The sequence below is a fragment of the Parasteatoda tepidariorum genome, chromosome 9 (genome assembly GCF_043381705.1).
Source record: "Parasteatoda tepidariorum isolate YZ-2023 chromosome 9, CAS_Ptep_4.0, whole genome shotgun sequence".
NCBI classification, from domain to species: domain Eukaryota; kingdom Metazoa; phylum Arthropoda; class Arachnida; order Araneae; family Theridiidae; genus Parasteatoda; species Parasteatoda tepidariorum.
The window spans coordinates 40,782,907-40,847,920 of NC_092212.1; the positions used below are offsets into that span (position 1 = coordinate 40,782,907).

Genomic DNA, 65,014 nt, shown 5'->3' on the forward strand with positions numbered 1-65,014 from the left:
GATTTATCGTTTGTTACCTTCCGTCTCTCGTACTCTTCAATTCCTATATGATGCGTGCCATTATGAGACAGATCTAAAATAGTATGTTTTAAAATTAAAAGTGAAACATCTTAAAAAGAATAAAGTAAACTAATTTAATGGACACTTGAAAAATTTTTAACAATGACTTTGTAAAATACAAATGATCATCATAGTCACGATGATCATTTCAATGATCATCAATATTTTACTCACTGTTTCAAATGCTCTACCGACATTAATGCTAATAAATCAATAAAACAAAATGAAATTGAAAATAATTCTAATTGAGGTTATATCATCAGCCTTTTGTGTTGCGAAAATAAAAAAAAAACCCATTCAATAAGTGATTTGAACTAAAAATTTTAAAATTCATATTTTTTATACTTCTAATCAAATTTGTAACGTTCTAAAAATTTAAAATATTTTTCAACGTTTTTGGAGATTTTATTTTATGACATTCGACACAATTTTGAAAATTGTCTGGGAAGTAATTAAAAAGAAAAAAATTAATGTGAAATTAGGACACATATTTATATTCATTATTGAAAAGCTGAGTCAAAGAAAGTGTATACTGATATTTTGATTTTAAAATATGTTTTGGACAGTGGTTTATTCAGAAATCGCGTTCTAAGAATTTAAAATATTTTTTAACGTTCTTGATGATTTTATTTTATGACATTCAATCGACACAGTTTTGAACATTTTTCTGGTAAGTAATTAAAATTATAATTTAGTGAATAATTAGGCCACATATTTTTTTTCATTATTGAAAAGCAGATTATATATATATAATACCACTTGATTACACATTACTATGTTTAAATTTGAGCTTAAAAATTGTTCAACTAATACATTATAAAATTTGTAGAATGCACAATTCAATTATTCCATTTTGGACAAATTTTTATGAAGCATGCACAATTTCTGATACCCAAAGATTTACAAATACAGAGCTCTATTTAGAATTGTCAGTACAAATTACTTGTTCTCTCAGCTTTCTGTTTTTAAAAAGCTGAGTAACATGTTGTGAGTCAGAAATTGTAGTAAAATATGCATTACATGATTTCTAACACCTACAAAGAATGATTTCAAATGATACAACAATTAGGAAAGTGAACTTAAACTTTCTTAGAAGGAAAGAAAAATAAATAGTACTAATTTGTAACGCTTACGTTACAATTGTGACACGTGACACACCAATTTTTCCCACGCACAGGCGTCACTGTCATAGCATACGGGTGTTTTCAGGGTTGACTTTATGGTTCCAGGAAAAAATTTTATTCAAAAATAACGCCAAGTAAAATAAACAGATGATTGAATGCTGTCAAATAAAATAAATATTTAATGCAGCCATGAGGCTGATGTTCCCTAATGTGCGAATTGCAACAAATCTCTGCAGCTGCTATTATTTTATTATTAAATGAGGCTTCAAAATTTTAGAAAAATAAAGTAATAGCTGAATAGAAGTTTATAATTCAAAATGCTTTTCAGTTTATTATAGTATATTAAAAGAGCAAATAGTTTTTTTTTGTTGTTTTTTCTTATAAGTTGAATTTGAAAGCGATTTCGCTTTATACCTATGGGCCCGTTATACTTGCAGAATCATTTGCTTAAGTTTTTTGCTAAAACATATTTTATTTTATTTTATAATCGTCGTTGAACAGCCGACCCAATTTTTTTGGATTTACGACTACTAATGTTCAACTCCGTAGCCTTGTAATTTTGAACCCAATCTAGAAGACAAGGGTACTGCATTGGGTAAAATTTTGGAGGACTTTTTGAAGAAACTTACCCGCATTTGCGTTACATAGAGAGGAAGACCACGAGAACCTCCCATGGTTTGCCTGACGGCAAAGGGACTCTAACCCATGATCCGTCTACCACTGAGGATATTTCAAGTCAGCACTGTGGTTGGTGCAAGCCGGATGCGGAATTCGTATCGACCAGCCATCATTGAATTCGAACCCGGTTCATCTCATTGGAAGGCGAACGCTCTATCCCCTGAGCCATCGCGGCTCGCTAAAGCATATTGTTCCATTCGGTTGATTTAAGTCTTTTGTTTAATAATGACAAATCAAGATATTTATGAAAAACGAATTCTTTCGTAACATTATAAGCTGAATAAAATTTAAAAACGAATTTTCAAATTTATAAAATATTTTCTCCAGAACACTTTTCCAGAAAAAGTGACGAAGTGTCTTAACATAAGCATGAAGTTTGGAAAACAGCTGAGTATTGTACAAGTCAAAATTTATGCTCTCAACTAGATTGCATCTATGAAAATAAAAGAAAATATTTTATAGTTATTTTTTTAGTTAATTATTTATTAATTCAAATTAACAATTCTTTTTTCTTGCAATTGTTTACAGTATTTATGCAAATTATATTTTTAGAGGAAGGATTGGAGGGTTGTTCTGAAGTAAATTAAAAAAAAAACAAGACACTTTATTTTACGAAATCGATATAAAAATGACCTTTATCTAAATAAACATATGTTTCCCGATAAATTTGGATCTCCAAATTGATCATGAAAATTGACATAGCCTTAAATTTGGATCCCTATAATTGGGACCTGTGAGCAATATGTAAAATATATTCTTAATAGTCAGGAAAAAGTCAAAAATTTAAATCCCTTTATCTAATTATTTTACTTTTTGCATATTTCATTATATTAGTATAAAACTAAAGCGAATCAAACAAAAAAAGAAAACATATATAAATTTCGTATATCTAAAGATAATTCTATGCAAAAAAAGAAAAAAAAACTTTTTGAAATTATCTTTATACAGTTTAACAATTTGTAGATTTGCAAAAATTTTTATCATTTAAACCAATATAATTTTTAATGATAATGACATATTCAAAAATGCAATGGAATCGGTTGTATAATCTTTAGAAATAAAAATATGAACACACAAAATTTTTTTAATATTTTATTCGTTTGAAACTTTACGTCTTATTTCGTAAATACAGATTGAGAAGACTCCGTGTTTTTGGGTAGAAAATTCTAATCAATGGAGAAAATGCGTGTTAATTTAGTAAAAGTGTGTTTTGATTTTTGATTCTGTAGTTTAAAACATCATCTGACACCTGTTTAAATTAATTTAATGAGCATAAACATGATCTACTTCTTGAACCATGACGTTAAATGTTTCTATGTGAAAATACAATTATCTTGCTCAAGGTATTCAAGCGTTGCATTTTTTTTCAGCCCACAACATAGGTTGTACAGAAATATAATTTTTATCTTTGAGTAGGAGAAAGAAATTTTATCACATTTTTAAACAATAGATAGAATAGTGTTTTAAGTTCATATAAATTCAATGACATAAAAATTTAAATTTAATAATTGTCCTGATAATATTCTATTAGGCTAATGGTTTCTACTACATTCATTTCTAGATTTCTCTTATTTCTCAAACAATTGAGTTTCGTTTGTATTATTAAAATTTTTATTGTTTTCTTGTGATTACTAATGAAAAAAATTGCTTATAAATGATAACAGCTTTATTTACTCTTTTATAAATTAATACAAAACTTGGAAATTCCCCATTTTCTCCATATGAACTTTCATGTGCTTTTTTTGAAGGGTATAAATAAAATTATTAAATCATAACTAGTAGAAACTTCATACTTTATCGTGTTTTCTTTATCAAAAAAATTTAAATGTCTATAATAATATTGATATTTTATTATTTATTTAAAATAATCAATATTTTAATTATCTTAACACATTAGTGTGCCCGACCTGGCACTGGGCCCATATTCAAGAGGTTGTGGGTTCGATCCCCGCTGGCCGAAAACTCCCCGTGTAGTAAATGGTGACTGATGCACGTTAAATCTGTCGACTCACCAAGTCCTGCATGTTCCCATAACACTCTCGTGGTGGTGATCCAGGAGTTTCCCTGTCCCCTAGATTGGTTCAAAATTACAAGGCTATGGAGTTGAACATTAGTGTCACAAATCCAAGATTGGGCTGGCTGTTTAACGATGGTTATGTAATTATAATTCTGCCATTATATAAGTATAAGAAAATGAATAAACATCAATATTTTAAAAATTATAAAAAGTGTTTTAAGTATGCAATATTATTTTAAATGTCTTAACTAATTTGTGTGTATGATCTGTGCGATTGTAACAATATCATTACTTTAGTTCAGACATTTTCTAGTAATAAGCACTTTGAGAACAAAAAGCATGATCAAAATTGCAAGAATATTGTAAAATTTACCATGTTCCTGGCTCTATAAAAACACTAATGAGCCCAGTAATTCTTTCCGAAGTCCTTCGGTAATGATTTTAGTAAAATTAACAATAAAATATGATTTTATAATATGTGATAAAATTTGGTGTATGTGGAAAAATTTGTAATTTTATCTAATTTTAAGTAATGAATTTTTGTGGCAAAATTTGGTAATCGTAGAGTAATGCACCTATTTCATTTAAATGCGTGTTAATAAGAACAATAATTTTGAAAACTAGAATTTTCGGTAAACCTTTACCCTATGAACGATAAAATTACTAAATATTTCAAATACAGTATAATTTAATCTTTATATACTAGATTTATGTTTTTTTTCTTTTTGAAGAAATGTCATTACTATACAATGCCATAATTTCAGTATATTTTTTTCTCCGGCATAAAATTAATTCAAGATTTTTTTTAAAAAGAAATAAGTCATCAATATTATTTAAATACTTAAACTACTTGTAATTTGTGCATGTGATCTGAACCACTATAACATGAAATCAGAACTCTCTTAGAAATAAGTATAATCTTAATTTAGGAATTTTTCACAATTCAGCAGCGAAATTCCTACTTTTTCTGAGAATGACCCATAGGTTCATATAAAAGGCATAAATTCATTTTAACAACTATCCAAACAATATTATATTAGGATAATTATTAAATTCGTTTCTACATCGCTTCCATATCTCAAACCAGTGAATATTGTTAGCAATTTTCGATTGTTTTTTAATATTAATAAAAAAAAGGGTCGAACACATAAATCTTTATAATAACAGATATGCTTATGCTTTTAAATTCTAACAAATCTAAGGAAATTCCGCTTTTATTTTTTTTTCCTACAATTTTTACGTGTTTTTACTGAAGCATTCAAATGAAGTTATGAAAGCACACCGTTCGGAAATCTCTTGAATTGTCATCAGTAATAAAAATTGCTTAAAATGCTTTTGTTCTAATTCAGGTCGTGAAGCCATCACCCTGTAGTTCACCTACTTTTTTTCTGAAAATCGTTCTTCACAAACACAGGAAGGAAAGATGCCCCTCCCAACCTTTTTAAATAGCAGTTGCAAATATGACAATTGCTGTTTCTGAATTCACTTATGCGATTTGCGGCTTTTCACAAAAATATTATATAAAGAATGAAATTACAATAAATTATAAGTTTGATTACATTCCGATTTCCTGAATATCCTGCTTCCAAAATACACGTTTCTTTTTAGAAGTGTGAACGACATGATGTCATAAATTGATATGGGGTTTTCAAAGCGTTTTTTCTCCTATACAAGACTTCTTTTAATTTAAAAAAAAGTATTGAAAGCATTTATATTCAATTCTAATATAATTTACACTCCTGAGGGTTTCAGATGTTAATTTCTGCATTCCTATTTTCTAAATAAATTATGTAAAGTATTGTTTATCCACTCTCTTCAGACAATCATGTACTGGATTCAATCTGCATTTTTTTTTATAAATTATAATAATGAAGTTATTTTTTTTTGATTTTTATTATTATCAATAATTTTTTTTCCTTTGTTATTGTTTATTTGATAAAATGATTGGATAAAGTTTCTATTACGTTAACAAGTCTCTTATATATACTTGCATTTCTTATATATACGGAAAACTGAATCTTAACTCGCATGGAATTACGGAATAATAAGATTTGCTTTGTATAGTTTGTATAGAGCAGGGATGGGCAAACCTTTTCGGAAGAGGGCAAAAAAATGAGGAAAAAAAAAGTTTGGTGGACTTGGTAAGAACTTCTAAAACAAACAAACAAACAAACAAAAAAAAACGATATTCAAGTTTTAATTTAAATGTTTAATGAAATGAATGAAATTGCGATTTATTCCTTATATTGAGGTTCCAAGTAAGACGTACTTATTTTAGAGAACGAGGCTAAATGTTTGTTTGTTAGTCTACTTACGATTTTTTAGTTGAAAATTTTTTAGTTTTTTAGTGAAAGATTCATAGTTGAAAACACTTGTTCACATATATAGGATGAAGCAAACATAGTACTGATTTTTTAGGCATGAAATATTAAAGTTGGGAAAACTAGTTTTTGGTAATGATTTGTAAAACTCAAACTTTGGCATATTTAGAAACAACTGCTTCAGACGGCGCCAATTAACAGCTATTCTATAAAGAACTTCTGCTTTCAACATTTTACCAATTGAAACTGTCGGTGCTAGCTATTTCCATCAACTTATGTTCTGTAGAACAAAAATAGAGAAAGTAAAAAAATCATCAGTACTTTGCTAAAAAAGAAGGAACAAAAAAACAAAGTAGACAAGAAAATGGATGTTCATATTCGCCACGGATCGGCAAATTAAAATTCTATCGGCGGGCCGGATAAAACCTTCCGGTGGGCCACAGTTGTCCCGCGGTCCGTAGTTTGCCCATCCCTGGTAAAGAGGTTGATGAAAATTTTATAAACAAAACTTTTAATTGTTGGTATTTAATTAGCTTTGGTGCTTTTAAAGGTAATCACGATTTCAACCACTATTTCACAACTTTTTCTTGCTAGAGCACTCAAATTTCTTTTGGAGATCAGTGCCAGATCGTTTCCTGACAGACCGCTACAAGCAGAATTTATCGCTTTCTTATCACCACACATAGCTTAGAGTCAATGAAAATGTTGACCTCTAATCAAGCAAATCATCTAGAGAGATTAAATCTCACATTGATATCCATAATTGAGGACAATAAAAATTTAAAGCGTTTTCTAATCACAAGTATCAAAATTTATCGCCACAAAGAATTTACCAACTATCAAAATTACAATCATTTTTTGTGACTGCATTTAAAAAAAATTCCAGATCAAATTACGATATAAACTACCGGCACTTTGGGTGCATCATTTGCGAAATCCATTTTCACCGTATTATACAGTAACTTTTACAATAATATCTACTAGGGGGCGCCGCCCCCTGCTCGCTACGCTCGCCAACCCCCAGAACTGCTACGCAGTTCCATTGCATATTGCTTCGCAATCTTATAAAAACATTTCAGCAAATTTAAATTTCAAAATAAAAATGCCAGATATTGAAATCAATTACTTTATGAAATTTATTCACTTCTCTGCCCCCTTCACAATTTGATTATCTTTTCTTCATGTAGCTGAGAAATTTGGAGCTNTTTAAATAGAGTGATTCAGTGATTTTGCGGTTATTATTACTGTAGTAATTACGGTACATCAGATTGTTTTGTTCCATAGCATGTTCTGGTAAAAATCTTTCTATCTTAATTTGATCCGGAATTTTTCACAGTGTGATTAGAGCTCTGTGTCTAGTAACAACACACGTTTTAACCGTTCCCTGACCATTGCAAACAGAATTCATCACTGTATTATAACGAAAGAAGTTTATCGGACCACTTTCAGACTGGAATGTAGTACTTTCGAGGCTGCTCTGCCAATGCACGCAATAGCTGTTACAAATAGTTCGAACGAACTTTATCGCGTAACGACATTTCAACCACTTTCTGGAACAAACAAATTAATACAGACACAAAACATGAATAAAAAGAAGTAATAAAAAGAAAAGAAAAAAAAAACTTTTTCGAGTACCCAATTCTAAAACGAAAAACGCAAAACACATCACTTGAAAAACGTCTATCACAAGGAAAAAGCTGCCCGGCTTGTGTGGTTGTCAGGGTCCTGACCTCAAGTCAGATATGTCCCGGGTTCTAATCCCGGATAAGGCATGCATGTTCCTTCCTTCTCTTCTCAGTTCTATCTGTCCTTTTTATGGGAGCAACGTTGACCCACTTCATATGGTACCCATGAGAGAGTGGTCAACAAATCTGCCTTTCTGATACCCGAGCGCGAAAGTCAGTACCCGGTTGGGCACAAGGGAAAAATCACAAACGAAAATTTCCTTCCACGTGTTTCGAATTGATGAAGTTGACGTTTTGCGTTTTAGGACTCGTATAAAACTTCAGTATTAAAAATTTTTACTTTTTATAAAACTCGCACTTTTTTTTGCTTCCTTGTAAAAAGTAGTTTTTAAATCTTTAAACATAAATAAACAAACACAATATACAATACTATTGATCTTCTGGCCTTTGTCGAATTATCTCTTCCGGAAATGGTTTTTTTTTCTATGCTAATGCACTTTCCTTTGTCAAGTATAATACGGGTTTTGACAAAATCACTCACAAGGAGAGAATAAAAAGGAACAATGATTTTTATTTATTTTATTTTATGATCTCATGAGACGCTTTCGGAAGCAATAATAATTTTATTTATTTATTTATATTTTATGACCTCAAGAAACAGTTTAGGAAGTCAGCTTAAAAGCGTTAAGTGTTGAACAATGCTAGCGAGTTTAAAATATGGGAAATTGTGCATGGTTTCAGTTTTTGCTTAATGACATATAAATATTCTCACGTCTGTATCTATAAGTCACTTTAAACAAGAGTAGAAAATGTTTATTCTTTTTTTATTTAAGAATGTTAACATGTGTCATGATCATATTTTTATTTTTGACCAAACAAGTTCTAAACTTATGGCTTACATTCAGTGTTCCTTAAATTGATTTAGTGTCGTTATAGGTTAAACCTAGGCTACTTAAATTTCAGGTCTCGCCAAATAGAAGAATGCTGTTGAATTTTGAGAACGGGTGTAATCTGAGTTTTGCAGTGCAGAAATAAATCTATATGGAATTTTCAAAATGAAAAGTTTTGTACCCAAATTTTTCCTTTTCTTCGAAAAATGTTCGTTTTTTCTTCTACGAATTACAGATCCGTGAATTTCGTAAAGAAACGGAGATTTTTTTATTTCCTTGCATAATGTGAAATTTGTATTGCGTTCCTTGTAATGAGCGAAAAACATTTTCTTAGTAAAATATAACTTTAAAATTTCCTTTCCCACAAAGAAAATTTTCATTTCTACGCAATTTTAATTTTTGACAAACAGTTTTCTAGAAATCTTAGTATTTTCTAAAAGCTTCTTTCTAGAATTTAGTCTCTATGAAGCTAATAATTTGAAAAATGTTCAAAAAAGCTAAAGCAACTGTTATAATTCTATTGAAAAATCCTCAGAAATTTAAGTTAATTAATGCATTTTTTCTTTATAAACGCAAATTAACCTTATTATCTATAATTCTTTTAACATTTGACACCGTGGAAGACTCACAAGAATACGAAGTGATTAAACAGATTTTTCGAAGAGCGGTAAAATACCATCCTTTGAAAGAGTAGACCCTCTTCGCACACACTTCCAAAATCCGAAAAAAAATTTGGAAAATCCTTAATGCAATCAGTTGCAAAATGCAAGAAAAAATAATAAAATTCCGTCGAATGTCAGTTTGGAATAATCATAATTCCAGGCAAAAACACAATAGAAAAACATATTAGTACAAACGAAGAATTATGAAATTATTAGAATTATGAAAAAATTATGAAATTATTAGAATTATGAAAAAAGTATGAAATTAATAGAATTATGAAAAAATTATGAAATTCAAATGACATCTAAAAGGAGATGAATGGAAAAGTAGGTTAATAAGTTAACTGAGCCAGAAGCTAGTTAAAGAGTTATCTATAAAAACAAATTATATAACAATAATTTGTTTTTATAGATAACTTGTTTTCATAGATAAAATAATTCAATAATTAAGTACCAAGCAAAACTTTCAAATATTTATTTAGATAATATTAATTGTAATTATACTATAAGCTGCGATAATTTTTATTAGGCGCAATATGGTTTAAAAATAAAATATCAAAATTTTAAAATAAATAATGTTGAAAAACCACACATATAACATGAGAGCTACAGAATCCAGTATCTTTTGTAATTTACATTTTTATTTTATTTTCAATTTTTATTTTAAAGATAAAACACACTATACAGATAGAATCTAATGACAGTGGTGTATACAATGAGAAAAAAAAACGTTAATTCACCTGCCAAACATTTGAACATAATTTTTTAAAAACAGTTAAGGAAATATTAAAAATATCAAGGTCTTTAGCATGTTTGTTAAAACCATTGTAAAATCTGTGTAAAGAAACAATTGATAAGGATGCTGTTTTATTTTATGTTTAACAAAAAAGCATATTTCTTCAGACATGAGCACGATTAGGAGTTAATGATGAATGACGTCATTCTAGTTTAATAATGACCTATTTTCAAAACCAGAAAAGAACTTCACCTAATTTCTTATAGGACTGAAATCTGCAAAGAATTTCTTACTCCAAAGAAAACCATTACTGTGCAATCGATTAAAGAAATTATGTAAATGATATGAAAGTGACATTTATTTACAATTTCTACGTCAAATCAAACAGGGAAGAGTTTTTATTAACTAAATTTAATATAAATTGTGCTTGTAATAACTTTATATTACTGTACTTTTATTACTGTGTACTTGTGCTTCTTTTCATTCAATTTATTTCAATATTAATAAATTAATAATAGCTCTTAAGAACAATCACGCGGAAGGAAAATATTGTTATATTTACCGTACAAATAGTAATGACATATATATATATATATATATATATATGACATATATATGACATATATATGTANTATATATATATATATATATATATAACCCTAAGGTTCCGTAGGAGAATTAAAGGCATACGACCATTATAATTCAAATGACTGATGTTGACAAGAGTATTGGATTAAATTGTTCCTCATCTCGAAAGGTTAAAGGCAGATGTAGTTATGCTGTTACAACTAAAAATTTAAAAAATGACACTATGTATTTCGATGACAAAATCAATCAGGGAAACAACTATGCATGACTTAAATAAAATGAAGATAAAATGAAGAACTATGATGCGTACTAATGAAAGAAAGAGGCATTAAGAAACATCGGGGATCGTGGATCCGGTATATGAGGGATAAATTCCCAAAAGAAAGACTCTAATATGTAGAGTCTTCAAATTTTTCTTTCTCACATTTATACTATTGTGAGATCAGGAAATAGAAAGATTTTCTCTAACCTAATATTTCAAAATGATATTGCTTTAAAACAGGTATATGATCCGTTAGAACTCCGGATAGTTTTTTAAACCCCCAATTTATAAACATTTTTTTCACTACAGACAAGACAATTTTTTTGACAAAGACTTTTATTAAATGAATAAAATAACGAAATTTATCTTTGGGTAACAAGTAGATGCAATAAAAGTAATTTGAGGTCACACGTGTAATAAAATAGAGAATTCAGATGACATTTGTAGGCTGCATAGTTCATTGTCTGAGTCGTGATGCACAAATCAAGTGCAACCTCACAAATAAATTTGTTTACCTTGTCACATTAAGTCGCCAATTTTATGCATTTGTGAGGGAATAACCTTTTGAATATTTTTGATTAGTGTTACATATTGATAAGATATGTATACATGAAATATTGCGGATATTTCCATGTATCTATGGAAAAAGTTCCTGGTTCCTGTTTTTTTAAACATTTGTTTGTAAATACTTTTGTTTTATTCCATTAGAATAGTTAAATAAAAAAAAATGCAAAGACAATGTAAATGTAGGCTAAAGGCTCTGTGAAATGATTTGGTTTTACGTAAATAACTTTTTTTATGAAGCATAAATATTTAAATCTGTAAAATATTTTTCGTTAAGGATCACTAATAATCCCGATGTTCAAGTGCAAAGATATCGTACATTTTGGTTTAAAATCACAAAAAATAAGTTGTATTTGCTGCAATGTTTTTTTATAAATCTACTATAATTTTGAAAACTAGAATTTCTAAACCGGTATATCATATGAACGGAAAAATTATCAAATGAATGTTTTGAATACTTCTACATCTTCTATTAGCGTGACAGCCTTTTGTGGGCTAGAGCCTTCCCTGGAACCTTCCCCATTTTGTTGTTTTCTTTGTGAAAGTTCTCCCTCTGGTAATTCTTAGGATTTTTAACTTTTCTTCCACACAGTCAAGCCATCTGAATACTATTTTGGTTTTAACACCAGAATTACGTTTTATTTTATTTATTTATTTGGTAAAAATTTTATTACTTTGCAGTACGATAATTTTACGAGAAATTTTTTCTCCAAGCAATTATTAATTATCCATCAATTAATTAATGTGGGTTGTGAATTTGTTGTGTTTTTTTTTTTTTAACCAAGACTGATTGACAAGACTTTTACCAAGACTAAAAAATATAGGGACTAGTTTTTGAAGATGCTAAAAGGAATAGATGTGCTTATGAGTAAAATTTGAATTTTATGTACGCATACGAAAACATTTCTTCTAAATTATATACTAATCCATACTTATAAAGGAATATCTGATTCTCAAATCATGTAAATTTTAAAAATTGCTTGAGGACACAATTTTCAGAAATTCAATATAACTTGAATAGTTAAGTTTCTATGTATTTTACGAAATTAGGCTTATCATATTTTACATTCTTATGCAAATCTTTGCATGCCGAACCAAACTGTTGCATGAGTGATACAGATTGGCCATCAGTGATTTAAACAATTCAATTTTATAAAATGTACGTCTAATTTTTATCAAATTTGAATTCACGATAAAAAAACAAATTACATGTATACAGTCACTGCAGAAATATACAGTCGAAAGCAGTTGAAGTATTATGAAATACATGTTCTCCAAAAAGAAAAGAAAGGAGGAAAAATCAAATAAATAAGTAAAACGAATAGCTAAACTCAAATATTATCAGCATTCGGGATCATATCATGATACAATATTGTAAATAATGTTTAATCATCTCCGCATACATGGTTTGCTGTGCCTCTTAAATTTCTACCCTAATCATCAATAATATTATGGTGCATTATAATTATGTTCTACGCTCATAGCAAGAATAATATCTCAAGGAAATCTTGACTTTAATTGGTGGAGTAAAAGTAAAGCTTGCGTGGTTGGTTATTGATGAAGGTTTCATCCCTGCTCTATAAATTTATATTTCGTACTAGATTCCTTCTAATTCAAAATGTGGTAGACGTAGTCTGAATACTAAATTTTGCCGCAAAGATTTTTTTTAAACAATTGTTAACTAGGACGGTGAACGCGTTTTTTATGCATATTATTGATTTTTGGGAAATTTTATAGTCGTTGTTTCCCGTATGTATGTTAAGACATATTTCATATTCTGAATTTGTTCAAAAATATTTGTTAAATTAAGTTTAAAATTCTATATAACTCACAAAATATTTATATTGCATAATGTTGATGCGCATAACAATTAGTTTATTTGAAATTAACAGATTTCGAAAATTAATCGTTTGCATAAAAAATGTGTTTATTTTTTCAATTTGAATATCACTATTTTGAAAAATAAAATATAATGAATGAAGGCATTTTTGGTTTAAGCCAATTTATTCCAGTAATTAAACAGGGTGTTTATAAAGTCCCGGATCCATTTTGATGTTTGATAACTCACAAAATAATAAAGATAGATTAAAATTAATAACATAAATGGTTAGATAGACTCAAAAAGTTTCATGACCCTTGTCAATGAACTTATACGTGCTCGCACGGAGAATATCAAGTCGTTCACGCCAGGTAGCGGCAAGCATATCGGCATCCACAGAGGCTATTGCGGTTGTAATTCTGGCTTTTAGGTCATCAATGTTCGACACGACCCTCCTGTAAACATTGTCCTTTATAAATCCCCAAAGAAAAAAGTCCAGCGGCGTTATATCAGGTGATCTGGGTGGCCAAGGAATTGGACCTCCTCGCCCAATCCATCTTCCTGTAAAATGGTCATTCAAAGAACTACGAACGATGATACCCCAATGAGGTGGTGCACCATCTTGTTGCAAAAAGACATGTGGCTGAAGCTCTTCTAGTTGTGGAAATACGAAGTTTTCCAACATGTCTAAGTATACGACTGATGAGACCGTCTTTTTGGTAAAAAAGAAAGACCCAATGACTCGGTCGTGCATTTGTCCACACCACACATTAATCTTTGGGGAATCCCTTTGTGTCTCACGGTATTCATGGGGCTTTTCAGATCCCCATACTCCGCTGGACTTTTTTCTTTGGGGATTTATAAAGGACAATGTTTACTGGGGGATCGTGTCGAACATTGATGTCCTAAAAGCCAGAATTACAACCGCAATAGCCTCTGGATGCCGACATGCTTGCCGCTACCTGGCATGAAATTGACTATCGACTTGATATTCAATTTCGACTTGATATTCAATTCCTTGATATCAAGTCGAAATTCCTTGATATTCGACTTGATATTCAATTCCTTGTCAATGAACTTATACGTGCGAGCACGTATAAGTTCATTGACAAGCGTCATGAAACTTTTTGAGTCTATCTAACCATTTATTTTATTAATTTTAATCTATCTTCATTATTTTATGAGTCATTAAACATCAAAATGGGTCCGGGAATTTGTAAACACCCTGTATATAAAAAAAGAGTTTATTCGAAAATATTAATCATCGAGATTTTTTTCACAGAAAGCTTTGTCTGCTGGATTCTCCCCTTCTCTTCCCTGTACGCTTCACCCTTTTTAGAGGAAAAATTGGGGTGATTTTGGGGGAGAACTGTGTATCGTTAATAAAGTTAAGTGAAGCATTATATCTTTTGTATTCTTTTACGCTGAATTGACGTAGGATACACGAGTCAATAAAATGACTAATTAAGATTTAGCCAGAGTTTTTATTTATAAAACGAACTTTTTTTGACATTTGCTCATGTGCGCACTTTACATTACTATCTAGGGACTATCTAAGCATATAAGATGTCTTTTCTGGTGTAATATTTTACACTAAATTGAATGAGACTAATTTCGAGACAATAAGACTAATAGTTTAGTAGTTATAAGGGTCTATACAGTTATCTTGTCTTTATAGCACATCTTTCATTGCTATACAGACACGTGAGGTTTTGCTTCCTATATATTTTTTCTCGTTAGACTCAACTCGAATCAAAAGATCAAAAGTTGAAATTATTTTTTTTAATAAATGAAGAGCTTAGTTGAAGAACCGGTTAAGTGACATTTTTAAAAAAAAATTTCTCGGGGAAAATTCTTAGTTCAGTCTCATTTAAATGTACAACATTCATTTATATTGCGAAATCTATTATGTCGGAAAATACTCAATGGAAGAACCAGCTAAATGACATTATTTGAGTTTTCTTTGGATGGAAGAGCCGGATAAGTGACCTGGCGACAAATAGTCTATAAACAATCCTCGAATATCACTTACTTGGCATTGAGCGCTATGGCGCGGAGAGAAAAAAATTGGTAAAAATGAAAAACTTGAAACAGCAGCTTCAAAGCAGTAAGAGGAATTTATATATTTTTTTTGTGAATCAATAATAAAAAAGACAAGTAAAATTAACCCTTAAATAGCCTCAACACATAATTTGTTTGCTTCTGGTTCGCATTAGTTTGTGTTTCAGGCACACTGCCTTAGTAATAAATTTAATAATTTCTCTTGAGCAAATGTAGTGTAGAAAATATCTATTACTTTGTGTTTATGCAACTTTTTAGTTTATTATTATTGTTACTAGGCCGGGATAGCCTGGTCGGTAGGGCGCTGGACCCATGTCCGAGAGCTCGTGGGTTTGAACCCCGCCGGCCGAAGATTCCCCGTGTAGTAAATGGTGACTGATGCATGCTAAATCTGTCGAGTCGCAAAGTCCTCCATGTTCATAAAACAGATCAATACCTCTGGGGATACTGGATTGGAGATGGATCGTTCTCTGATTCAGGTCAAAATTACGATCTGCGGATGAATGAATGAATGTATGAATGGATCCGCCCTATAAACGGGTGCGACGAATGTGTGTGGCAGAAGTCGAATTCTTGGCCATAGATGGCGCCACTGGAAAAACAAGAACAATCGCACCCCTCTGCCGAAACAGACATACGTCAACAACAACTAGCTGAAGTTCATCTTGCGGATTGAAACAAAACTAAATAATCAACAATGATCGACAAGCTGGCCGAACTCTGTAGGGGAACTCTATAGGATTTGTAGGACCGGACTCTGTAGGCCGAAATGTTGATACCGGTGGGCTTTAAAAATAAAATAAAAAAAATAAATAATGATCAACAGTACGAAATCAAACACAAAATTGAAAGGGATATGCGAACACTTAAAAAATTAAGTGTTTAATTTAAAATGAAAAGCGTACTAATATATTTATCAAAACTAATGGCGATTTTTTCATAAAAATCGGTATGGCTCAATCAATGGATTACATCTACATATGTACGAATAACAAAAATAGATTGTTAAACTTCGTTTTGCTCCCTGATAGCAGAGATTGCCATGCTGATGCAAATTATGTATTTTGGTGGAAACATATTAGAACTCTATTGGCATCGGGCAAGCCAGGAGAGTTTTTCGTGGCTTTTACCTCCATTTAACGCAAATGCTGATTAATTTCGCTGAAAAAAATTCTTTTTGAAGGTGTATGTGACCTTGTTCTTTAAGCAGGTGTTCTTTTGTTTTCTATATTCAAGGCTAAGAAGTTGAAAATAAAAAAAACTGCATATTCGCTCAGTGGATTAGGGTTCGAAGGTGAGAATTCGTGAAGTGGTAACATAAATTATGAAGAAAAATGAGAGTCGCGTAATTAATCATGATCACGTAGTTTACCAGCGTAGTCACGTATTGACGTAGATCACGTAGTCACTAGATCTAAGTAGTCACGTAAATTACCCCCAAAAAATTTTAAAACATTTTAATTAATAAAAAGGTTTCATTTTTGCTAGAAACTACAAATTTTTAATGAAAAGTTGAAAATAATTTATGTGTTTCAACAACTATACCTAGATATTTTTTGTATTAAAAATAATAAAAAAACTTTTTTCTTTCAGAAATACCTTGAGATGTAACAAAATGACATAACATTTTTGACTAAGAATTTTTTTAAAGAATGCTTCTTTAAAATCGAAAATAACCGAATTTCAACCAATTAAAGCAATACATACTGGTAAAACACCTACTCCGCGAAAGTTATTGAAAATACTTTATGAGTCTCAATAACTATACCTAGATATTTTTTGGATTGAAAATAATGAAAATAATTTTTTCTCTCTCCAGAAATACCTTTAGATGTAACGAAATGCCATAACATTTTGACTAAGAATGCTTCTTTGAAATCAAAAGTAACCAAATTCTTGCAAATTAAAGCGATACATACTGGTAAAACATCTACTCCACAAAAATTGAGTTCTTCTGAATCGTTTTTGATCGGTTTTTGGATTAACAAGGCTAGATGAAATTTGATGCTAGTTTGCTCCAAATTAAGATTGTTAAAATTTTATATCCTGTACATAAGCCTAAATATGTTCATATTAATTTTATTTTCTCAACCAAAATTATATTCGATGAAAAACATTAAAAATCATCGTGAAAAGCAAGCAAATACTACTCACAAAAATCATTAAAATCTTCTTTTATAAAAGAGTTGGAATCAAATAAATAATCCAAAAATTTTGTGAGTTATGTCTTCCCAAACTTACTTAAGACATAAAGATTGAGTCAAAAAAGAAAAATGAGAAACGTATAAACCTTAACGCTCATTTACTTAAATTCACTGAAATATCACTTAGCCGAATCTTCTACTAAACTCTTCGAATGTAAATACTGTGAGTGTATAATATGTTTAAAATGTAATTTTGCTTGTTTCTGACCATATTTTCAAGATTACGGCTATCCCTAATATTTTGACGGTCAAGAATCATAATATTCATAATCCGGATAGGTATGTTTATTCAGCGAAATTACATTTTTCTTCCCGATTTCGTAACTTAACCCTTTAGTGGGCTATTTATTTCTAGAAAAGGTAAATTAAGGAATTTTTGGAATTGAAATTGATAAAAAAATAGTAATTGATGTAAGAAAAAAAAAACTCATTTAGCTTATAAAAAATTTATTTAAATTTTTATTGACTTTCATTTTTCTTTATTTATAAAATAAATTTTCTGAATGTTACCAACTTCAGAAAGAATTATGCATTTTATAACTTTTATACGTTTTTTTATTATTAAAAAATGGTTGCCAATTTCATTCAGACGCACTTCAAGAAAGCTGAAGTTATAAACAAATGGAAATCTAAATTAAAAGTGGTAGAAAAGTTAACACAACTTTGAAACTTGGTGGTAAGTATACTTATTACTGCATTAGAAAGATTAAAATTTCGTCAGTACTGACCAATTGGCTCATTTGAAGTCCTTCTCTAGAACCATTAAGATTGTGTGTTAGTACGTTAAAATCCGATCATTAAATCGCAAGTTATTCAGAGAATCTATTATTTTTTGCGCACTGCACATTCAGCAATAAATAGTTGTCAGTCGATTGATGAGTTAAGGAAACTTCTCAATTGTCAGCAGTTTTGATTAACAGTTTTGATTTAAGTATTGATAAACTTAGAAGTTTATCAATACTATAATCAAAATTGTTTTGATGAATGTAAGTTATTTATATATTTCACCATTTGGTAGTTTGCGGGCAGGAAATAAAGGCAAAGATCTTTATTTCCTAATGTCGTCACCGTGTGAATATAAAAGTTAATTAACTCAAATTCCTAATACTCTAAAATGTTATTAAGAATTTTTATCCTCTCAGTCTTCCATTGATTTATTTTTTCCCAAATAAAACTTTGTTATAGTAATATTAACAATAAAAAAATTGTTACGTAATTATGAAAAAAATAGAGTACTTGTGATAAATTTCAAGATCAAATAAAATACAATTAACTTCCTTGAATTTATTCTAAAGGCGTTAAACTTTCCTGTCTAACATGTTCTCTATATTTCATTTTTGTATAAATGGAATGTTTTGAGCTGGTTTTTGTAGCGACTTAGGAAAGAGATAGACTTTCCCTGCTTGCTGTCTGGGGCCAGAATTGATTACTTCTAGAAATAAAACTATTACAGTGACATTTTGAGGAAGTGAAATATTGCCTGTTTTAGTGATTAACGTTTCCTTTCTTTAATTAAAACTTCATCTTATTTTTTTTAAAAAACAATATTACTTAAAAAGAGTTAACGACGCTTCTACAAATATTTTTGAGTATTATTTTTTCAAAGACTAAAGTTTGGAAGTCGAAGCGTTATTTGAAAAATCAAACTTTTTTATAAGTTCAACTTCGATAAATTTCTTCCAAGAACATAAATTGCAAATAAGGATCATTAAAAGAAGAGTATTTTTAAGAGCTTAAAAAATCTATTAATTTTTTAAAATAAATCTTAGCAAGAAATTAAAAAAAAATTTAAAAATCCCTTTCCTCTTAAAAGTAATATATAAAGAAATAAGTTATATAAACGAAATAAATAAATAAAATAGGTGAACAAATAATGAAATAAATATGGATAATAATAAAACGAAAGAAAAGTTAAGGATGTCCTGTTTTTACAGTTTTGAAAAAAAGGCCCAAAATTCATATTTTTTCCCCTAATTAAAATGTATTTTTTGCATGGACAACTGGTTGACATTTTAAAAATGAGTGTCACTTAAAAAGCATGTTCACTAACTTTCAGTCTAAAAAACAAGGTGTCTTAAAACTAATAATCACAACTATAAGCAGAGATATAGCCTTAAAAAAACGTTTAACAACTAAGTAAGGTCTCAAAACTAAATGCTAGCCGCTGGAGGTCGAAATGCTGCTTCTGACAGATCTCGTCCTTCAGCTGTCCAGATATTTGAAGCAATATTTCAGATGCAGATGTTATAGGATTCATGCGACCTCAACAAAGCAACTTCAAAAAAGACTCGTTTTACAAGGATTACAAAATGCAGAATTGGTAAATGATTTATCATTTAGTATCAATTTACACCTGCGATCTCAGGATATTTGTACGAAATCTTTGNTATATATTAGCGTTTATTGATTTTATTATTAGTTTTTGCAATTATTAATTTAGCTGCTTGTGTTGTAAAGTGACACTATTTCAATTTATGTTAAAAGAAAAAAAAGAAACTAATCGCTGTTTGAGCAGAGTTAAGGTTTCAACGGAACATATTTTTCCACTCTGAAAATTATCACACCTCATTTTCTAATCTATTCTGTGAGAGCAACTGACCGGTTGACCTTATTTGCCTTCAGATAGTTATTTTGTGAATCAGAAAAAACTTTCCTCTGACCTTGAGACACCTGAGCGAGAAAGAAGAAATGATTTTTCCACACAAAACCACATCCGGCAACCTCTTGGCTCGCTCAAATTGAGAACTTTTAAAGAAATGATGCCACCTCCGAATTAATAAAAACGCCTTCTCTTTTTCCTCTGAAAACTAGTTGCAATCCAGGCAACCCCCTTGCTGAGAGCCGTTTTCTCTCATGAATTTGAACTATATTAGTTAGACGTGATTCTGATTGTAAAATACTCTATAGATTCGTTAATAGTTAATAGTAGAGACGTTAACTCAAACCCTTTAATTGTTTTAATGTCTAACGTTGAAGCATTAAGATCCCCAGCCTTTAAATTTTCTTTTATAAAAGTATGTTAACATCCGTTCCTTTTAAAACGTTTTATTATTTAAAAATGGTTTAAAATTTTAATTTTTTTAAAAATTTTTGTAGTCTACTCTACAATATATAATACCAAATGTGTCCTGCTATTGTATCGTCTTTTATTTAAAAAACGATTAAGATTAGAAAATTACGAAAGTTTGAAAATAATGCATATTTTAACTTTTTATCAGTACTAACTTATACTCATTTTAACGATTTACTTTAAAAAAAAAATTTAAAACACATAAATAATTTTTCTCTTCATTCTCATTCTAAAAATACGAATAACACAGCATTATAACTTGTCAAGTAAAATAAAAAGAATTGTAATAAGTTGTAATTGTTACAAAATACAATTATTTAATGATTAACATATTTATGAATTACAGTTTGGTCTTATATAGCGCATTGAAGGGAAGAAAGTCTATAATTTCGCTTTTGGCGTCTTCGAAATGTGTACTAGGTCTGCCGGTGAAATCGACAAAGTAATACTTAGATAAATGTTACTAACCCAAAATAATTTAAGTAAAAATGAAACTAAATAAGAAGCTCTTATTTATTAGCATTATCTTTCATAAAGTCTAGTAATATTTCATTGTAAAGAACGTTTTAAAGGAATAATAGTAAATTTTACATAACTCTTTAGCTTTTAACTTTTAACTTACTGTTTAAGTATAAACTTACAAGCCTCTTCAATGATGTGAAGATTTAGATGAATTTTTGTAAAATTGATATAAAAAAGGCTAAGAATTTTGGTAATTTTGGTTATTACTTCAGAAACAGTTAAAAAATTATTTTTTTGATTTATAAGAAGCAGAAATAGATTTTTTATTATCCATCAGAGTAACGCATGGGAAAATAACACTATGTGAAAAGGATTTCTTTTCTTCTACTTTAAACAGTGCCTTAATAATGTTTTGAGTTACATAAAGGTAAATGTGTTAAACAGTAAGATAGTAAGATTTAAATTGATTTTAAGTAAGCAAAACACCAACAGAATTCAGAATAAAGCTTCTTTTAATGGGTCATTTTCTAAACAGTAAGTCTGAAATAGTTCCATGAGGGAAATAAAAAAGAAAAGTTTGATTTGCATACATTGCAACTTAAAAGAGTTTTAAATGTTTTGATTTTATAAATAAGATTTAGATTGACAAGTTAAAATGGCATCCAACAAAAAAGTTGACGTTAAAGTATTTATTTTTATGGGTACTATTTCAGAAGGATCTGCAAGTATTCATTTAAATACTTTTGAATAATGCATACTTTTGAATAATGAATAAATTTTGAATCATTAAAATACCTTTTCCATTAAAATACTTTTTAATAACGCTTTCGAAAACATCAATTTAAATAAACTTTAATTACTAAAATAACTACATAGACATGACACCAAAGAAACCTTATGTTAGAGCAGGGGTTTCCAACTTACATGAGGCCGGGGGCCACAATTAAAAACACAAATCAAATGGTGGGCCGCAACTTCATCAAAATTTTATGTAGGACTATTTTATGTTTGAAGGAACATTAGATATTACTGTCAGATTTTTACAAAGCTGTACAAAACAGAAGTATTGGATTACAAATTAAAATAAGAAGTAGATTTTTAAAAATATTTAATTGTTATTAATAATATTTAAAAAAATATTAAATAAATAATAAAAATTCGGACTACAATAACTTTAATGTGCACCCATGTATTAAACAATTAATGCGCCACAGATATCTATTTGTTAAGATATAAAACTTTAAAAAGATTGGTATTAAAACATTGCATTGTAGCATACAAAATATTCAATGGGAAAATTGAGGTTTGTCTGCTGCAACCACCAGAGAATAGATATTTATATTTTAAATTTAAAATTTGCAAATGTGTGCGTAAATAATTTCGTCCAAAATGAGTCGTTTCAAAGAGTTAAATCGGAGAATTTCTTCGAGAAAAATTCTGATACGCACATGCTGAATTATCTTCACAAAATACAAAAAAATGAAATAAAAAAGAGCAACATACACGATTATTTTTGTATTTGAATAAATATTTTCTTGGATACAAAACCTGAGAATTTTTTTTTGTACCGTTGGTATGTTAAATTTCACAGAAACGAAGAAATTATGCTTTTATTAACGAGAAAAGTATTTTAAACCCATATAGATTTTTTACGAATATTGTCCGCAAAAAAATGACAACTAATATTTTTTAGTTCATGGGCCACAAAAAAAAAGGCTTCGCGGGCCGCCAGTTGGGTGGTGTTAAGTGTTAGAGTGTTAAATCTTAATGTTAGGCAATGTTTTCTTCGTTAAGTAAGTGTGTAAAAAACTTATAATTCATGATCAAATTCAAGGAGTTTTAAGTCACATCGAATTAAAAGAGTTTTAAGTTGTCAATTAAAATGACATAAGTAAAAATGGCTCCTAAGGAACCCAGAATCAAGCTTCTTTTTATAGGTCCTATTTTCCAAACAGTCAGATTTATTTCTCTTTTGGTGCATTTCTGAAATCTTCTCAAAGACAAATACGAGTTTTCATCTCCTTTCAACAACCGGGTATTTCGAGTGATCTCTGCTGCAGCTTCTGAAACCAATGATGCAGATATGGTGAGAATCCAGAACAGGCATCCCGAATTCACAGTTACGAGTATGCGAAAAATCAACGAAATCGAATCTGTTGCACTATGGTGCAACCACATTGATACCACGAAATAGATTCCAGATGATTGGTACACAAAGAAAATAAATACCAAAAAAGATAGATGATTGTCAATTGTTTCCGCCAAAATATATATTTCATCGTACTTCTTCACCATTTTCTCGTAATTTAAGTAATTATTATTGACTAGAATTCCATTGAATGTCAATAGCTGAGATCTTAATTGGTGACAGACAATAGCGAAAAATGCAGTAAAAGCTGTTAGAGGTAGTAAGAGACCCAATCTGATGTACAGATTTAGAAGAAGTTCCACCAAAAATTGAATTGCTGGCTTTTTAAATGAATATGCAACCGTGAAAAAGGTTTTGCAATTTGATTCTGTGTAAAGATGCTTCACAAAAGAAAAGCAATTTACTAATGAGCTCAGAAGCATCCACAGGTACATACTTCGCCCCAGTGTGCGTCCGATTTTGAATTTAACCATGCATTTCGCAATCTCTTCTAGTTTGTTGAATTTTATCATAAGAGCCCCTCGAAACAGCATCATGCCGAGTATATATGCTAGATTTCGAACATTTTCATTACTACTTCCCGCGTTATTAATTCCTAGGGTATTCATAACAACAAATAAGATTGCTAAAACATTGATTATACACACTATAATATTTTTCAAAAAGCACTTCTTCCCACAACTGTTAGACAATGAAGGTACAGCGCTTATCAAAAATAATAAATATATAAATCTGTATAAACGTGCAGACGATCGTATACACAAAGGCTTTAGTTTTAATTTTACACTCATGCTTTTCATATACACGGCACAAAACGAAATAAATATATGCGATGCCTTACATATATTCCTTTCCTTTATTAATTCTTCAATAAAGTCAAAGAAGCATAATTAACAGCTTAAAACAATATGGTTTTAGGATTTATCATACATTAATCCTCTCCTGTTGATTCTTCACAAGCTGAGACTGAGAAGTGTAAGACACAACTTAAGTCGAAACAGTATGATTCTATATGAAGCAGTATGATTTCATGAGAGTGCTATTTCCGTGCTTTTCTAGTGCTATTTCTTTGCTAAGTTTAGAGAAGTATAATTTACAGCGATAAACAATATGGCCTTATAATATGTTTGACATAGGCTCCTCTCATAGAGATTAATCACAAACTAATGTTAGAGAAGTGTTAAACATAACTTTAACTACATTATAAGACAATATGGCTTTATGCGATGCTTTATCTCGGCTTCTCTCATGTTAATGCATCATAGAATAAGATTAGAGAAGGGCAAAACACAATGTAAATTGAAAAAATATGATTATTTATGAAACAGTATGATTTTATGAGAGGTCTTACATATGCTCTTTTCTAGTGCTAATTGGTTGCTAAGTTTGGAAAAGTGCAATTTACAGCGATACACAATATGGTCTTATGATATGCCTTACATAGACTCCTCTCACAGAGATTAATCACAAGCTAATGTTAGAGAAGTGTTAAACATAACGTAAACTACATTATAAGACAATATGGTTATACGCGATGCTTTATTTCGGCTTCTTTCATGTTAATGCATCATAGACTAATATTAGAGAAGGACAAAACACAACGTAAATTGAAACAGTATGATTATTTATGAAACAGTATGATTTTATGAGAGGTCTTACATATGCTCTTTTCTAGTGCTAATTGTTTGTTAAGTTTAGAGAAGTGTTATTTTTCAGCTATAAGCAATATGGTCTTATGATATGCCTGACATAGGTTCTTCTCATAGAGATTAACAACAAACTAGGAATAGAGAAAAGTTAAACATAATGTTAACTACATTATAAGACAATATGGTTTATGAGTTCAGCTTCTTTAATGTTAATTCATCACAGACTAAGATTAGAGAAGGGTAAAACACAACGTAAATTATAGCATAAAATAAAATGATAAAGGCTCCTTTTTCGAGTTAACGTTAATACTCACACTTACTAAGGTTAGATAAGCATAAAACAATATGGTTTTTCAGATGCCTTACAGATGCTCCTCTTCACAACTACAAAATTAAACCAAATGTATACTCAAAATTTTAATTTAAATAAAATTTGCAGCAATCAATCACCTGTTCATATAGTCAGTACTTGAAGCAAAAATCGAACAAATTGATTAATTTATAATTTTTTTTTCTGATATTAATAACTTACTTTTTATTTGAAATTAATTAATTAATAATTTTGTAAATGATTGCGTAATATTTAAACTATTAATTCACACTATATTGATTTTGTTTGATAAAAGCTATTAAGCTCCTAATGAATGCAAAAGCTGAATAATGTTTATCAGCTTTTGATAAGATAATTAAATTATTTTACACAATCAATAATCCGTGATATGATTTATTATTCATGAAATATTCATCAAATTTGTTTACTTTCTTTTGTCTAATTAATAAAGTTTACCTTTTGAGAGCTGATTATGAACTCTGTGTTTTGAATTATCAATTAAATACCCTCAGCGTCATTGGACGCTCATTTGTTTAAAAATAAATAAACTTACTTTTATTAGTTACTAAATAATTTTCGGTTTCTGTGTGATCTGCCATATCTTTTAAAACCTTCATGTCCATTAATTACGAAAAAGAAAGAGAAAAAAATAATTTTTCCTGTTTAAAATTCGGAAAAATGTTTGGAATTATGTATATGCATATAAATTTATGTAGTGATTTGTAGGGCAAGGGGAGGAAAAAAGACAATAATTAATTTAACTTAAATTTAATAAAGAAGGAAAATAAGTATAACAGCGGAGTGCTACCTACACGCAGTGTTGCAGAACAAAGACCGGCGTCTAAAATTAGATAGTTCTAAAGAAAAGAATTAAGTCAAATAAATATTCCGGAACTTTTCCGGTTCAGATACTCCGGCACCATGGATTCCGGGACTTTTCCCTTGTAGACAGTCTGGCACCGTTTAACTTGGAAGTGGATGGTTTCGAGGTTGATGGATGATAGTCCATTAGAACTACTACATTTATATAAATTTATTATATTTCATAATGTATATAAATCTATTAAATTTTAGAAAAGTCACTGAAATTTTTTTTCTTTTTTTAACAGTTAAAATTATATTGTTTTTAAATAGGCTATCGCTATGCATGACTGAATGACTGTTGTGTGGATTTTTATGAGTGGAAAAAGTATATTAGAATGAAACGATGAATTTAGTTTTATGTTTTTTTTCCTTCCATTTTTTGTAAATAGACCATTCAAACAGTTCAATAGACCATTCATTTTACTTCATCATGTATTTATCGGCAAGTTTTCACATTATGCGATACAGAATTGTAATTGTAGTTCTTGAGTAGAGCTTACTTTTCATTTATTCGACTGAGAAATATAAAGGCATTTTTTAAAATTTCTTTTATAGTATATAACTGTATATGACTTGAAAGGATCAATGAAGAAAATGAAAAGCATAAAGTGGTACAATTTCGGGCAAATGTTTTCCCGAAGACGAAGGATTTTCGTATGAGTGGTGTATTGTGACACCAACACCCCCAATTTCGGATAACGGTATATCTCTCCATGTTTTCAAAACGGAAAGCAAAACTAAATTCGATATGATCAACACAGTACCAAAAAACACAACAAGTAATAAATTTTTAAAATCGTTTTATAAGGATTTTAACAGAACTTACAGTGAATTTCATGTAGAAAATTAAAACGAATTCCACCAATCTTCATCAGTTCAAATAGTCTCAGAACAGCAACATCCGTATAATAAAGAACTAAATACCACGGATGAGTAGAAGAATTAAGCCAGAATGAAATATTTCCTTATGCTTTTAATATGGAAGAAACATAAAAGCCCCTTCTAACTTTTTCAGCCCAAAGATTCTTAAACACGACAAGGCAAAAAAAGCACAACTTAATATCCGAAAGATTTCAGTCAAGATTTCAGAGCCCTGCAACGCATGCAAAATTATGCAAAATTCTGGTTACAATTGTGATCTAGATATCCGAACCTGTGATAGCATACTTCGAGCCCACAAGTTGATACTTTGTGCTCGCTCTTCCATTTTCAAAGCGATGATGAAACATGTTTGCTTAGAATTATCATTGTCCTAGTCCTTCATTAGATAAATTTCTAGAGTACCATTACTCTGGTGAAATAGAAGATGGTATTAAATATACTTTGATGACATTTTATCCTGACATTTTTTTGATGTCAGGATATTATGATGACATTTTATTTGATTATCGGAAGAAATTGCAATGAAACTGAAAGAGTACTTTCAAATTTCTTCCGCTAATCTGAGTCTTATTACCGGAATCAAATCTTGATTTGATTTTGATGTTTTCATTACCATTTTTTTTATAAGTCATTCAACAGATTTTTATAACGTCCAGGTGACTTGATGTGTGCCATTACCTATAAACAGAATGGAATGAAAATTGAACTAAAATGAAATGAATAGAAAAATTCGAAAATGGCAACCTCTAACTATAAAGTCACTGTCTGACTAACTATGAAACCACCTCTAACTGTGAAGACTGTAGTACCCAGCTGATTTAAAACTTTGCAACTATTTAGCCTGACAGATCAAGCCAAGTTTTATCAAATTTAATACTGGTATAGTGGAGTTAACTAGCCCAATTGACATGAAGGAACCGTTTGCAATTAGTGTTGATTCACTCTAAATCAATAAACTGATAAATAGACAAATTGAATTTAAATTTTTAAATAATTTGCTGCATAGTTTAAGCCTGATAACACGATAAAACACGAAACATATTTTAATAAATAAAAAACGCGGTTCAAAAAATGGCAAATAACAACAAAAAGTAATGTATTAAATCTAAATATTTTATCAGATCCCTAATTTGAGTAACCACTTTAGAAACTTCCGGATAATGAAGCTTGAATAAATGATATCATCATCTACTTATTAATTTGCGTATCAACGCAGCTGCGATACACTTTTATTTTAAGCCATACTATGGTTCCAATAAGGTCCAGCAATAATAAGTTCCCATCATTATATTTTTTCAAAACATAGATAAAAAATATAAAATCGCTTGGTTTAAATTACCCATATATTTCAAATAATATTAGCTGCGTAAGGTATTTGTAGGCTTCGCTTAATGAAGGAAAGGCAAAGACTTTAATAATGATGATTAAACATTTCCTCTTTGGATGTCTATGAAAAAGGCATAAATATTGCATAATAATTTAATTTATTTAATGAAGTAAGAAGCTATTTCCATCTAGATGGATTGTGAGGATATTACAATTTGTTAATAAATGAATTTTTAACTTCAGCATAAATAAGTTTCACTTTAGGGACTGTAATGATTTCTAGTGACAGAATTGTTATAGCAACGATATAATAATTTTTTTTAAATAAATATCATAGATATCGTTGAAGAAACAATGGCTAAAATATTACATTAAGAGAACAATGGTTTTTATCTGGGTGGTGGCTTAACGCTTAAATTTGTCAATTATCGGATAATCGATATCTTTATATGTTACTGTAGTTTAAAACTAACTGAGATGTCAGAACAAAAGATGAGTACTTATCATTAACGAAGTGGTTATATTCTATTTCATTATTATCTTATCAAAATGAAACACTGACTTGCGATATAGGCTTTTTGCTTTGTTGGATGTAATTTTTAATTTAGGCTTTTTGTTTGCTCAATCATCTGAAACAACAGAGATTTTTTTGTTTCATTTTGTAGTAGTATATGAAAGTAATTCTTTTAAAGCGATTGAAATTAAAGCGATTGTTTGAGAAATCATAAAAAATCATGGAGTTGACTGGTACAATTATGAGTCAAAAAATTTCAGAAAATGAGTTTTCATACTGGTGGTGCATTCCAGAATTTTTAAGCGGTTATTCATATCAGAGTCCTAAATTTGGATCAATATGCGAGGAATTTTCTGATTGCCATTTAGAAATCAAAACCCAAATTGGACTGCAACAAATAAGCAGGTTCTTTCTGATTAGTTCTAAAGACCAAAGTGAAACGAAATTTACTTTCAGCGCTAGTCTTGAGCATGGAATACGTCCTAAGCCGAAAGGAATTTACTCTATCGAGAGCCATGATGTTAAACCATCTGTAAAGATCTTCGCAATGGATCCCTCCCAGCATGTTTTTAATCCTTATTTTATCTTTAAACTTAATTTAAAGCTATGCAAAGATTTGAATGCCACAACTTCATTTTCGAACATCAACTTTCAAGATATCGGTGAAAAAAGCGGTTCTTCTTACGATCCAGCCAAAAAAAAAAGCATTAGTAGAAGATGGTGGAGATTCAAAAGAAAAAGTGTCCCTATCTTCTAGTACTTTTGAAAGAGAACCAAAATTTGCGCAACATATTGAATATTCAGAGGAACTAATAGAGAATTTACGAGATCTTTACACTTCTGGCGCCATGAGTGATCTCGAAATTATAATTGGAGATAGCATACTTCACGCTCACAAGTCGATACTTGGTGCTCGCTCACCCTTATTAAAGAAGATGATAGAAAATAATTGTGTAGAGTCCTCTTCCAACTCTATCACTATCACTGACTGTTCTGTTCATTCATTTGAAAAATTTCTACTCTACCTTTACACTGGGAAGTTAGAAGATGTATCATTGAATAATGTGATGTCATTTTATTCGTTAAGTATTAAATATGATGTACCTGTTCTAAGATAATTTTGTTCGAATATATTGCAAGATAAATTCGCTTCTAAGCCAGTTGAAGAAGTTTCTGACATCGCTTGTGATGTTTTAAAACTGTCTGAATTGATAGATTCGAAATTGAAAAATTCAGTCACGAGTTTTATAGTTAACAATTTTCCAACGGTATCCAATAAACAAAGCTGGAAGGAGTTGATGAAAAGCAATTCTGAATTGGTTTCTGAAATTCTCGCACTTGTAGTTACTACTTGTCAAAGAATACAAACTTAATGCCTTTAAAATTGCATAGATCTGGCCAGAAACTGATTTTAATATGATTTTTTAATTAATAACGTACTATGTTCAATGTTTTTTTAATGAATGTTTATCTTAAAATCGTATAATATAACTGTTTGTTTTGAAATCAGTAGTGTTATATAATTATCATTATTATTTTTTTTGTTGAAAAGTTCATTTTTATGAACCTTAAATTTTCAAACGATATGTCCGTAATTATGGAATTGTTTTATAATTATTAGACATTTCACATAGCTTTAATTTAAATTNTAAAAAAAATAAAACGTAACTTCAATAACTATATTTTGAATTCTCTTTTTCACAGTAAGAAAAATAAACTATAACATGCAGTAAATTCCCTTTCAAACATATAAATACAAACACTCACCTTATAATTTTTTCAAAAAAACAAGGTGTTGCAGAGATAATAACATATTTAAAATTTTTTCCAGAAAAGTCTATTTGACCAGGTAATCCAAAACATTGCTAGATGACCTATTGTTTGGCAGTAAGCTATTGTTACCAATCAACCTAAAGAAAAACTTTCAAATTCTTATTTTTAATCAATATACGTGAAATGTTCCTTCACTGGGTAGTGTTCCTTCACTGGTTGGTTTACCCTACTTTTTTATTTACAAAAATTGAGTTCTGAAGATTGCAGTAATGTATTTCTAATATGTAATATTACATTAATGACAGTTTTTGTTACTTTTTTTTTATTATTTTATGCAAGTAAGAATTCATTATCATGATATTTCTTGAGTTTTATTTTATAGGACCAATAATTTTTATGACTTTCATTTTTGAATTATCTGAAAATATCTAAAAGTCATAATTATTTGGCAAATTATACTTTTTAAATTATTTGGCAAATTATACTTTTTAAATTATTTGGCAAATAATACATTTGGAAATATAAAACTTTAGTTATTTTTGATGAAAAATTATTATAATCATAGCATTTATAAAGTATTATTTTTTACAAGTAAAAATTAATTATGTGCTGAAGAAAAAGTATAATCGGTAATATTTACCGAAACTTTTTGGTAATGAGTTTGCTAAAATTAACAATAAAATATGGTTCGATAATATGTGATAAAATTTGGTAAAAGTGGTAAAATTTAGTAATTTTATCATTAAATCTTAAAGTATGCCATAAAAACCATTTATTTGGGTAAATTTGCTTTTCAGCTTTGTATTTTTAAATAAATGTGTGGCTGTAAGAACTATAATTTTGAAAACCGGAATACCTAGTAAAACATTACTTATGAATGAAAAAATTACCTAATGAATGGTATATTTTGGTTTTTAATACCAAAATTATGTTTTGTTATTTATTTATTTTTACCGGAAATGTCGCAACCAGATATTATGGTAATTTTACCAACTTTTTTTTGCCGTGAAGAGATTCATTACTCTTATGCAATAGCAAGTGTAACTGAAATTTATTTAAGGTAATGATGTTTCAAAAAATTTTACACTTTCATATAAATCTGTAAAATTAATTTTCCTATAGATGTGGTATTTTTGTTATTTCGAAGTAAACATTCAGCAATTTTATAAAATCATTTACACTTTTTATTTTAAAAAAGAGTCCCTTCGATAACAAAGGGTAATTCAGACCTTGCCACCATAATAATTGTTGAGTTCTTTTTGTCTGAAAACAGGCCACAGAGTCTCGTGATTTTAACATGAAAGTTTATTAAACAAAAAACAACCCAGGTAAGGCAACAATCTGGCTCAAAAAATAACAAAATAGGATTATAGGAGAAGAAAGATTCCCGCCAAGTAGGAGCATTATATTTTGCTTGGCCTCGATTTCTAATTCGCTGCGTTCTCTACGACTAGAGAAAACCATGTGTAACCGGTGGAACAGCATAGCGCACTCTTGAAGATCGTTCTTTGGGTCAGAGGTTCGTGCCAAAGATCATTTCTCTCGTAGGAAATTTTTGTTTTCGAAATGAGACTGAAATGGAACAGAGGCTGGATGGATTGGGAATGCAGGAGGATTAAAATCTTTTTCTTTCTAGCATATGTAATAGGAAAATAATGAGGAATGATGTGCTTGATATAGCAGTTCTGTTTGTTCGAAACTATCGAATATTTTGAATATTTATGAGATTATTAACTCCTTTTATGCTTCTATTAAACAGCCAGAAGCGTTTCAAATGAAAACGAGTGACGCAAAATAGGCAGATTCAAGGCGATTATTTAAATCCTTGAAAATATCTGATTTTACTTTCTATCCTCCTATGCAAAATATAAAAAATTTTATTTAGCGAGTTAAGAAGTCTTTGTTCTTGACATCAATTTAAAAAATATTTTAATTTGTCAGATACACAATAAGTATAAAAAAAGTTGAAAGAAAAAAAAAACCTCATGAGTAACTTTTGATCTAACAATCACCTCCATAAAGATAACAATAAAAATTAAGATGATTTTTTTTTCAGTCTCAGGGATAGTACTCAAAAGTTAAGACGGTTGCCATTTCCGTGATAACTTATACTATTTTATCGACAAATATTGTCATTTGATTATGTTTCTTTTGCTATCTGTGATGAACTTTGTACAATCGCTTCTGCATTATACATTTACGGTATCGACAAGCTAAGTTAACATTAACATTCTTTGCAAATTAATCGTATTTTATTTGTCGTTGAAAACTATAATGTCTTTCAGCTTATTTTATATGTCATGATAACCAAAATTTCTCCCTTAGGGGGAGATTTACTCCCAGTCTTCGCTTATTTGTTGATCAATAATGAGTGCATTAATCATGGCTGTGAAGACAAAATTATGTGCAAAATGTTTGTTTTGACGTCACAATGCAAGTGGAAGGGGGTTAAAATAAATAAAGTAGCCTGATCTAATAATGAAACAAATAGAAATAATTCATAATGTAGTATTATGCTGTTATTAAAAATTTCAGCAGATACGTAAGTAGGATGCTTTCAGATATCAATGAGAGTGGCGAGCACCGTGGTTTTCGTTAAGGCTAAATAGAAATCGTCGAACCACCTGATTTTGTCCCATACAATCGAAATCAAATAAAAATAGATACCAAATAAAGTTTTTTGATGTTGATATTAAAGTTTAATTATAAAAAGTATCAACATATTAATAATATTATTAATAATGATAAAGTTCATATCATTGATAGAGTTAATAATAATAAAAGTAATAATTAACCGAATTATACAATAAAATAAAATTTTTATTTTGGATATTTCTAATTCCTCCCCCCCCCCAAATTTTTTAAAACTACATGTTGAAATTTTTTAGAGATAATTTTACTTGTTTTGGTATAAAGAGGATTTACTATGTGCTAGAATAATGTTTTAGTCGATTTTAAGGTGATAAATTGGATGCCCAAAGGTTAACCCACCTAAGGTTGTAACTTTGTGACACAGAAACAATTTTCTTTTTAAATTTTTGCTTTGCCATTTAGTGTAAAGTTTCAAATTACTGGATTAGAAAAAGATTAGTTCAGATGTCCATTGAAAAGTACTCAGTAGAGTTTTACATTGCAATTTAAACAAAACATCCCCCCCCCCAAAAAAAAGAAAAGAAAACTTCAAAAAAATGTGCCAAAGTAACCCACTTAGTTTTTTATAAATATTTTGGATTCTTTTTAGTTTTATTTTAGCCATATAAACGTGTTTTAATTTATTTTAAAATTTTTAATTTATAAAACTTGTCTCATTTTAATGAGACAAGTTAAAAAAAATTTGCGAAGTTATTAGCTGATTTTAAAATTTCTTAATACTTACGACGCTAAGATTTGATGTCGGGTTAAATTGCAATGGAGCATATTTAAACGAATAAACTAAAATAAAATATTCCAAAAATTATTTAGTTACTAAACAAATAAGGAAAGTGAGTTAATATTATTCTTCGTAAGTTAAAGTAGAGGAAGTTAAATTTATTTTAACAACTAATGCGAGCACCTAATTAATTTAAACAAAGGAGAGTGAAAAATATGCATATAACAGCAATTTTGAACAAAATCTTATCTCATTTAACACTAGAAGCTCCGTTAGGACTCCGTTTTTGCAATTTCTTTCTTATTTTTGAAGATACACGTGAGCTTCGAAGCTCATATTTTTTTATTTTTCCCAAATTATCTAAATATACTATACTAAAATTTCATACCTTTCTGTTGATCAAAAAATGAATTATTATGGAAATACATAAACAGCCAAAAGGGGTAATTTTGCACCTCAAAAGAAAAACTTTCATTTTAGAAGTTTTATGTCTGTTTTTTTATTTTGCAGAACAGCAAACATTAGGAAGATGAATTGTGGAATAGAAATTAGGAACCACTGTGCTCAAAAGATGCCACGCGCAGCAGTTTTAGTGAAATTATGTGATATTTTATATTCGATTACCGAAGTAGCTTAGTTGAGTTTCTATTGAATTATAATTTCGTTATTGCGTCTAAAAGAAACCATGAACACGTAGATGTTATATTTGCTATGATTATGCTCAAGAAAGTATTTGTTATGACCCAGTACAAGAAAGTAACTGCACAAAGAACAGTTATTGTCATGTAAGTAATAATGAAAATTCATTGTGTGACGTTCAAGCCACATAAAGTTGATTTCAAGTAAAAAAATTTTTTTTTGAATGACCATTTTTATTTGTGCAAAAGGAAAAGCAGGAAAATAAATTACAGCCTAGGAAAAGTATAGTGTTGTAATTATGGAACCACTTCATACGCTGGGGGAATTCTGTCTTTTGCCTCAGTAAAACTTTCTTCGTAAAAAAAAATAATACAGAGATTCTACGTTAGAACAACAAAAAAAATCTATCTAATTTCAGTGTAAATTCTTCGTCATGACATTCATTTTAAGTTCTGCAAAATGTTAAGTTCTGTTGTAAAGAAAAAGAGTACCGTAATTCTGAATAGTATTCAAGCGAAATTGTTTGCAGAAGGTAGCACAGCAAAGCACTATAACTTCTTGCAATATTATGAAATGTAACGTACATACAAATAATCAAAAAACTTTAATATACTATTTTATGTCTATTTATATTGTTTAAGTGCAAAAATCTTTGAGTGGAGGTTAGAATACAGTGTTAAAGTATTAATTGTTTTAGAATTCTAAACTTTTTCTTAGATTTACTGAAACCCAACCTTTCTCGATAACATGCTGGCCCTTGTCACACTCAATTATACTATTTAATGCAGTTTTAAGTGCAAAACCTTTGAGTGAGGGTTAGGATAATGTGTTGCAGTATTATTCTTTTAGAATTCCAACTTTTTTTAGACTTATTGAAACCCAACCTTTCTCGATAAGATGCTGGCCCTTGTCACACTTAATATACAATTTAATATAGTTTTAAGTGCAAAAACCTTTGAGTGGAGGTTAGGATAATGCGTTACAGTATTATTCTTTTAGAATTATAACATTTTTTAGACTTATTGAAACCCAACCTTTTCCGAAAAGATGCAGGCACGCTAAATTATAATTAATGAAAATAAAAATGGTATTATTAACGAAATATTGAAGTTGATTCATTGCTCATTGATGTGACAAAGTCTTGAAAGGTATAATTATTTAATGATGAATTAAGTCCAGTTCCATCCACCTATGCAAAATCTTCTATTTCACTAATTTTCAGCAGACACTACTACACCAATTAATTACATACGTTTACTCTGTATGCTTTCACCGATCCATCATAATCAAGTCAGAAGAGTTAAGGTCAAATAGAGGTCATATTCACAGATAAAAATTATTAAAATAAAAATTGGTAATCTGTATTCTTTACTCGGAGGAAATGTTCTGTAAGGACATATAATAAGCTTTATTATAATAGAGCTTTCAAGGACAGAACTTTTTACTTTTAAATATTTTCTGTGAACTCCAATTTTGAATGATGTTCCGATTACCTTTTTTGATAAAAGTTTAACGTTTTGAAAAGTTATTTAGTTTTTCTCAAACAAATTTAAAATTAACAAAATATTAAAACTGAAGAGTAAAGGCTTTTTTTTTGCACGGCAGGTAATGCAATGAAAATACCCAACATTATATTTTTGAAATCTATTGAATCTAGTTACCTAATTTTTAGTTTTAAGGTTGTAAACATTTTAAAAACTTGAACCTTGAGAAAAATTAAGAGTCTTTCCAATCCTAAAATTTAAAAGTCGGATACTGTGTTCAATAAGAAACAATTCAATGAATAAAATAGGATAAAAATATATAAAAAATTTACTGACGTTTAATTCACAAGAAAATATAATTCCATGTAATTCACTGTAGGCTATCATGGAGGAAAAACTACCACTTTTCTCTCAGAAGATGATTCTCAATTTTAAAATGTAAAGAATTTAATAAGTTAATATACTTAATGTAAAATTTTTTCTCTTTAAAATATCTAAATGTAACAATAAATGTATCATTTCTATGACTGAATTGCTCATTGTTCATTAGTTATGTTAATCTCACTAATTCTTTTCAAAATTCGAATTCAGGAATTTTTTCTCTAATTTTCTGATGTGTTTTAAAATTATAATTTTTTTACAACCCTGACTGTTATACACAAAATCTAAATAATTTTAAATTAGCAAAACAAATTAATATTAAAAAGTGGCAACATGAAAAGATGGAGAAAGCAATTTCTTCTATGTACCATTAGCGTGGTAATTTTTTAAAATTATGATTTTATACAACCCTTACTATTATATTAACAAAATCAAAACACCGTTTTAATTAATGGATACATAATCATTGTTTTCATTATAAATACTCAAGAGTGGTACGAAAATATTTTTCTCATTTATATTTTAATTTATTAATGTTTATCTATACAAAAGTGCGCCTCATCTGACCATAGCATTTGTCAAGGGCGCTTGTCATATCAACTTCTCGCCAAAAATCAGTGAGTAAATTCAGAGCGTGCTTAGTAGTCTTGAGATTGCAGCATTTACCACGCGGATCTTAAGTGGATTCCTTTTCAAAATGGATCGGAATGTGATCAAAATATTTTTATTTATTTATATTTCAATTTATATATGTCTATCTGGTCGAAATGAAGTCATTATTTTGCTCTAAAAAAGAAACAGAAAAACAAATTTAAATGCGTCCAACTTAATGCTAAAGTCAACTTAATGCTAAAATTACTACTTTACTGTTGTTTTTGCTAACAAGGTAGAACGAATTTGCAAAATTCTTACAGATTACTACAAATGAAAGACCATAGTTGACAGCAAAGGATGGGTCAAGATTTGATTTCAAATTGAACACAATTCTGCTTTACGACTATTAATGTTCAACTTCGTAGTCTTGTAAATTTGAACCTGATCCAGTAACAACGGATCTCCTGAATCAAATATTTGGTTGCTACAACAACCAAATATGGCAACTTCCTTTTGGAAAATCAAACTGTTCCTTAAAAATTTATGTAAAACCAACTCACTGCAAGACCTTCAGACTCGCACAGCTTTGTGAAAAGTTGGAGAAATGTAAGCTCTTCTTTAATTCCCGACAAGCCAAGACGTGATGCAGTTGCGGCCTTCCACTTATATACAGCCACGATTGTCTTTCTGCTCACTTACCTTTCAGTGGACATAGGCCTTTCCACCACGCCTTTTTGTCCACTTTGTAAATCTGGAGAGAAATTGGGCAGGGACCACCTGCTTCTATGTGGGACCCTTCATGGACACACTGAATCCTCAAGATATTGGGAAGCAAGAGAACTTTTAAGGCAATGACTTCGGTCTTCTTTCTTTGTTATCCTACGTACATTTGTATTCGTTATTTATTTCATCTTTCTATTTGTACATTTTGCCTTGCCATTGGAAATAAAAAAAATATTTGAACAAATTAGGCTTCGTGAAAGACTTGTTTGATGGAACTAAGCAGCATTTGCGTTACACGGAAAGGAAAACCACGATATCTTCCCACAGATAGCCTGACGACAAGAGAATTGTAACTCATCCGTCTATCACTGAGGATATTTTAAATAATGACTGTGGTCGGTACGAGCTGGATGCAGATCAATCAGCCATTATTGGCATTATATGGTATTAAACTGAAAGAAAAACTATACTAGGCTATGTATACATTTTCAGTGGTTCCTCCTTTTAGCATATTGCTCGCAGAATCTATTCCTGGTGAAAGCAGTTTTTAATAATCCTTTCTTTAAACTGAAAATGTTTTATTTTTCGGATAAAGTACATAAAGTAAAAAATAATTTATTAAATCTATTCAATTGTTTTAAAATTTATAGATTTCAACTTGTGTTATTTGCCTTTCGTTTCCTAAATATGAGTTTTGTTTAAAAATAATAATTTTTAAGGAATAAATCTGTTTTTTTGGCCAAAATTGTAACAAATGTATAAATAAATATAAAACGACTGTGTATTTTTTTGTATTCTCGTTTAATAAAAATGAATCATTTAATTACCCATTTTTTTAATTTAAAAGCTTTTCATAGAAGGTTAAAGTTTCAGCCTTTCATTTAAATCATTACGGGGCCGATTTTTATTAACCAAATATGTAGTAAAAGTCGCTTTCCATCCTCCTGAATCTTCAGTACCATAATAAAAAACCGTTAAGGAATTTAAAATTAACTGCATGCGTGCATTCAAACAATCCCCAAAGAACTGCCATGATTTCATTTGCTGTTTAGAAATCAACACTTAAGTATGTGATATGGCTTATTAAATGTCAAATCGAAAAACTTCATTCGAATGAAAATTCATTTTCTCTAATTTTTAGCTTTATATAGACTTATTTTCTCTAAACTTCCTGTTTGGTGATACCTTCACACCATAAACAAATAATTTGATAAAATAAGACAAGCCTCAAATATAAATATAAAAACGTTTTTAAAATTAATATCAAAAAGTGGCAAAATTAAAAGGTGGTAAAGGTAATTTCAACCGTAAAACGAGCATGTAGCATTAATGTAGTAATTTTTGATAAATATCATAGTTAATTGATCAAGAGTAACTTTTCAATCTATTTCAGAATGTTCTAGAAAATCAAAAGTACATAACTGAATAAATAGTTTAGCTGTTATAAATGACCTCAGGGGAAATTTTAAAAGATATATATATTACCAAAATGTACTTAATAAAGCAAAAGCTTTAATAAAAATTAATATAAAAAATAAAGTTTGGATAAAAATTAAATCGTATCACCAAAATAATAATAATAATAATAATAATAATAATTGAAAAATATGAATAATTAGGTTTAGTTGAGTTTATGAAATTAAACAGGTTTACGAGATCTTTTTTTTAAGAAACTTTTTAAAAGAACTTACCTTGGTATTCTTTCTTTTGTGCATACAGTTATTTTTAATTTCGCTTATATTTTGATTCGTTTAAAAAAATAAAGTTGAAATAAAAGATCAATAAATGTCTTTAAACTGAATTCAAATTTGACACTAAACTTTAAAAAAAGACAAGATTTTAGATAAATAACAAACGTTGCAAAAGTCAAACAATAACACTTTTCAAGATGTCTCAGAAACGTTTGTATCCAGTTTTTAAAATTTTGAAATGACAGCCTTTTACAACCACCATTGAAATATTTCGTGAATTAAATTCATCTGACATGCAACTGTTATTCATCTGACAACTGACATGTAGCTTAAATTCATGTAACAATTCATCTGATATCTGACATGTAACCACTTAACTGTTTAAATTGAATCTTTCTTTTTCTCTCTCTGCTAATCAGTTTGTTTCTTATTTTACAGTTGCTGAACAAACGATCCAATTTTGGATTTAAGACTACTAATATCTTACGACTCGTTATGAACCCATTCACGAAGACGAGGAAATTCATGGATCAAGTTTTGGAAGAAATTTTGTTTTCGTGGAGGACTTTTTGATGAAACTTATCCGCATTTGCGTTTCAAGGAAGAGGAAAATCACGAAAACCTCCCACGGTCAGTTTCATGGCAAGGGGACTTAAACCCATGATCTGTTTACCACTTAGGATGTTCTATGTTAACACTGTGGTCTGTGCGAGCTGGGTGCGGAATTCGTTTCGACCAGCCATCTCTATGATTCGAACCAGGTTCACTTCATCGGAAGGTGAACCCTCGGAGCCACCACGGCTCTATAAGAGGGAGGGGGGGGTAATGTCGAATACGCATTTAATTGTTTGATTTTAATATTCACAAATAAATTAATGAAAACAAAATAATAGATCACCATCCAATCAAAATGAGAGTTATGGTGCACGGTATTTTATAATTTCTTCTCATTTTTCTTACAAAAGTATAACAATACTATTTTGATGTCTATTTTTGCACAAATAGTAAAATAATAATCTACGTCAGACCATTTTTTTACATCCTTTTCCTTTTAGTTTATATTAAATAAATTTTCATTAATTAAATCGGTTACGAAAATGTAAGTTAAATTAAAGCTAAATTATTCAATATTGAATTACAATATTAATTACATATTAATGTTTAATATTAAATTACCAACTTAAAGCTAATTTTAATCTGCATAATTTTTATTTAAAGTGTAAAGAAATAGCAAAGAAAAAAGTATGAATCGTTGCACTATTTTTAATATATCTGAAAAAATAAAGAATTTTTTTCACATTCTTCAAAGGTAATTAGCAGTAAAATATGAAAACCTCCCAAAACACAGAAATGGAAATGAAAATGTTGATAAAAAATCAAAGGAGGTTGAGGTTAGGGACTATTCAGTGGAATTGAATACCTACGTATTACTTACTACGCACTACGCGTTAATTATATGAGCTGTTCAAAATTTTCGGGTCGAGTGAAATAATATTACTCAAATTTACCCACACAGAGAAACATAATTCTAATAAAATTACCGTTTTGTATGTTGATGACACATTTCTGGTCAAAAGACCCGTAATTCTGGTTAATAAAACCAAAATATATGGTATTTAAGATATTCTTTTGGTAATTTTCCGTTCATACGAAAATTGTTTACCTGGTTTTCAAAATAACATTTCTTATTATCACAAATTTAGTGAAAACTATTACCGAATAAATGATTTTAATACTATACTCTACGATATCATGATAAAATTACCACATTTTATCACATATTATAAGACCATATTTTACTTTTAATTTTATCAAAATTTCGTAAGTAAAAATTATCGAGTTTTTGGAAATTCTAATAGAGCCAGAAACACTGCAAATTTTAATATATTCTGGTGACTTCGACGTTACTTTTTTAGGGCATTTTTAAAAAGGTACTTATCAGGAAAATGTAATCCTTCTTAAACTTGGTTACACAGTATTAGGGTTGATATGAAGGAAACTGTTACATTTTGTTTTATTTGCTACAAATACCAAAAGTTACATACTAAGTATTTGTATATAAATTTTATTAAACATAATATTTTTAGCAAACATTATTAATCGTTTAAAAATCAAGGTAGGCAAGAAAGACATTTCTGAGCTAGCTTTAAAATAATAATGTTATTTCCAGAACAAAATATTTTCTTTATAAGTCGGTATAATTAGTTATAGATGAATACTAAGTATGTAGAATTTGTATACAATGTAAGACATATTAAAATTCTTCATATCTTCAGAGAACAATGTCTTGGCAATGGCACTGAATTCAAATTGCAAGATTATTATATTAAGTAGGGCATATAATAAAGCAGTTTAATAAATTCGTAAAAAAAAAAAAATTCGGAAAATAAAGTTTTTTACGAATGAGAAATAAAAACCCTCAGAATGAGGCGAGTTGAAATACAAATTCAAGTTCAAGTTAGTGAAAATATTCAAGCTCACGCTTTCGCATGATATATAATGAAATGAAACGCTTAACTGTTTGAAATGCTAAATCAGTAGTGGGCAATTCCGTTTTTACGGATGTAACATTGGTAGACTTTAAATGAGTATAACTTAAATTGAAATTTTCAAATACTTGTAATATCTGTTGTATGGATAACTCTTGGAGTCCTCTGAACTTGTTCTGAAACTTTTTAACTTCCGTGATTTTTATTTCTGAAAAAAAGAAAAACTGACTGTTATAGTAACGTAACTGTTAACGCAACTCACACAAATGTCGAAACTGGACAATAGACAATTTGTTTATATATTTCTACGAATTATACCAATTTTTTTAAATGCATATTAAGGAGATTATAAAGTTCTTTCAAATATTTACATTTTAAAGATTGTGACTTTCAATAATTATAAAATGCACCAACTAATTTATTCCTGAGTTAAGACTTTATGAATTTAATCTATTAAATACAAAATGGAATCCAAAAATAAATGAAATATTGCAAAAGGAAATTTACTTTTAATAATAAACAGTCTTAGTAATTTTAAGAACAAATTGCTAGAAAGAATTTTATTAATCAATTTTTCAGTCAAACAATACTTTTTATACCCTTCTTTTATAAAAGAAATAATTAAATAAATTTAGATAGATGCTTTTGGATTAACATAAATTCCTAATTTTTTTCTTAATATATATTTCTTAATATATATCTTTCTTAATATTTTAAAAAAGTAAACAAACTTTATTGAATTTATGTAGATTCATCTAAACAGTCAAGAGTATTAATGTTATACATTACTAAGCTTTACTAATTTATGTATTCGTTAAATAAATAAACTGTTTGCTCCAAAAAATCTCATTTCACAAATAAAAAGTTTCCCTCTGACAATAAAAATCAAATTGGATTTTTTTAAAACTTAGTAGTTATACTTTTAGAGCAGTTTACTAAATATCATGAATATTATTTGAATTTCTTTTTGAGCTGAATAGTTTTACTATAGATCAGCTTTCAACACTTCATGAATATGAGTTATATTGTGATTTACTCATGTTATAGGCTCTAAAATGGTTTTCTTAACTTGAATGTGTGGATTATACTTTGAACTACTGAGGTCATTAACTTTTTTAATAGAATAAATAACCTTAAAATTACGTGTGTTTTTTTTTTTCAAATATGCTTGTGAGAATTAACGTCGTACATCCTATTACTACTTGAACACTAATGCACAGCACAACTTTTCGAATTTCGGAGAAACTGTATTAATGACATCAAAAAATATGTCATTATTCATAACAATTAATATCTTTCAGACAGACATATTAAAGTATAAATTTCTTAAAATAGATTTGTTAAAATAACTAACTGTTGTTAACATAACTTACACAAATGTCGAAATTGCACAATCCGCGGTTAATTTATATATTTCTATAAATTATTTAAAACCAAAATTTTTTTATATATATTTTGGAGATCATAAAGTTTCCAAAGACATTTAGATTTTAAAGATTGTGACTTTTAATAATTATGAAAAACACAAACTAATTTGTTTCGGAAAAACAGTTGATGTTCCGGACGTAGCTTAATATTTCTATCATAAATTCATAATCTTTCATAATCATATCATAATATTTCTATCATAAATTCATAATCATATTATAATATTTCTATAATAAAACTCATAATTATTTTAATAATTATAAAATTCATTAACTAATTTGTTCCGGACGTAACACACTATGATTTTAAATTATGAAATACCAAATGGAACCCGAAAATAAATGAAATGTTATAAAAGGAAATTTACTTACAATTAATAATAAACAATCTATTGATTTCCAGTACACATTTAGGAAAATATAGCTAGAAAGAATTTAACTAACAAATTTTTGAAGTTAACAAATACTTTTTATACCCTTCTCTTGTAAAAGAAATAATTATATACAAACAGTAAAATAACCTATCTACCCAATGAAGCCTATTAATCAAATTAGGCTTTTATTTTCAATTATTAAAAAATACTTTACATAAAATATATAGTACTCCTCAGATTTCATGAAAATAAAAGATCTTACAACAGAAATTTAAAAATATAAAATAGATAATTGAATAAAAATTATTTAATGAGTTCTTCCTTTGCTAACTGTATATTGTATATTATTTATGTACAAAATGTATTGAATTATAAAGTTTTTGGTCTATTTTAAAGCCTTTTAAAGAAAAAAATGATTTAAAGTTCATATTCATAAACTTCTTTAGCAATTGTGTGAAATACATTTTAACATTATAAACTGAATTGATACTGATTCAGAAATTTACAGTTATATTTTGGGAAATTTATAATATTTCTACCACAAAATTCATAATCATATTATTTATGCAACTATTTCGATAAATACATAGAATATTATTTAACAAACCCTACACGATTAACCAGGCAAAACAGTGATAGTTTTTTTTCATTAATTTTCACATTTTGAAACATTTAAGTTCGCAATTTTTGGCGAGCAGCAACTACTAGGGCAAGAAATTTACATGTGAAATCATTTTTCATTAAATATCTCCAACCTTGTGTATTAGATACCACCGAAAAATGTTTCACAATAAAACTAACAGCTAAATCTTTCAATTTTATGTCATTATGCAATTCAGCTAATTGCAAGACATCGCAAACAATATTAGCCACGTCATCAACTGATTCTGATAGTTTGTTTTGCAATATATCAGAACAAGCGTACTGTAACGCTGGTACATCATACTTGTCACCTAACGAATACAGTGGCACAACAGTGTCCATTGATAGATCTTCAATCTCGCCAGTGTAGAGGTACATCAAAAACTTTTTAAACGGAATCTCAGAACAATCAGTGATGGTAATAGAATTGGATGAGGATTCTAAGCAGTCATGTTCCAACATTTTCTTGAAAACTGGCGAGCGGGAACATAACATGAACTTGTGAGCACGAAGTATGTTTTCCCCAATGCGAATTTCTAAATCACACATTTCGCCTGAAGTATAAATAGATCTTAAATCTTGAATTAACTCGTTCGGATTATCAACATAAGGTTTGTTTCTTGACTCTTCGTTAACTGGGGCTGTGAGAGCTTTGGGTAGTTTTAACTGGAGTGTAAAAAGAAAATTTTCTGAAGTTGAATACAATTCATATGTTAAGTGAAATTCACATATCTTCGTTCTTGATGTGAAGCCACATTCATCCACAATCCTAAGTGATGTCAATGGATAAGATTGCCCATTTGAAGTGAAGATCTTAAGACTTACACTGGACACTTTACTTGGAACATAACAGTCATCAAAGTAGAAAATAATTACACAATTATTGAAAAAGACGTCTAAACGGAAAAGCAAATAACAGTCTGAGAATGAACTGCATAAAGTACCGAAAATAGGACTCCTACATGAAAAGAATGGTCCTCTCTTACAAAAGTGCCAATTATATGAAAATTCATTTTCAGAAATTTTTCGACTCTTAAGTTCGCCAACTTCTTCCATGTTAATTTTATTTTCGTATTCACTAAATTTGTATCATAACAAACAAAAAAATAATTCATGAAGCATATCAAAATAAAAGGGAAATATAGCTGATTTTCAATCTATGTACTGAAAAAAGAAAAATAGTTTCAAATTGAAAGATACCTTATCACAAGTAAGTTTGCGATGAAGTTACTGATAATAAAGGGTTGTCAAGGCAATAAGGGAGATAATCTAAAAAGCTTTAGGATTTCTCAAAATTTATTTTGATTTAAAATAAATAATATCTGAAAGCTAGATGACGGGAACTGATGTCTAAAAAATAGCAATATTTTCTACAAAGTCTAAACTTTCTATTAAACAGCAAGGTAATAAATAAAGAAAATGAAATAAATAAATAAAGAAAGAAAGAAAAGGAAAATGAAAGAAGAAGAAGTACAATACAAGAAAATGGTTATAACTCAAGAATGATGTCTTACGGTTAAATAGTGGAGAATAATCAAAAGATATTTGAAATTTTATTTAAAAATTCTTTTGTGGGATTGAGTCATAAGAAACTAAAATACTCAAACCCCCTGAGCAGAGTTTTTTGGGAGAGAAGATGTTATCCTATTGACACCTTCTCTCCAAAAACAATTATATTTTAGCAAAACCTTTACTGAAACCATGATATTTAGTCTCTCTCTCCTTCTCAATTAAAGTTAGAAATAGGATTTTTTTTATCATCTTATATTTTTACAAGATATATTTACAAATTATATTAAAATTGTGTTTCAAAATGCTCCTTCGTCTAAAATCATAATTTTTAAGGTTACTACCAATTTCAGTTTTCGATTAATTTTATTTCTTAGCAACTGAACTAATCTAAAGAACAGAAGTGAATAATAATACAAAAATGATCTATAGTCCAAAAATAACCTAATAAGGTAAAAAAAAAAAATGGGAGTAAAGATCGAAATGAAATTTTTGGTTGCTATGGTCAGTAACAATTCAACAAGTCATCTATAGCAATTTCACATTTATTTTTATTTTTCGGGCGTTGACTGTTCAGTAATATTATTTTTGATTCCTTTTCTTAATTCTGTAGAATTTCAACAGAATTTTCAACGCCAAGGCCCTGTGCGATTGTTGTTTTCCAGTTTCTGCTGTAAGTGTTAATGAAAAAGACCAGTGATATAGTCTTAAAGGGACATCATGAGACAAATAAAATGCTATTACAAATGATCCAGTGATGATTGAAAGTTTTAGCAGTATTATGCTAAGATGAATTTCTTTCACTATAATGATTGATCTCGTCTTATCTAGTTTTTGGGTGTTCAAGATCATCAATGTATAATCATCATGATCATACATTGATGTATGTCATCAAGATCACCGTGTTTATGCAAAAATATAAGGAACATAGCTAAAATATTCTTTGAATAAATCTATATTTCTTGAATAAGGAATCAATGATCGATGAAGTATTCAATTTCGAAAGCACTTTTGTCTCCCGCTCGAAACCTTCTTTAAAAGAAAAATAAATGGTCAGTTGAAATGTTTTATGTTATCGGGAAAGACGGGTACAATGAAACATTCTATTTAAAGCCATCCAAGCTTGTCACTTGAAGTTACAGTTAAACTATATGCTATGTAGACATATGTTCCAGTTACTTTTATAATTTGAATGCATTTAAACTTTTGTAAACTAGCAAAAGAAAGTTACTAAATTTTAACCATTGACAGTAAATTTTATTTTAAAAGTAATTTCGTTATTTTTTTATAGGAAATAATATTTTTTTATGTATAATAAACTGTTGTTGTTATTGCTATATCTCTGAAACAAAAATTTAACAAAAAATTTATATGAGATATTAATTCTATTTTTTAATATCGCAATTAAATGCGGGAACAATATCAGTCGGGGTAAAAAAAGTAGCAACGATTGAAACAAATTTCATTGAGCATGAGGGATTCTTTTACTTATATAAACATTTTACTTATAAAGATAATATCTTTATGTTAAATTAACATAATATTGGTTGTCTGTAACAAGAACTGTAAGGAATTTTCTGTAAAAGTATGTGGTGGTTATAGTTAAAGTTATCCTATACAGTAACCCGTAACCGGTGGTAAGTAGTACCCGTTCTACTTATCAAATTTCGATGAAACTTAGTATATAAGCTGTATGGACCATGAAGAAATGAATTCTGCAAATAGTTCAAATTGCAAAAAGGACAAAAAATCTGTCTGAATCACTTAAAATTTAATTAAAAAGCAGAATACGCTCAGCGTGTGATTCATTGACACCGGGTAAATCTGGGAGAGTTTCGTGATTTTCCTCTTCCTCTAACGAAAGTGCGTTAATTTCCGTCAAAATGTCCTCTATAAAGGCTTACGGAATGAACATTAATAGTCATAAACTCAGAATTGAGTTGGCTGTTAAACGCCGGTTATAAAATGAATTACAATTACGTGATGAAAGGGCATTAAAGCGTGTTCAATGGTAGCGCAAAGAAATTATCGAGAGATTTCAGCAACCATTCGTTCAGCAACCAATCGTATCAGCTACCTTTCATGGCTTTCAACTTATTTAAATTCCTATTTCCTCATCTATAAATATGATTTTACATGAATCTCCATAGCCAGAGCTTACAGTAATTTAATCGGCTGAACTAGGAGGCCAAGCACGAAACAGTTATTTGACGTGTTTGAAGCAGTTATTGCCCAACGTGGAAAGTTTCTCCATCTTGAATGAAGACTGTAGTTTGAAAACATTGCAGTTGTTGTGAAACAGGAATAACCTGTCGTCGAGGGAATTTACAATTTACTGTAACCCGCTCACTCGAGACAAAGCACATTTTATTAGGATTTAAAAAGTAAGAGGTTCAAGAAAGGAGAAAGAAAAAAAATGATTCAAGGATAAACAGAATGCAGTGGTTATTTGTTGGTACAGGACGTTAAGAGGTGAAGTATCCTAGATGCGAAAATTTAAAATCCATCTAAAGAATAGTGTGCCTCATATGATAATAGAACTTGCAAAAGTCGCGCGTTAACAACTTCCCTTCTTGGCAAAAATTAGCAAGCAAATTTAGAGCGTGTTTGGCGGTCTTGAGGTAACAGAAAACCTCGCTGTTCTCGTACTGAAACCATTTTTAATTGTGTCACAGAATTCTCCGTACTGTTGACAATGGAATCGCCAATTTACGTGAGCAGTTGTTGAAGAATAGGTGGAAGAGGAAGTTTATTCAATTTCAAACACAACAGCCTCCGCTTCTTCAGACCCTAAACATATACATGTACGAAATCAGGTAATACAAAACTATCTCTGAGTAAATATACCTTTTTTTCCAAACGTATTTGGATTTTTGAATACGCAACTATGCGGGTAGCCGTTATCTGGAGAGTATGTTTTTAATAGTGTATTCAGGAGATCGGTTGAAAGTTTCCACCCCTTGATGCTAATTTCATTTTTGCGGATTTAGCAATATTTTGGGAAGTTTTCAAGAGAAAATTTCTTACTCATAATTATTGGATTCGTTTACCCAAAGATAATTCCACATTAAAAACAAAAATTTTATTAATCATTTATTATTTTATGAAATAATGGTTAAGAATTTTTTGAATTGTAAATTATGAAAATTTTTATCCCATTTTAAGCCATGCAATTATAAATGAAAAAAAAAATACTAAATTGAAAGAAATCGGTCGAATATTTTCCAAATAATAGAATTTCATAAAAGTCATTTTTTAAAATTTCATTTCTTAAGAACTATTCGAACAATTTTGTTTATATCTTGGATTTTTCATTTAAAATAGTACAATTTAAAACGGTGTAAGAATTTTTATACAATCAAATCTTTATTAAGAAGTTTTTTTGGGGTGAGATAATTTGCGTCTTGTCTCTTAATTTCTGATGAAACTAAGTCGTTTGTATTCGGAAATAATACGAATAATTAGGTTTAATTAAGTTTATAAAAATAAATAGGTTCGCGAGATCTTTTTTTAAAACTATTTAAAAAAGCTTACCTACCTTACCTACTATTTACTTTACTATTCTTTCTTTTATGCTATTTTTAATTTTCCTTATATTTTATTATTCGTTTAGAAAAATTATGTTAGAATAAAAGATCAATAAATGCCTTTAAACTGAATTCAAATTTGACACAAAACTTTAAAATAAGATAAGATTTTAAATAAATAACAAACGTTACAAAAGTCAAGCAATAACACTTTTCAAGAAGTCTCAGACACGTTTGTATCCAGTTTTTAAAATTTTGAAATGACAGCCTTTTACGACCACCATTGAAATATTTCGTGAATTAAATTCATCTGACATGTAGCTTAAATTCATGTTACTTAAATTCATCTGACATGTAACCATTTCACTGTTTTAATTTAATCTTTCTTTTTCTCTCTCTGCTAATCAAATTATTTTCTATTTTACAGTTGTTGAACAAACGATCCAATTTTGGGTTTAAGACTACTAATATCTTACGACTGCGTAGTCTTGTAATTATGAACCCGATCACGAAGACAAGGAAATTCATGGATCAAGTTTTGGAAGAAATTTTGTCTTCGTGGAGGACTTTTTGATGAAACCTATCCGCATTAGCGTTTCATGAAGAGGAAAATCACTAAAGCCTCCCACGGTCAGTTTCATGGCAAGTGGACTTAAACCTATGATCTGTCTACCACTCAGGATGTTTTATGTCAATACTGTAGTTGGTGCGAGCCGGGTGCGGAATTCGTTTCGACCAGCCATCTCTATGATTCCAACCTAGTTCAATTCATTGGAAGGTGAACCCTCGGAGCCACCACGGCTCTATAAGAGGGAGGGGGGGAATGTCAAACACGCATTTAATTGTTTGATTTTAATATTCACAAATAAACTAATGAAAACAAAATAATAGATCACCATCCAACCACAATGAGAGTTATGGTGCACGGTATTTTATAATTTCTTCTAATTTCTTATCATTTTTCTTACAAATGTATAACAGTACTATTTTGATATCTTTTTTTTCACAAATAGTAAAATAATAATCGACGTCAGACTATTTTTTTTATATCTTTTCCGTGTAGTTTATATTAAATAAATTTTCAATAATCAAATCGGTTACGAAAACTTAAGTTAAAATAAGGCAGAATCATACAATATTAATTACCTATCAACTTGTAATATTAAATTACCAACTTAAACCTAATTTCTGCATAATTTTAATTTAAAGTTTAAGGAAATAGCAAAGAAAAAGTATGAATCGTTGCACTATTTTTAATATATCTGAAACAACAAAGATTTTATTTTTCACATTCTTCAAAGGTACTTAACAGCAGAATACCTTCCCAAAACGCAAAAACGATAAAAAATATGGAATTAGGAAATTTAATTAAAAAATCAAAGGTGGTTGAGGTTAGGGACCATTCAGTGGAATTGAATACCACATACCACTGCGCATTAATTATAAGAGCTGTTCAAAATTTTCGGACCGAGTGAAATAATATTAATCAAATTTACCCACACAGAGAAATATAATTTTAATAAAATTACCGAACCGTATGTTGATGACACATTTCTGGTAAAAAGACTCATAATTCTGGTTGATAAAATCAAAATATATGGTACTTAAGACATTCTTTTGGTAATTTTCAGTTCATATGGTAATGGTTTACCTGGTTTTCAAATAAATGTAAAAAAAAAATATTGTTTTACTCAACGAAACTAAATTAGAGCGATGTTTCTTGATTAACATAATTTCTTAATATATTTCTTAATATATATCTTTTTTAATATTTAAAAAAAACTTTATTGGATTTATGTAGCTTCATCTAAATAGTCGAACGTATTAATGTTATACATTACTAAGCTTTACTAATTTATGTATTCGTTAAATAAAAAAACTGTTTGCTCCAAAAAAATCTCATTTTACAAAATCAAAAGTTTCCTTCTTACAATCAAAATCACATTGGATTATTTTTAAACTTAGTAGTTATACTTTTAGAACAGTTTACTAAACATTATTAATATTATTTGAATTTCTTTCTGAGCTGATTAGTTTTACTATAGATCCACTTACAACACTTTATGATGAATATGAGTTATCTCGTGGTTTACTCAAGTTACAGGCTCTAAAATGGTTTTCTTAACTTGAATGTATGGATTATATTTTAAACTACTGAGGTCATTGACTTCTTTAATAAAATAAATAGCCTTAAAATTACGTGTTTTTTAAAAAAATATGCTTGTGAGAATTAGCTTCGTACTTCCCATTACTGCTTGAACGCTAATGCACACACTTTTCAAATTTCGGAGAAACTGTATTAATGACATCAAAAAATGTGTCATTATTCATAACAATTAATATCTTGCAGATAGATAAATTTCTTAAAATAGATTTGTTAAAATAACTAACTGTTGTTAACATAACTCACAAAAATGTCGAAATTGCACAATCCGCAATTAAGTTATTTATTTCTATAAATTATACCAAAATTTTTAAAGATATATAGAGGAGATTATAAAGTTTCCAGAAACATTTAGATTTTAAAGATTGTGACTTTTAATAATTATAAAAAACACAAAGTAATTTGTTCCGAACGTAACGTTATATTTCTATTATAAGTTCATAATCATTCATAATCATATTATAATATTTCTATCATAAAATTCATAATCATTTTAATAATTATAAAAATCACTAACTACTTTGTTCTAGACGTTACACACTATGATTTTAAGTTATAAAATACCAAATGGAACCCGAAAATACATGAAATGTTATAAAAGGAAATTTACTTACAATTAATAATAAACAGTCTAATGATTTCCAGCACATATTTAGGAAAATGTAACTAAAAAGAATTTAATTAACAAATTTTTGAACTAAACAAATATTTTTTATACCCTTCTTTTGTAAAAGAAATAATTACATAAAGCAGTAAAATAACCTATCTACCCAATGAAGTCTATTAATCAAATTAGTCTTTTATTTTCAATTATCAAAAAAAACTATACATAAAATATATAATACACCTCAGATTTCATGAAAATAAAAGATCTTATAACAGAAATTTAAAAATATAAAATAGATAATTTAATAAAAATTTAAAGAGTTCTTCCGTTGCTAATTGTATATTGTAAATTAATTATATACAAAATTTATTGAACTGTAAAGTTTTTGGTTTGTTTTAAAGCCTTTTAAAGTAAAAATGATTTAAAATTCATAAGCATAAACGTCTTTAGTAATTGTGTGAAATACATCTTAACATTATAAGCTGAATCACTGATTCAGAAATTTACAATTATATTTTGGGAAATTAATAATATTTCTACCAGGAAATTCATTATCATATTATTTATACGAGCAACTAGTTCGAAAAATACATAAATTATTATTGAACAAACCACGCAATACAATTATAGTTTTTTTCCCATTAGTTTTCACATTTTGAAACATTTAGGTTTGCAATTTTTGGCAAGCAGTAACAACAAGAGCAAGAAGTTCGGAGGTCAATTTGAAATCGTTGATCATTAAATCTCTCCAACTTTGCTTATTAGATACCACCGGAAAATGATTCACGATAAAACTAACAGCCAAATCTTTCAATTTCATGTCATTATGCAATTCAGCTAATTGCAAGACACCACAAACAATATTAGCAACGTCATCAACTGATTCAGATAGTTTGTTTTGCAGTATATCAGAACAAGCATTCCGTAACGCTGGTACATCATACTTGTCACCTAACGAATACAGTGGCATAATAGTTTCCATTGATCGCTCTTCAATCTCGCCAGTGTAAAGGTACATCAGAAATTTTTTAAACGGAATCTCAGAACAATCAGTAATGGTAATAGAATTGGATGAGGATTCTAAGCAATCGTGTTCCATCATTTTCATGAAAACTGTCGAGCGGGAACATAACATGAACTTGTGAGCACGAAGTATGTTTTCACCAATGCGAATTTCTAAATCACACATTTTGCCAGAAGTATAAATAAATCTTAAATCTTGAATTAACTCTTTAGGATTATCAACATAAGGTTTGTTTTCTGACACTTTGTTAACTGGGGCTGAGGACGATTTGTTATGACTATTGTTTTCTTGAAGCGGCAAAGAAAGTTCAGACACGGCAGGAAGAGCTTCGAGTAGTTTTAACTGGAGTGTAAAGAGACATTTTGCCCTATTTGAATATATTTTATAAGGTAAAAGAAATTTACATATCTTTGTAGGTGATTTTAAACCACATACCTCCCAAACTCCACGTGATGTCAATGGTTGAGATCGTCCATTTGAGGTGTAGATCATAAGACTTACACTGGAAACATTACTTGGAGCATAACAGCCTCCCAAGTAGAAAATAATTACACAATTATTGAAAGGGGTTTCAAAATCGAAAATCAAATGGCAGCTAGAAAACGAACTGCATAAAGTACCAAAAGTAGGACTCCGATATGAAACGTAATATTCTCCTTTGTAAAAGTGCCAATTATATGAAAATTCATTTTCAGAAATTTTTCGACTCTCAATTTTGCCAACTTCTTCCATGTTAATTTTATTTTCGTATCCACTAAATTTGTATCATAACAAAAAAAATCTCATTCATGAAACATATCAAAATAAAAGGGAAATAGAACTGCTTTTCAATCTATGTACTGTAAAAAGAAAGATTATCTCACATTGAACAATGCCACATGACGAGTATGTTTGCGATAAAGTTACTGATGATAAAGCATTTTCAAGGCAATAAGGAACTTATCTAATAAGCTGTAGAATTTTTTTATTATTTCGGTTTTAAATAAATCATGTGTCAAAGCTAGGTGACTGAAACTGATGGCATGACTAAAAACTATCAAGTATCTTCTACAAAGTCTAAACCCTCAATTTAACAGCAAGGTAATAAATAAAACAATTACAAGTATAGGAAAATGGCTATAACACTGGAATAATGTTTTACTGGTAAACGGTGGAGAATAATTAAAGATATTTGAAATTTTATTTGATATTTCTTTTGTGTGATTGAGCAGTAAAAAACTAAGATACTCAAACATCCTGAGCAGAGTTGATTTGGAGAGAAGGTGTTATCCTATTAACACAATTATACTTTAATCTCCTTGAAAACAATTTTAGTTTCACAAAACCTTGATATTTAGTCCTTCTCTCCTATTCAATTTGTATGCAATTAAATTTTGAAATTTTTTTATAATTTTATATTTTTACAAAACAAAAAAAAGGGCTAAAATTGTGTTTCTAAAATGCTCTTTCCTCTAAAATCATAATTTTCAAGGACACTGCAAATTTCAGTCTTCGATTAATTTTAATAGTTGCAGTGATTTTCTTTTCTTCTTTCTTTTACCTTTTAAAACATTAAAAAATTTATGTCACTACCTTCGGAGGCCTCTTTTTTTAAATAAATAAAATTTTAATGGAACTATTTTTAATTTGGGGTATAAACTTAGGAATTTAAATTCAGTTTCAATGAAATGGGCGATCCGGTATCATTTGATCCACGGATCGGGGGTTGGGGAACACTGTTCTAGAACATCAGTGACTTCCATCAAGTTAAGACTTGCTTTCAGCAGATTTGATATGTATTTCATTTGAACTTTTTCATAAGGTGCTAGAGTTGTTCAATTATTTTAAATTCATCTGGATTACGAGCAGCCCTTTTGACTTGGTGAGTTGAAATGAATATCAAACGTTGCACTCTGCTACTGAGCAATTAAACTATATGCTATGTAGACATATGTTCCAGTTACTTTTGCAATTCGTATGCTTTTAAACCTTTATAAACTAACAAAAGAACGTTACTAAATTTTAACCATTGAAAGTAAATTTTAATATAAAAGTAATTTTGTTATTTTTTTTGTTTCACTTTTTATAGGTAATAATATTTTTCTATGTATAATAAACTGTTGTTGTTATTGCTATACCTCTGAAGCAAAAATTTAAAGAAAATGGATATGAGATATTAATTCCATTTTTTTATATTGTAATTAAATGCAGGAACAATATCAGTCGGGATATAAGAAGTAGTAATGGATGTACAAATTTCATTGTGCCCTGATGGATTCTTTTGTATATATTGACAAGTTACGTGCAAAGATAATATCTTTATGTTGAATTAACATAGTACTGGTTGTCTGTTGCAAGAATTGTAAGGAATTTTCTGTAAAAGTATGTGGTGGTTATAATTAAAGTGACCCTATACAGATCCTTCTAGAACCTGTTCTACTTATTGAATTTCGATGAAACTTAGTATATACACTGTATGGACAACAAAGAAATGAATTCTGCAAATAAAAGAAAATAGTTCAAATTACAAAAAGGACAAAAAATCTGTTAAAATCATTTAAAATTGAATTAAATTGCAGAATGCGCTCAACGTATGCTTCATTGACACCGGGTAACTAAGGGAGCGTTTCGTGGTTTCCCTCTCCCTGTAACGAAAATGCTGTTAATTTCAATCAAAAAGTCCTCTATAAAGGCTAGTTTGTCCCAATGTTTGATCCAGGAGTTGCATCGTCTTCTGCATTGGGTTTTAAGTTACAAAGTTACGGAGCTGAACATTGATAGTCATAAACTCAGAATTGCGTTGGCAGTTAAACGCCAGTTATAAAATGAATTACAATTACGTGATTAAAGCGTGTTCACTGGTAGCGCGAAGAAATTATCTAGAGATTTCAACAACCTTTCGTTCAGCAACCAATCGTATCAGCTACCTTTCATGGCTTTCAACTTATTTAAATTCCTATTTCCTCATCTATAAATATGATTTTACATGAATCTCCATAACCAGAGCTTACAGTGATTTAATCAGCTGAATTGGGAGGCCAAGCCCGAAACAGTTATTTGACGTGTTTGAAGCAGTTATTGCCCAGCGTGGATAGTTTCTCCATCTTGAATGAAGACTGTAGTTTGAAAACATTGCAGTTGTCGTGAAACAGGAATAACCTGTTGTCGAAGGAATTTGCAATTCACCGCAACCCGCTCACTCGAGACAGAGCACGCTTTAGGATTTAAACAGTAAGAGGTTCAAAAAAATGAAAAGAAAGAAAAACGATTCAAGGATAAGCAGAATGCAATGGTTGTTTGTTGGTACAGGACGTTGAGAGGTGAAGTACCTCATATGCTAAAATTTAGAATCCATCTAAAGAATCTAAGCGCCTCATATGATTATAGAACTTGCGATGGCCACGCGATAGCAACTTCCCTTCTCGGCCAAAATTAGCAAGCAAACTTAGAGCGTGTTTGGAGCTCTTCAGATAACAGAATACCTCGCGGTTCATATACGGAAACCATTTCAATTGTATCACAGAATTCTTCGGACTGTCGAGAATGGAATCGCGTATTTACGTGAACACTTGTTGAAGAATAGGTGGAAGAGGAAGCTTATTCAAACGCAGCAGTCACCGCTTCTTCAGACCTTAAACATATACATACGAAATCAGGTTATACATAACTGTCTCTGAGTAAATATACCTTTTTTCCGATCGTACTTAGATTTTTGAATATGCAAGCTTGGAAGTAGCCGTAATCTGGAGAGTATGTTTTTAATAGTGTATTCAGGAGATCGGTCGAAAGTTTGCACCCCTTGATGTTAATTTCATTTTTACGGATTTTGCCATAAATCGGGAAATTTTCAGGAGGAAATTTCTTACTCATAATTATTAGATTCGTTTGCCCAAAGCTAATTCTACATTAAAAATAAAATTTTATTTAATCATTTGTTATTTTAAAAAATAATGATACACAATTTTCTGAATTGCAAATTATGAAATTTTTTACACCATTTTATGCAATTATAAATGAAAAAAAAAATACTAAATTGAAAGAAATCTGTCGAATATTTTCCAAATAATAGAATTTCATAAAAATAATTTCTTAAAATTTCATTTCTTAAGAACTATTCGAACAATTTTGCTTACATCTAGGATTTTATCATTTAAAATAGCACAATTTAAAATAATGTAAGAATTTTTACACAATAAAATTTTTATTAATGTTTTTTTTTGGGGTGAGATAATTGGCGTCTTATCTCTTAATTTCTGATAAAACTAGGTCGTTTGTATTCGGAAATAAAAGCTCCTTGGCAAGAATTTGAAAATTGTTTTTTTAAGTGGCAAGGAAGACATTATAATTGCCGAGGAAGATAAAACAATGATGAAATGAATACCTGAAATGATACTTATCCTTTTTTCATTACTAAGTAAAGAACTGAAATAAAGCTGTAATATTTATGTTTCCTAAGAAATTGAGAAGATGAAATTTCGTAAATATGCAAAAAGAGCAGAGAAAATCTGACAGGAAGGGAAAAATTTTGGTAGCCAACACCGACTTCCTGTGGCCCGATGATAAACCGACGATGGTCCTGTGACCGACGATGATGAATTATATAATATAAGGTCACTCTTTTTAATCATGAAGTTTTGCACTTTTTCGAGAAAATCCGATAATTAGAGGACAAGTTATTCAAAGTTGTATCTTCCCCCCTTTTTTAATTTTTCTTTCTTTCTTTTTTCCCGACACTCTGCATGTCACACCCATTCATCATAATCGAAATTAAGATTTTATACAACCCTGACTGTTATATACAAAATCTAAACAAATCTAAATTAACAAAATAAAAATTAATATCAAAAAGCTGCCACATGAAAAGGTCTTATAAACATGCTCACCTATGTAACATTCTTGTGGTAATTTTTAATAAATATTTTATTTTTCACGTTCTTCAAAGGTGCTTAACAGCTGAATACCTTCCCTAAACGCAAAAATGATGAGAAATATGGAATTAAGAAACTTAACTAAAAAATCAAAGGTGGTTGAGGTTAGGGACCATTCAGTGGAATTGAATACCACATACCACTGCGCATTAATTATAAGAGCTGTTCAAAATTTTCGGACCGAGTGAAATAATATTAATCAAATTTACCCACACAGAGAAATATAATTCTTATAAAATTACCGTACCGTATGTTGATGACACATTTCTGGTAAAAGACCCATAATTCTGGTTGATAAAATCAAAACATATGGTACTTAAGACATTCTTTTCGTAATTTTCCATTCATACGGTAATGGTTTACCTGTCTTTCAAAATAACATTTCTTATTATCACAAACTTAGCAAAAAGTACAAAACTGAAAAGTTAAATTATATGATTTTAATACTATACTCTACGATATCGTGAGGAAATGACCACATTTTATCACATATTACAAGACCATATTTTACTTTCAGTTTTATCAAAATTATTACCAAGGCACTTAAGTAAAAATTATTGAGTTTTTGGAAGTTCTAAAAGAGCCAGAAGCACTGCAAATTTGATCGTAATCTGGTAGCATCGACGTTGCTTTATAGGGCATTTTTAAAAAGTTACTTATCAGGAAAATATAATCCTTCTTAAACTTGATTACACAATATTAGGGAACTTGCACGGTAACATATGTGTACTATAGTATGTTTCAAATTTTTGATATTAAGGTTCAACTTTGAACCAATTTTCTGTAATTGATGGTAAAGAATGATTCGAGTTAAAATACAAATTCAAGTTCAAGTTACTGAAAATATTCAAGCTCACGCTTTCGCATGAAATATAATGAAATGAAACGTTTAACTGTTTTAAATGCTAAATCAGTAGTGGGCAATTCTGCCTTTACGGATGTAACATTAGTAGACTTTAAATGAGCATAACTTAAATTAAAAATCGACAAATACTTCTAATATCTTTCTTATGGATAACTCTTGGAGTCCTCTGTACTTGTTCTGAAACTTTTTAACTTAAGTGATTTTTATTTTTAAAAAAAAAGAAAAACTATTGTTATACTAGCGTAACTCACACAAATGTCGAAAATGCACAATCGACAATTTGTTTATATATTTCTATGAATTATACAATTTTTTTAGATACATATTTAGGAAATTATAAAGTTTTCACATACTTTTAAGTTTTAAAAATTGTAATTTTCAATAATTGTAAAAATCAAAAACTAATTTATTTCTTACATAAAACTTTATGATTTTAATCTATGAAATACAAAATGCAACCCGAAAACTAATTAAATATTACAAAAGGAAATCTACTGCACTGTTAGAACTTTCATTCTAAAATTATGGTTAAATAACCGGCAACAGTATGTCCATTCGATTAACCGTGAAGTTTACGGCAGAGAATATTTTCTACGTTTACGGTTTTGAAACCGTTTACATCTAGTATGGTTATAAAATCATAAATACAAACCTATACGGCTTCTTAACCATTTAACGTGGAGTCAAAACCGTAAAAAAAAAAGAAATTTAACTGGACATTGGAGCTGGACTTCTCATTTAATAATGGACATCGGAGAGTCCAGGACACTGAAAATTCTTCATGTGTGCTAAAGGGAATTGAGGTATCAACGCTGGGACTCGAACCCCCGTTCTGTCGGTCATGAGAAAGACAGATTAGCTCCCTCGGCTATAATATGTGCGCGGTTGCAAGGAACTAAATTGCTTCATTAGGTGGGCTTAGTTGGTGCAGTAAAATTATTGTTATTTAACCGTTATAGGTAAAAATAGTTAATAAATGATTTTTCTCGCTGTTAATAGCTTCATTGCCGTCTTATTTATGGTTATTTGACTGTTTTGTTTAAATATGCTAAAATAACAATTAAATACATTGTTATTTAGCCGTTTTTTCAGTGAAACTTCTAACAGTGTATAAATGATAAACAGTCTTAATGATTTTAAGAACATATTGCTAGAAAGAGTTTTATTGACTAATTTTTGAGTAAAACAATACTTTTTATACCCTTCTTTTTTAAAAGAAATAATTACATAAAAACTAATTTAGAGAGATGTTTCTTGATTAACATAATTTCTTAATATATTTCTTAATATACATCTTTTTTAATATTTTAAAAACGTAAACAAACTATATTGGATTTATGTAGATTCATCTAAATAGTCAAGAGTATTAATGTGATTCATTACTAAGCTTTACTAATTTATATATTCGTATAATAAATAAACTGTTTGCTCCAAAAAAATCTCATTTTACAAAATCAAAAGTTTCCTTCTTACAATCAAAATATCATTGGATTTTTTTAAACTCTAGTTATACTTTTAGAACAGTTTAATAAACATTATGAATATTATTTGAATTTCTTTTTAAGTTGATTAGTTTTACTATAGATCCATTTACAACACTTTATGAATATGAGTTATTTTGTAATTTACTCATGTTATAGGCTCTAAAATGGTTTTCTTAACTTGAATGTATGGATTATATTTTGAACTACTGAGGTCATTAACTTTTTTAATAAAATAAATAGCCTTAAAATTGCATGTTTTCTTTTAAATACGCTTCTGAGAATTAGCTTCGTACATTCCATTACTACTTGAACACTAATGCACAACACAACTTTTTGAATTTCGGAATACAGTTGTATTAATGACATCAAAATACAGTTGTATTAATGTAATTAATACAATGTATTAATACAATGTATTAATGTTGTACAGTTGTATTCATTAATACAGTTGTATTAATGACATCAAAAAATGCGTCATTATTCATAACAATTAATATCTTGCAGATAAACATATTAAAATATAAATTTCTTAAAATAGATTTGTTAAAATAACTATTTGTGTTAACATAACTCACACAAATGTCGAAATTGCACAATCCGCGTTTAATTTATATATTTCTGTAAATTATTTAAAGCAAAATTTTCTTAATATATATTTAGGAGATTATAAAGTTTCCAAAAGCATTCAGATTTTAAATATTGTGACTTTAAATAATTATAAAAAACAAAACTAATTTGTATCAGACAAACACTTGGTGTTCTGGGCGTAGCATAATATTTCTATCATAAATTCATAATCATTCATAATCATATTATAATATGTCTATCATAAAATTCATAATCATTTTAATAATTATGAAATTTACTAACTATTTTGTTTCAGACGTAACACACTATGATTTTAAATAATGAGATACAAAAAGGGAATCCAAAAATACATGAAATGTTATAAAAGGAAATCTATTTACAATTAATAATAAACAGTCTAATGACTTCCAGTACATATTTTAGAAATATAACTAAAACGGAGGTAATTAACAAATTTTTGAACTTAAATACTTTTTTTACCATTCTTTTGTAAAAGAAATAATTACATACAGACAGTAAATCCTATTAATCAAATTAGGCTTTTATGTTCAATTATTAAAAAAGACTTTACATAAAATATATAATACTCCACAGATTTCATGAAAATAAAAGATCTTATAACAGAAATTTAAAAATATAAAATAGATAATTTAATGAAAATTTAAAGAGTTCTTCCTTTGCTAATTGTATATTAAAAATTATTTATATACAAACGTTTTTGAATTGTAAAGTTTTTGTTTGTTTTAAAGCCTTTTAAAGTAAAAATGATTTAAAATTCATAAGCATAAACTTCTTTAGTAATTGTGTGAAATACATCTTAACATTATAAGCTGAAGTACTGATTCAGAAATTTACAATTATATTTTGGGAAATTAATAATATTTCTACCATGAAATTCATTATCATATTATTTATACAACCAGTTCGAAAAGTACATAAATTATTATTGAACAAACCCTACACTATTAACCACGCAAAACAATTATGGTTTTTTCCCATTAGTTTTCACATTTTGAAACATTTAAGTTTGCAATTTTTGGCAAGCAGTAACTACAAGAGCAAGAACTTCGGAGGTTAATTTGAAATCGCTGTCCATTAAATCTTTCCAACTTTGTTTATTAGATACCACCGGAAAATGATTCACGATAAAACTAACAGTCAAATCTTTCAATTTCATGTCATTATGCAATTCAGCTAATTGCAAAACATCACAAACAATATTAGAAACTTCATCACCTGATTCAGATAGTTTGTTTTGCAGTATATCAGAACAAGCATTCCGTAACGCTGGTACATCATACTTGTCACCTAACGAATACAGTGGCACAACAGTTTCCATTGATCGATCTTCAATCTCACCAGTATAGAGGTACATTAGAAATTTTTTAAACGGAATCTCAGAACAATCAGTAATGGTAATAGAATTGGATGAGGTTTCTAAGCAATCGTGCTCCATCATTTTCTTGAAAACTGGTGAGCGGGAACATAACATGAACTTGTGAGCACGAAGTATGTTTTCACCAATGCGAATTTCTAAATCACACATTTCGCCAGAAGTATAAATAGATCTTAAATCTTGAATTAACTCTTTCGGATTATCAACATAAGGTTCGTTTCTTGACTCTTGGTTAACTGGGGCAGAAGAGGATTTTTTATGACTTTTGTTTTCTTGAAGCGGCAAAGAAAGATCAGTCCCGGAAGAAAGAGCTTTGGATAGTTTTAACTGGAGTGTAAAAATATATTTTTCAGAATCATTAAACATTTTATTTGTTAAATGAAATTGACATAACATCGGATTTGATTTTAAATCACGCTCCTTCACAACCCTAAGTAATGTCAATGGATAAGATTGTCCATTTGAAGTGAAGCTCGTAAGACTTGCACTGGAAACTTTACTTGAAGCATAACAGCCACGCAAGTTGAAATTAAATATATAATGTTTTGAAAATTTACTAAGAACTAATTTCAAATGACAGCCAGAAAGCGAACTGCATAAAGTACCAAAAGTAGGACTCTCATATACAGTGAAATATTTTATATTACAGAAGTGCCAATTATATGAAAATTCATTTTCAGAAATTTTTCGACTCTCAATTTTGCCACCTGCTTCCATCTTAATTTTATTTTCGTATTCACTAAATTTGCATCATAACGAAAAGAAAATCATTCATGAAGCATATCAAAACAAATGGGAAATATAACCGCTATTCAATCTATGTACTGAAAAAAGAAAGATAATCTCAATTGAAACAATGCCACATCACGAGTATGTTTGCGATAAAGTTACTGATAATAAAGCATTGTCAAGGCAATAAGGGTATTTACTTAAAAAGCTTTCGAATTTTTTGAAATTTATTTCAGTTTAAAATAAAGAATGTCAAAAAACTAGATGACTGAAACTGATGGCATGTCTGAAAACTGGCAAATATTTTCTACAAAGTCTAAACTTTCAAGCTAACAGGAAGGTAATAAATAAAATAATTACAAGTATAAGAAAATGGCTATAACACTGGAATAATGTTTTACGGGAAAATAGTGGAGATAAATTAAAAAATATTTGAAATTTTATTAAAGAATTCTTTTGTGGGATTCAGTAAAAAAACACTAAAATACTCGAGCATACTGTGCAGAGTTGTTTTGGAGAGAAGGTGTTATCCTATTAACACAACTATACTTTAACCTCTCCAAAAACAATTATACGTTAACGAAACCTTTACTAAAGCCATGATATTTAGTCTTTCTATTCTTTTCAATTTTTATGCAATTAAAGTTAGAAATAGGATTTTTTTTTATAATCTTATATTTAAAAAAATTGGATTAAAATTTTCTTTCTAAAATGCTTTTTTTTTCTAAAATCATAATTTTTAAGAACACTACTGATTTCAGTCCTTGATTAATTTTATTTTTTAGCAACTGAACTAATATAACGAGCAGATAGTCAATAATAATACAAAAATGATCTAATGTCCAAAAATAACCTAACAAGGTAAAAAAAATGGGAGCAAAGAACAAAACCAAAATTTTCGTAGTTATGGTGCATAACAATTCAACAAGTCATTTACAGCAATTTCACACTTATTTTAATTTTTCTGGCGTCGACTGTTCAGTAATATTAATTTCGATTCCTTTCTTCAATTTTGTAGAGTATCAAAAGAATTTTAAACACCAAGGCCCTTTGCGATTGTAATTTTCCAGTTTCTGCTGTAGGTGGTAATGAAAAACACCTGTGATATAGTCTGAAATCGATATCACGAAACAAATAAAACGATATTACAGGTGATCCAGTGATGATTGAAAGTTTCAGCATTATTATACTAAGATGAATTTTTTTCTATAATGATTGATCTCATCTCATTTAGCTTTTGGGTGTTAAAAAGCATCAATAACTCAATGACTTCCATCCATACTTCTTTTGAACTGTTTCATAAGGAACTAGAATTGGTAAATTATTTTAAATTCGTCTGGATTACGAGCAGCCCTTTTGACTAGGTTAGTTAAAATAAATATCAAACGTTGCATTCACAAGGGAAACTAGGGAAGTGTGACTCGTCAATTTTGAAATAAACTAGTAGGATGTATGCCTTATGAAGAATAATTTTAGGGGGCAACATTCGTTTCGGCCCATAGAGGGTCCTATGAGAGATAAAAAATAATTAAGTATGTAGAAAAATCGGTATTTCATTACTTCAATGCAGACTATTAGTTATTGTAATTATATCATACTCCAATTAATTTTGTGCTACTTTCACGTACTATATAATGCATATTTATTGTCAAAATTGATTTCGAAAATTTTATATATCTGTAGTTTTTCAGAAAAAAAAATTTAAAAAA

General features: G+C 29.1%; 2 protein-coding genes across 2 annotated transcripts; both read right to left on the reverse strand.

The window, feature by feature from the left end:
* Positions 1–44,535: 44,535 nt before the first annotated feature.
* Positions 44,536–45,561, reverse strand: LOC107452811 (TD and POZ domain-containing protein 2). The gene has a single exon (XM_043054496.1). The coding sequence runs from the start codon at positions 45,559–45,561 to the stop codon at positions 44,536–44,538; it is 1,026 nt and encodes a 341-aa protein (XP_042910430.1).
* A 16,640-nt stretch (positions 45,562–62,201) lies between these two features.
* On the reverse strand, positions 62,202–63,293 carry LOC107452810 (TD and POZ domain-containing protein 1-like). Its single transcript, XM_016069394.3, has one exon. It carries the CDS (start codon positions 63,291–63,293, stop codon positions 62,202–62,204), a length of 1,092 nt encoding a protein of 363 aa, XP_015924880.3.
* Between the last annotated feature and the right edge of the window lie 1,721 nt (positions 63,294–65,014).

Coding starts and splice junctions, on each gene's coding strand:
- LOC107452810 (XM_016069394.3), bottom strand. CDS start 63,293: ATGGAAGCAGGTGGCAAAATTGAGAGTCGAAAAATTTCTGAAAATGAA.
- LOC107452811 (XM_043054496.1), bottom strand. CDS start 45,561: ATGGAAGAAGTTGGCGAACTTAAGAGTCGAAAAATTTCTGAAAATGAA.